The sequence below is a fragment of the Pongo pygmaeus genome, chromosome 19 (genome assembly GCF_028885625.2).
Source record: "Pongo pygmaeus isolate AG05252 chromosome 19, NHGRI_mPonPyg2-v2.0_pri, whole genome shotgun sequence".
NCBI classification, from domain to species: domain Eukaryota; kingdom Metazoa; phylum Chordata; class Mammalia; order Primates; family Hominidae; genus Pongo; species Pongo pygmaeus.
In genome coordinates, this window is record NC_072392.2 from 17,740,809 (window position 1) to 17,811,213 (window position 70,405).

General features: G+C 46.4%; 2 protein-coding genes across 6 annotated transcripts; one reads left to right on the top strand and one right to left on the bottom strand.

Moving 5' to 3' along the window:
- Positions 1-1,417: 1,417 nt before the first annotated feature.
- LOC129018030 (ubiquitin carboxyl-terminal hydrolase 6) lies at positions 1,418-60,603 on the top strand. Of its 5 annotated transcripts, XR_008495187.1 has the most exons (33): positions 1,418-1,662; positions 2,677-2,830; positions 3,108-3,180; positions 3,343-3,425; positions 5,144-5,183; positions 5,657-5,737; positions 6,190-6,297; positions 6,627-6,736; positions 7,983-8,031; positions 8,557-8,677; positions 9,368-9,462; positions 9,849-9,914; positions 10,378-10,477; positions 10,848-11,000; positions 11,979-12,400; positions 13,597-13,678; positions 15,742-15,880; positions 16,137-16,242; positions 17,680-17,853; positions 18,395-18,569; positions 19,016-19,167; positions 20,086-20,197; positions 21,558-21,769; positions 28,719-28,903; positions 34,722-34,799; positions 36,957-37,077; positions 41,990-42,181; positions 44,172-44,460; positions 45,890-46,326; positions 46,994-47,086; positions 48,225-48,483; positions 50,529-50,641; positions 60,208-60,603. XR_008495187.1 is itself a non-coding variant. In XM_054459153.2 (32 exons), exons 3-32 carry the CDS (start codon positions 3,109-3,111, stop codon positions 48,396-48,398), a joined length of 4,296 nt encoding a protein of 1,431 aa, XP_054315128.1. In that variant the 5' UTR covers positions 1,418-1,662; positions 2,677-2,830; position 3,108; the 3' UTR covers positions 48,399-50,468. The 5 variants fall into 5 exon arrangements, 4 of the variants coding, with proteins under 4 accessions (XP_054315128.1, XP_054315130.1, XP_054315132.1 ...); XM_054459153.2 differs by lacking the exons at positions 50,529-50,641; positions 60,208-60,603 and adding an exon at positions 15,165-15,239 and having other exon boundaries at positions 48,225-50,468; XM_054459155.1 differs by lacking the exons at positions 50,529-50,641; positions 60,208-60,603 and having other exon boundaries at positions 48,225-50,459.
- On the bottom strand, positions 53,532-59,267 carry LOC129017501 (protein FAM106C-like). Its single transcript, XM_054458128.2, has 4 exons — positions 59,201-59,267; positions 57,711-57,818; positions 56,267-56,320; positions 53,532-54,334 (listed from the first exon to the last, which is right to left on the bottom strand). The coding sequence occupies exons 1-4, from the start codon at positions 59,265-59,267 to the stop codon at positions 53,796-53,798; spliced, it is 768 nt and encodes a 255-aa protein (XP_054314103.1). The 3' UTR covers positions 53,532-53,795.
- Positions 60,604-70,405: the final 9,802 nt, after the last annotated feature.

Here is a 70,405-nt window from a genome sequence, read left to right on the forward strand (position 1 = left end):
TGCCCCCTGGTATTTCCTTTCACCTCATGAGGCCCAAGTGATCCACATGGCCAGCCCCAGCCCCATCCTACTGCTGGCCCATGTGGCTGCTGGAGAGGCTGGGCTCCTTTCCTTACCCCAAGGCTGCCTGATATGCTTTCTGGATCCTGGAGAAAACTGATCCACTCTTCTCATACTGGTGCAACTTCTTTCAAGACCTCAAAACTGGACAGCGTGAACTTGTCTTGTTTCTTGTCTCTTCTTGCTAGGGCTGTCATTGGGACAGTCCAAGATGTGGAGTCGGGGGAGACAATGGATGAATGGACAGTAGTCCAGGGAGATGTACCTGTGAGTCCTGAACTGGGCCCTTCCTCCAGTGAGAAGCCTTCCTGAGTGAGTTTATACAGTCATCCCTTGGTATCCATGGAGGATTAGTTCTAGGGTCCCCAGGGATGCCAAAATCCATGGATACTCAAGTCTCTGACATAACATGGCCTAGTATTTACATATAAGCTATGCACATCCTCCCATATACATTAGACCATCTCTAGATTATTCATGATGTGTAATACAATGCAGATGCTATATAAATGGTTGTGATACTGTATTGTTTAGGGAATGATGACAAGAACAAAGTCTGCACATGTTCAGTAGAGACACAACCATCCAATTTATTTTCTGAATATTTTCCATCTGCTGTTGGCTGAATCCACAGATACAGAGCTCCTAGATATGAGGGCCAAGTATGCTTTGAGAGTAGGGTGGGTGAGGTTGCTAATGAGTACAGGGGAGCAGGTGTTGATCAGGAGGGCCCTGCACTGGGGCATCTGGACGCCCTGTCTCAGGACTTGAGACTCCATTTGGATGGCACAGGCAGACTAAGCCCAAGTCAAAGCCCTCCCCTTGGATGTTCATTTTATCCCAAGCTCTTTCTGGACCCGGGAATTTGGCATCCCTTAGGCCGTGGGTGGAAGGACAGCTGAGCCACGTGTTAGATAACATGACTAGAGGAGTGAGCCCCTACTGTGTGCCCGGCACTTTCCCCACAGGATCCTCTAGCTAAAATATCCAAGGGTCATGGAGAGAAATACCCAGTTAAAATACCAGAAATGAAGAAGTGATACCATTAGAGACACTAAAAAAGACCATTAGAGATACTAAATCACCATTAGTTAATAGTATTAGCTTTTGTATTCTGAGATTCAACAGAAACAGTCACTTCCCTCCACCCCTATGTGTATCCCAGGACCACCCTGGCTAGGGAGGGCTGAGTTCAGGGAGGTCTGATGCTGGTCCTGGGCTCCGGGGATGACAGTGATGAGGAACTGGGTGCACACGAGTGGGGGAGCCAGGCCTGGCCAGAGAAGTAACACACATGTGCACAGACATGTTTACCCACATACACGTGTACACGCATGTGCACAAACACAATGCAGGCAGGCATGTTGATGCCTCAGGCGGCGGAGGACCTGACTCTGGGCCCTGCTGACCCGGGCAAGGCCCCATTGTGATGCGTGCCATGACATCAGAATGTCACTGGTGCTTAGCACCTATCCGCTCTCCAGCCTGTGTCTGTGTTCTACAGCAGTTACTCACACACAGTGGTGTTGGTGAGCAGCTTGTGGACTCAAAGGTTTTCTCCCTGAGAGGCATAACCCAGGCCAACTGATTCATCAGAATCAGGTGAGTGTCACCTGCTCTCTTCCCTCCAGGCTGACTTGGGGACAGTGGCTATGGTATGGGCAGTGTTGGCCTCTGGGCAGCTACAGAGGAGGGTCATCCCTGAGCAGTCACCGGGCGCCCGTTCTACACTGCCTGTGTAGACGATTTTCTCTTTTGTCCTCATGGTGGCTTCGTAGAGTGGGTGCTGTTCCCGAATGTACCCATTCGACAGGTGAGACATCTGGGGTCAGAGAGGCGGTAACCGGCCCGAGAATCCAGACACGACCCTGAGTTTTGCTCTCAGCCCTGCTGTGTGCCGTGCTAGACTTCAGGCCTCAACCCTGAGACCTCCCTGCTCTAGATCCCAAATCTGCCCAGATTTCCGATCCCGATGGGGCAGAGCCTGGCCGTGGAAGAGACACTGGGATGGATCCACTGTGGGTGGGGAGGAGGGAAGGGTCCTCAGAACACAGCTGGGGCCTAAGCTGGGTCCTGATGGTCACTGTGGGACCCACTGGACACACACAGTCCCTTGTCTGGGAGTGGCATGGGGAGCCTTCTGCCCTTGGGGAGTTGTGGAAAGTGAAGGAGCCCTGGAGGGCTGGCTGAGGGGAGACTATCTTCTCTTGTGTTCAAAGGGGTCCAGGCACTGGGGTTCTCCCCAAGTATTTCTTATTCTGTCTGGCCTCGCTTTCCTTTTGCCCCGAGTATTCTCAGGAAGGATGGTCCATCTAGATGTTCTCCAGGAGCGAGGACCCACTGTTCTTCATCAGTGACCCAGGAAAATGAAGCCCCCTCCTGTAGGGACAGCTCAGAATGGTGGAGTCCACAGTCCCTCCCTGAGAGACGTGGTTTCCATGAGCACAGTGGCTGCTTTGGAGACAGTAGATCATTTTCATCCCCAAAACCAAACACACTCCTGCTCAAATGGCGTTATTCCTAAAGCAGCTTCACTGGTTAGACTGAAGGGCCATGGTAGCCCAAGTGATGAGCATGGTAGAACGGAGCAGTCAGGAGAGATCTTGTTCCCCATAGGAAACTGGGCATCTCTGTGGCCCTGAGCATCCAAGGAGGCTGATCGTACAGAGACCTCTGGTGCCTGACCGCAGTTTGCATCCACATCCCTGGAATAGCCCATCACAGGCTTTTCACCCTTGGCAAGTGGACACCATTCACCCTGCCGGGGCAGGTGTGTGTGCATTTCCTGGCATAAGGGGACAATGGGATTCTCTGTCCAGGTCCCACTCTTCTTGAGTCCTTGGGAAGATGCCCACCCCTGCTTGGGGCTTCAGACTGCAGAGACCCATGGAGGTGTGGGCCATGGGGTTTGGCCCCTTTTTACCGGAGTGCAGTGGTGGAATGAAGGTTATACAACCAGCCGGCATCTGGGAGCCCGACGGGAGCGGTTCAGGGGTTCTCTGAAGCTGTCGGGTACAATGTAACCTTTAGACAATTTTGTCTCACAGGATGGACATGATAGAGGACGCAGATAGTTTGCAGGCACAGGAGCGGGAGGACATAATTATGAAGTATCAGAAGGTACAGTTGGGTCTGCTCCTTGGAGGGAGGTCTTTTCCAGTGCACCCTAGTCAAAGGGTCCTGGGTTCCCTAGGAGCACAGGGCAGGGACAGGTGGCCAATACCCCCAGGCCCTTGCACCGTTTACCTTGGACCCCTCACTAAGGCTCCCTCTGGGTTACAGGGACACCAAGCTGGGCTGCCAGAGGACAAGGGGCCTGAGCCTGTTGAAATCTACAGCAGCATTGATCGCTTTGGGATTCTGCAGTGAGTCCTCTGTGCTCCCCTCACCCCTAAAGCAGCTGTCTCAGCTCAGGGATGGGTTTGCTTTTAGAAAAGCCTTTCTGACACAGGACATGTCTCGCCAGGTCTGGCCAACCTCTTTTCCAGGGTCAGAACTCCTCCCTGGCTCCCCTGGAGGTCCAGCCTGAGGTTGTGGTTGGGCCAGAGGTGCAAGGCCCATGTAGGGAGCAGGTGGGAATGGAGACTGGGCTAGGCCAGGCCCCTGGGCTCTCAGCAGTTCTGTCGGCAAGTTAGCACAAGAGGAGCGGGGCAGCCTGAGGTTCTGGCCCTGTGTACCAGGAGACAACCCCGGTGAGATCCAAGGGTTGTGGCCACAGGGTGAGGAGACACCTGGCCCAGCCTCAGGGCTGTTGTCCGGCAGGTCTCTCAGAGCCCACCTGCCCCTGTCCTCCCCCATTTCCCTAGAACTACAGCCCTCTCTGTCCCCATGGGGAAGGGGGAAAGGTGTGGGGACAGTGGGGGCTTTGGCCCGAAGAGAATGGGGGAGAAGACGGGAAGGGCCCCGCTCTGGGCATCTCACGGTGAGACTAGGGAGGCAGCAGGGCTTGTGGTTAAGGACCCTGGGTCTGGTGCTGGGAAGGGATCTGGGGCCAGGTAAGAGGAGCCCAGCCTGGAGCCCATCCCTCAGGGATCATAGGATGGAGAGAGAGCGGATGCCGGGCAAGATAAGGTGGGAGGGAGCTTATGAGGCGTGCCACTTCTGAAACGCAGGGTGTGTGGCTCAGGTATAGGGAGAGGCAGGTGGATGCTTGGCCAGCCTTGGGGCTGTTGTCCAGCAGGTCTCTGAGGGCCCACCTGCCCCTGTTCTCCCCCATGTCCTTAGGTCTACTGCCCTCACTGTCCCCATGGGGAAGGGGGAAAGGCATGGGGACAGTGGGGGTTGTGGCCCTAGGGGAATGGGGGAGAAGATGGGCAGGGCCCCATTCTGGGCATGTCACGGGGAGGCCAGGGAGGCAGCAGGGCTTGTGACTAAAGACCCTGGGTCTGGTGCCGGGAAGGGATCTGGGGCCAGGTAAGAGGAGCCCAGCCAGGAGCCCATCCTTTGGGCATCATAGGATGGAGAGAGAGAGCATCCCGGGGGAGGTAGGGTGGGAGGGAGCTGATGAGCCGTGCCACTTCTGAAATGCAGGGTGTGTGGCTCAGATGCAGGGAGAGGCAGGTGGATGCTGGGGGGTCAGAACCTGCAAGAGCCTTGGGGCTGTCAAGTGGGATGGGTCCCTGGTGCACCCAGAGTACACCGGGCAGGTCTCAGGGCAGGCTCCCTTGACCCAGGTGGAGTGATGTGGTCACTCCCTGAGGGACTCCTGTCAGGGCCCGGTCGCCCACCCTAGGTGGCCCCCATCCCATCTCAGGGCTAACCTTTCTCAGCTCCAGCAGAAAGCACCACCTCGAGTCCAGGACGGGCAGCCCCATTGTGCAGCCTGACCACCCCCCATGCCAGGGTCCCAGTAACCCCAGCCAGGCTGTACTGGGAGTCCCTGTACTCCTTCTTCTCCCAGGTCCTGCCCCTCCTGGGAGTCAGCCCCACAGGAAGGCCCTTGTCCTCCCTTCCCTGTGCCTTCTCCCGGGCTGAGTCCTGAGCTGGATAGGGACAGAGCCAGTCCTTTCTGGGGGTCGGCTCCCAGGCTTGGGCGGCTCCAGGCCTTGTGCAGGTCCTCAGCTCTGCCTGGGTTGCCTTACAGTGAGACGGAGCTCCCTCCTGTGACTGCCCGGGAGGTGAAGGTAAGAGCCTGATGCATGGAGGGGCTGGTCCAGGGACGTACGGACTAGGCGGGTTGTCAGTGAGGCAGAGGAAGCAGCTGGCCTGGGTGGTGGCGGGTGAGGGCAACACGCTGTCATTGGGAGGGGCAGCAGAGACCTGACCCCAAGTTGCCGTAACTTTGGCAGTTTGTTAAAATTCCAAAGTGAGAACCACAGTCCTGGCTTGGAGGTGGCTGCCTGCTTGTATCAGGAACCCACCTAGAAGCTGGGACCTAAGACTGGTGTATCTGTGGCCTGAGGATGGCACATCCTGGGGTCCCAAAGCCAGCCCACTGGTGCTCATTTGCTCAAAGGCTCTCAGCCCTTAGGGTCTGCCCTTCCCTGGCTCCTTCCAGCTGGGTCCCACCAGGGATCCAGAGCCCAAGACCCAGCATCCACGGGTGGCTCTGGGAAGCCTGGCAGCTCTGCTAACTCCAACATGTCTCATTTGGCAGCAAATTCGGCAGGAGAGAAAAAGAAAGAACAAGTGGCTGGAGATGCTGGGTGAATGGGAGACATATAAAAACAGCAAAAAGGTAATGTGTGGAGGGAGAGGCCCCTGGAAGTACTCTCTGCAGAGACAGGGGTCAGGCACCCATGGCTTTGGCCTGGCACCGTCAGCCTCTCAGAGCGGGGGTGGCACACTGTCCTCGCCCAGAGGACTGCAGGCCTGGTCACCAGATTGCCTGCCTATTCGTGCAAGCGTCACCTTGCTGGGAGGGAATCTGAATCTAGGGCTGGGACCACCTGGAGTTCAAGGCTAGGGATGCCCTAGTGACCTGAAGGAAGAAAAAGGTGCAGATCAGAGTTTCGACTCTGAGTGTCCATCCACTCTTTCAGTCCTGGGAAGGCAGACCCTGCCCCAGCTTGATCTCACCTCTACTGAGGAATCATGGGGCCAAAACTGACAATTTCCAGAATCCCCAGGCTCTGGTCCTTGCTGGGGTCACCCCGTGGCCTGTGACACCAGATTGTTTTCTGCCCACAGCTCATAGATCACATCTATAAGGGCGTTCCCATGAACATCAGGGGCCCAGTGTGGTCAGTCCTCCTGAACATTCAGGAAATCAAGTCGAAAAACCCCAGAAAATATAAGGTACTGTCAGCCAGAGCACAACAAACAGGACAGGCCGTGTCAGGGGCCCAGGTCTCCAGCTGGAGGGAACGTCAAGCCCACCCTGTTGGGGGTGGGGGGGGGGATGGTCAGATACACATCCTGGGCATGGACAGTGGCATAGTCACCAGAGACAAACTCAGCTCTGGTGACCCTCCCTGGCTTCAGTAACAAGCCAAAAAGCAGCTTTCTGCAGAAGGAAAGCTTCCTTCTTTCCTTCCTTCCCGAAGTGCTGACTGTGGGCTGACTGCCATTTGGGGCAGGGAGGCTTCCATCTGTTCTGAGGCTGCTTCCTCCTCTTGGCCCTGCAGATCATGAAGGAGAAGGGCAAGAGGTCATCTGAACACATCCACCAGATCAACCTGGACGTGAGCAGGACTCTCCGGAACCATGTCTTCTTCAAGGATCGATATGGAGCCAAGTAAGCCTACGGGAGCTGCAGGGTCCCAGTGGAGATGGGGTGAACAAGAGGGATGGAGACTTCCCCGCAGCAGAAGCCAGGGTCACCCAGCAGGGATGACAGAGCTGCCAAGAGCTCTCCTGGCCCAGGGAGCAGCTGGCACCATGAACCCAGCACCTCCCTGGTTCCAAGCCCTGGGCCAGGCTGGAACATGTGGGGCCAGAACCCAGGAGGATCCTGAGGAGACAGAAAACAGCAAAGAAAATCACGCACAATGGTGAAAGGTGCTCTCCCTGACCCATGGGGACGCATGGTAGGACCCAGGGGAGGGTGGCAGGATGGAGGGCCCATGAGCCTCCCCAGGCAACACTGACAGCACCAAATGCTGGGAGAATTAGGGGTCCTGGAAACTCTCATCCAGGTCTGCTGGGAACATGACATGGCACAGCCATGTTGGCAGCCAGTTGGGCAGTGGCTCACAAAGCTCAATGGACTTGAACCACGCATCCCCAAGGTGTCACAGATATTGAACCCACTGATTTGAAAACTGACATCCACATGAAACCTGCATGCCACGTTCACTGCTTGATTCATTGTCACTCACACACGGAGCCTTCGGGGATGGCCTTCAACACGGGAATGGGGAGAGACAGGCTGTTCCTCCGTTCAAACGGGAAGACCTGGTGAGAAAAGGGAACAAACCAGTGATGGCTGCACGAACGTGGGTGGATCCTAGATGCATTTTGCTAAGGGAAAGAAGCCAGACCCAATAAGCTACCACAGTAGGATTCCCATTCCTAGGCCATTCTTGAAAAGGCCAAACCATAGGGACTGAGAAGCAGTCTGGGTGGCCAGGGGCTAACGGATCGGGGAGAGGCTGGGTGCATAGGGGAAACCCTGGAGATTTGGAAGATGAAGGAGTCTCTCCAGGAGGGGCTGGAGCAGTGGCCAGGAGACTGCACATTGGTTTGGAACCATGGAGGAACTGTACACCCAAAGACTGAACTGGTGTGTGTGCAAACTGGAAAAAAAAATCATTCAGCGTGAAAAGGATCGGTCAACTCACTGTAGAACTGGGCTATTTGCATGTCACAGATGTGGATTTTACTGAAACATTTCTTCAACAGTCTCAGGCCCTGAAGAGCTCACTGCTTATCTTGTGAATCATCTGAACCTGAAATGGGATTTGTTGTTAGGATTTGTAGACAAAGTGAAACTAACAGCATCTGCACAAACCAAACCGTAGCCCCCTTTCTCTGTTTCCTAGGCAGCGGGAACTATTCTACATCCTCCTGGCATATTCGGAGTATAACCTGGTGAGTATTCCTGGCAGTGAGGTTCCCGGGCCATATTTCCATCTTCACAGGAGTGGGTGTCTGGTGGGGGTGTCGTTGCTTCTTTTAAAGTTAGTATTTGTGACCCACCAGGATATAGGAGGTAGGAGTCCAGCTCACTGCTGGCATAAACCTCCAAGCAAGGCAGTGGTCTCAAGGGGTCAAGCTGAGACACAAAGGAGTTGGGGCCTGGACTCCTGGTGTCACCTGGGCCTGACCACCACTTCTCAGAACAAGAAATGACACCTTCCTCCTGGGGCTGCCCCAAAGCCCGGGAGTTTGGCAGTGTCACACGCAGGACAGTGCTCTCAGGAGACATTTTGGACAAGGTGCTGAAGTGCCTGAAGGACTTGGCTCTTGTCATGAAATGAATTTGCATCCTGAGGAAGCCTCTTCTTCATAGGAAGCCTCCCCAGTCACCTCTGCCCTCTCCAATGACATGAGTCCTCCCAGGTGACCTCAGCCCTCCCAGGTGATGTCCTTCCATGGTGACTCTGGCTCTTGCAGGAAGTGGGCTACTGCAGGGACCTGAGCCACATCGCCGCCTTGTTCCTCCTTTACCTGCCTGAGGAGGATGCATTCTGGGCACTGGTGCAGCTGCTGGCCAGTGAGAGGCACTCCCTGCCAGGTAGGTGAACAGCTGCCCCTGGGGCCTCATGCAGCCAGACCCGGGGACGGCCACCGTGGCCAGATGATCTCGGCTTTCAGCCAAGGCACCATCCTTGTGTCGCCAGCTTGTTGGGAGCCTTTAGGACATCTCTGCTGAGGGTCCCACAGGAGTCCACAGATGCCTTTCATCCCCATCAGCAGAGGGCATCTCATCCTCCCCGTGGCCACCCTCTGTGTCCTGGAGCCACGCCCTCCGGCTCTGATTCTGTGCAGCTGACTCTCCCCTCCCTGAGAGTCCTCCTGCCCTCCAGCTGCCTGGGCTCCTGCTGCCCTTGGTGCCCACGAATGGGCTGACCAAGCCCAGGTGGCAGCATCTCCCCATCCCGTGTCCCCTGGCACGACCCCACTTCCAGGAGATGACCAGGAAGCCCAGCCCCCACCCTATTCTGGCCGCTCTGTTGTGGCCTCAAAGTCAGGCTTGCCCTTTTTGCGCCCTAGCCCGGGAGGCCTCCAGGGGAACCTCCAGCCAGGCTCCAGGGGATGTTCCTGTCCCACCTCCCCAGGGCAAAGGCCACATGGTGGGGTCACCAGATGGGAGGGTGGGAGGCCTTCGGGTTTGGGGGCCTCTGCAGCTGCCCAGCTCTTGCAGCTGATGGCTCCACATCTTGGGGGAAGGCTCTGATTTCATGATGGGCTGGGGGCTTCTCAGGATTCCACAGCCCAAATGGTGGGACAGTCCAGGGGCTCCAAGACCAACAGGAGCATGTGGTACCCAAGTCACAACCCAAGACCATGTGGCATCAGGTGAGTTTGTGGTCCCCTCGGCTCTTCTCAGAGGCCCTGCCTCCCGTGGGGCTGTAGGAGCAGGGGGACTGGAGCCCCTCGTGGGACTGGTGACTGGCGGAGTCTCAGCCAGGGCCTGACCTGGGACGTTGGGTTCTCCATGGGCTGGGAGTTGGTTTCCTTTCCTGCCCTGGAGGAGACAGAGACACAGGGATGGGGACCCAGCTCCTGCAGAGCAGGGCAAAGGGCAGTGTGTCCACTGGGAGTGTGGGAAGGGGACAGTGTTGTGGGGAGCTCTGGACACCGCCCAGTGTTCTGCACTAGGGGAAGGGTCTTCAGAGGCCCTGGAAGATGGAGGTTTTTAGGGCAGCCCAGGGGGCCCTGAGCACCTCTGTTCCTCCCATCAGGACAAGGAAGGTCTATGCGGGCAGTGTTCCTCGTTAGGCTGCCTTCTCCGGATGTTGATTCAAGGGGTAAGGAGGCATAGGGAGATCCTGGCTCAGGGACCCTCCTTGCCCTGCAGCGCCCTGCTTCCCCATCCCGGGGGTCTGGCTCACTCCCAGCCCACAGGAGGTTCAGGCGGGTCCCTGAAAGTCACACAAGCAAAACCCTCTGCCCAAGAGGGGTCATCCCAGGGCAATGGCTGGGGCTCAGGCCCAGCTTCATGGGCTGACTGGGCCAGGACCCAACTTGAGAGGGCTCAGGGAAGCCTCAAGCCCTGGGCAAGCCCCTCTCTCCAGGAGCCACATCCCCACTCAAATGAGTGCCCCCTATGAGGAGCTGCAAGACCTTGTCTGACCCAGCATTCTGGATGGCTCAGGCAGCCCTCATGGGGAAGGTCACTGACTCTGGAGACTGAAGCCCCAATGTGCGCAGCTCGAGCCACCAGCCCCAGCCTGGAAGGGCCAGGTTCTCTCACACCTGCTGTCCCCACAGATCTCTCTCGGGCTCACCCTGCGCCTGTGGGACGTGTATTTGCTGGAAGGAGGACAGGTGTTGATGCCGATAACAAGCATTGCCTTTAAGGTTCAGAAGAGTAAGTCTACGTGTGCCCAGTGGGGCCTGGGGAGCCCTGCGGTCAGACCCCGACTGGCCCGAGGGCAGCTTCCTCACACTGTCCTCATGATCCTCTGTTCTGGCCCAGAGGGAGGTCTGGCCAGGTGGGCTGGGCAGGGCACTGTGACGCCGAGCCCATCCCCCACATGACCCAGATGAAAGTCGGAAGTGTGGTGAACACTTCCCTGCCCAGATCACCCCCCAGCCACAGTCTCCTGTGTACATGTGGACGCCTGGGGTGGCCACAAAAGGATCTGGCACCGCCCAGTGGGAGACTGAAGTGGCCACAGGGTATGAGCTGTGACCATTCCCAGGTAACTCTCTTGGCCTGATATCCACCCTGTCCCTAGAGCGCCTCATGAAGACATCCAGGTCTGGCCGGTGGGCACGTTTTCGGAACCAGTTCTTTGATACGTGGGCCATGGACGATGACACTGTGCTCAAGCGTCTTAGGGCCTCTACAAAGAAACTAACAAGGATGCAAGGGGACCTGCCACCCCCAGGTGGGCTCCAGTGCCAGGTCCCCTCCCATGTCACCCTCTTGGGCAGTCAGTAGTGGGCGAGTGCCCCGGACCAGCAACACTACTACCTGGGCCTTCCTCTTCACCTTTTCTTCCTCCTCTTCCTCCTGGACTCTAAGAAAGTACAAGAGGCCCACCGGCCCTCAGGGCAGGCGCTCAGTGCGTGTGTACTGGACGTGTTGTGCATGCAGGAGGGGGATGTGGGCAAGACCCTCCAACAAGCCCCCTCCCACTTTCCATGGTGTCTTGCTCTCCCCCTCACAGGGCCCTCAAAGTTACTAGAGGAGCCAGACCCATTTGTGGGAGACCCTGCCCCTCCCTGCAATCACCCACAGCCTCAGAGAGCAGCAGAGGCCCCTCACTCCTGCACGCTCCTCCAGGGTTGCCAGGACAACAAGACTTGAGCAAGGGAGACAAGGGAATTGGGTGTCCCTGACCCACAGCGCATTCAGGGAGAGGGCACAGGTGGGACCCCGGGCCCAGAGCCAGAGCCAGAGCCAAGAGTTCAGCCAGATGTGGGAAGGGTCAGTCCTGGCATGGACTGGGCAGCCCAGGGAGGCAGAGGGTGACCCACGTCCGGGCCCAATCACCCACTGCGGAGACAGGTCCCCATGTGAGGTGGTAAAGGGCTGGGTGACATCCAAGGCCCCTCCCACCTGAGTTCTGACTGGGGGCCATATCCCAAGCCCAACAGCCGTGGGACGAAGGTGTGTGGCAGGACGCCCCCAGCCAGTCTGAACGCTGGGGGCAGTCCCAGGAGCCACCCGCCATGCCCCAACGGCTTCCCCATGCCAGGCAGCACACACCCCTCCCTCTGGGATCAGCAGACTACAGGCGTGTCCTCAGTGTCAGACCACGGGGGCCACACAGAGACCCCAAAGACTCCAGAGACGCAGGCAGGTGGGGCCCAGCCCGGAAAGGGCTCACTGGAGACACTGACCACGTCTGTTTTCCTTTCAGCCAAGCCCGAGCAAGGGTCCTCAGCACCCAGTCCTGTGCCAGCTTCACGTGGCAGGAAGACCATCTGCAAGGGGAACAGGCAGGCCCCTCCAGGCCCACCAGCCCGGTTCCAGCGGCCCATTTGGCCAGCTTCTCCGCCATGGGCACCTCGTTCTTCCACAGCCTGTCCTGGTGATGCTGTCTGGGAAGACACCTACCCTGTGGGCACTCAGGGTGTGCCCAGCCTGGCCCTGGCTCAGGGAGGACCTCAGGGTTCCTGGAGATTCCTGGAGTGGAACTCGATGCCCCGCCTCCCGACAGACCTGGATGTAGGGGGCCCTTGGTTCCCTCATTATGATTTCGAACAGAGCTGCTGGGTCCCTGCCATATCCCAGGAGGACCAGCTGGCCACCTGCTGGCAGGCTGAGCACTCTGCGGAGGGGGTGAGATTGGCTTTCACTGCGCTGAGCCCCAATGTGGACATGGACTTCCGGGCCCTGCAGTGCACCCAGCACTGATTCCAACCAGGACACCCCCTTCAGAGCTAGGGACAAACAGCCATGCGCTCCCACCTCAGGGCCTTGCCTCTGCCACCTCTACTTGGAAAGTGTTCAGTTCCCTCTAGGCTTCTAGAAGCATCTGGGCCAGGGCTCATGGCAGAGGTAATTTCCCGAGGCTTAACAACCCAAGCAGGTTTTGCATCCTCATTTTATTTTTTGTTAAACTTATGAAAATGTATTAAGAAAGTGGGCAGCTCGAAACTCATGCACAGATGGAACACACCAGCACCCAGATCACAAAGCCAACCATGCCCAGCCCCTCCCAGCACCCCCAGCCCTGCGACCAGCATTCTGAATTCTAATGACACCATGAGCCTGCCTTTGTACTTGAAACTCATGGAAGGGTAACCACCTTCATGTTTTAAAATAAATGTTTCTTCCTGTTGAAATGATTTTAGATATACAGAAATATTGAAAAGGCACTATAGTGTCCTCTTACACCTTCCATCTAGCTGCCCCTAATAATGATGTTTTGTAGTAGCATGGCACATAAGAAATTTAGGCCAGGTGTGGTGGCTCACAACTGTAATCCCAGCAATTTGAGAGGTCGAGGTGGGAGGTTCAGGTTCACTTGAGTCTAGAAGTCTGAGACCAGCCTGGGAAACATAGGTGGACCCTGTCTCTAGAGAAAAGTCAAAGAAATTAGCCAGGCATGGTGGCATGTGCCACCTAGTCAAGAGGCTGAGGCAGGAGGATTGCTGGAGCCCATGAGTTCCAGGAAGCAGTGAGCCATGATTGCACCACTACACTCCAGCCTGGGCAACAGAGCCAGACTCCATCTTCAAACAAACAAACAAACAAACAAACAAAACTTATTCATGTAACCAAACACCACCTGTTCCCCAAAAACCTATTGAAATTTTTAAAAAGAGAAAGATAATGCTTGTGAAGTACACATTGTCTTTCTCTCATACTGCCACCTAAGTTATGTTTACGAACAACTATAGTAGGCCAGATATTTGTGATATAAGTTACGTAACTACAAAGAAGTTTTTTTTTAATTGTTACTCATTTTTATCTCTGTATTTGTTTGAAGTTTACTAACCAAATAATAAAAACATTCCCTCCTCCTTACACAGAACTGCCTTACTCTTCTGGATGATGAGGATCATAGATTGGAATATTTGAAAATCCAGGATGAACAACACCTGGTAATTGAAGGTACAAGATGGAAGCATGCATCTATATTAAATTTTCAAGGGGAAGAATTTAAAGAGTTACTAATAACCCATTTTATAATTTTCTCCAAGACAACTATTATTTGATCATTATGTTTTTATGACAAAGAAACCCTTTGGAAAAAAAAGAAAAAGAAAACCCTTTGAACTCTTATGTAATCCTACCATATGATTTAGATTGCTTTAAAGGGAAAATATTCTGTTTTTAGTCATTGACAAAGGATGGGAATGGTAGATAAAAACAAGTGAATTCAGTTTACAAATTTATACTTCCTTAAAATTTTCAAGTTGCTGCTTTGAGTTTGAGTAGAGAGCAACTTTCTTGCATAGTTAGTAGCACAGGCTTTCATTAGTCATCAACACTGGCCACTCACTGACAGAGCTACTTGTATATTCAGAGATTTACACACTGGCATACACATGCCATTAAAAACTTTTTAAGTGTGTCTTTTCCCATCAAGTTTTGTGGCAACGTTGTTAGCTGCCTTTGTATTCAAATGAATAGGCCAGGCGCAGTGACTCACACCTGTAATCCCAGCACTTTGGGAGGCCAAGACGGGTGGATCACTTGAGGTCGGGAGTTCAAGACCAGCCCGGCCAACATGGTGAAATCTGTCTCTGCTAAAAATACAAAAATTAGCTGGGTGTGGTGGCACGTGCCTGTAGTCCCAGCTACTCAGGAAGCTGAGGCACGAGAATCAGTCAAGCCCAGGAGGTGGAGGTTGCAGTGACTCAAGATCACGTCACTGCACTCCAACCTGGAGGACAAAGCCAGACTGTCTGAAAAAAAAAAAAAAAAAGGAATAAATTACTCTGACAGTTGTTACAATTTAAGAAAGAATTGTAATATTTCTAATGTTTTAAGTATAAGAAATTCCATTGTTTCTGAACTTTAATTACTTCTGTAGATGGTTAAGTATAATTTTACTTCAAGTAGGTAATTGAGGGAAAAGATTATTCAAACCAAGTGACTTTAAAGTCCTCAATATGAAGAATAGGAATGGTTTTAGAGCCAATTACAGGCATGTGCTGCATAAAGATGTTTGACAACAAAAGACCTGTATATAGCAGTGGTCCCATAAGATTATAATACTGTATTTTTAGTTGTACCTTTTCTGTGTTCTAACATGTTTAGATACACAAATACTTACCATTGTGTTACAGTTGCCTACAGTGTTCAATACAGTAACATACTGTACAGGTTTGTAGCCAAGGAGCAACAGCCTATACCATACATAGCCTAGGTTTGTGTAGGTACACACCGTGATATTCACACAAAGACAAAATCACCTAATGATGCATTTCTCAGAATGTAACCTCATCGGTAAGCAATGCATGTACTAAAATTAACTAGATTTTAAAACTTCTGATTTAGGAATAAGATGTCTTTTAAAAAAAAAAACAGAAGCAATCGAGTGGGTGTAAATTAGATAGATAAGAAATTAACACATTCCTATCTGTCCTTCCAGTTCACAACAAAGATATGAGTTGGCCTGAGGAGATGTCTTTTATAGCCAATAGTAGTAAAGTAGATAGACACAAGGGTAGGTCTCCAGTATTATTTTTTAAAGAGATTATTTTAAATGTTTTTTTTTCTTCTCTCAACTATTAAAGTGCTAACAACTTTTGGTTTTCTAGTTCAAAAGTAATTAGGGCCCTTCTTTTTCTTTTTTCCTGAAGCAGCATTTGATGTTGGCAAACCCACCATCAAATTGTTTTCTAAATTTCTTTCTAACTCTGCAATTAAATAATTTATATGTTTTAAAAGACATACTAGAAGAAGAATTGTTTGAATTATTTTGAAAAATCATAGCAATTAAAAAGAATAATTGCTGCTTCTGGGTTACAAGTGAGCATGGATCATCACTGTTGCCAGACACTCTATGAAAAACCTTCTCTAGCATTTCAAAGACCTGCTAGAGAATTATTAGCACCATTTAGCTGATTATGAGAGTTATAAAAAATCTTTTGATTGAATATAAGTAACTGTTCGTGCCATGGCATATTACTACAGCTAAGCTTTGGTTCTCTTATTGTTTGTTCCAGTTCCCATAGAAAAGGGAGCCACAGGTCTAAGCAACCTGGGAAACACATGCTTCATGAACTCAAGCATCCAGTGCGTTAGTAACACACAGCCACTGACACAGTACTTTATCTCAGGGAGACATCTTTATGAACTCAACAGGTAATCTTTCTTGAGTCACTGGCCTCTTAAGCTGTGACTTTGATATAAACCCAATATCACCTAAATTTCCTCTTTTTTCACCCTGCGGGAAAAGATTTTATCTTATTTGCCCTATTTAATATGAAATAGGCCAAGGAATACATCTCTTATTTCAAAAAGAAAAGATATTTTGATGTGAGATGCTAGGCATTTTTGTGCCCACATGATTGTAATTTATGAGAATCTTTGGCAACAAATTTTCCTCTCAAACTTCTAGGACAAATCCCATTGGTATGAAGGGGCATATGGCTAAATGCTATGGTGATTTAGTACAGGAACTTTGGAGTGGAACTCAGAAGAGTGTTGCCCCATTAAAGCTTCAGGTAAGCAGGTTAAAATAATATAAAAGTATTTAATTCCTAAATAGTTGTTTAATCATTTTTCTGCACTTGTTTTTTGTGTTTAGCCTTTTGGATCCTTCACTTGGTATAAACAAGAGGCCAAATTCTTTTGCTTGTTTAAATATTTGCAAAATACTACTGTATATGTAGTGGGTAGGATAAAGACCAAATGTACACTCTAAATTGGGGATGTCATTCATTTTCCTAATTTGTCAAACATCTTATATGAAGAGTAAACCTTTTTCGGTAACACTTCACTATTAGCAGTGTTCTAACTGCAAGGTGGACCTCAGAGTCTTCTTAACTACATCCAATCCAATCCATTTTCAACACAACTAAGATAGTTCTATCTGTAGAATACAAAGAAGGAGGCTGGGAGCAGAGGCTCATGCCTGTAATCTCAGCACTTTGGGAGGCCGAGGTGGGTGGATCACTTGAGGCCAGGAGCTCAAGACCAACTTGGGCAACATGGCAAAACCCGGTCTCTACTAAAAAAAATTAGCCAGGCATAGTGGTGCATGCTTGTAATCCCAGCTACTTGGGAAGCTGAGGCACGAGAAATGCTTGAACCTGGGAGGTGGTGTTTGCAATGAGCCAAGATCGCACCACTGCACTCCAGCCTGGGCAACAGAGTAAGACTCTGTCTCCAAAAAGAAAAAAAAAGTAGAAGAATGAATGAATGAAACTAATGAATATAAGTTTTATATTAATATCAGATGTAGTAGATTTTAGTGAAGTTAGGATTATTCATTATTTTTATTTAAATACAAAGCAAAAGCTTTTTATATTACAAATTATTAACTATAACAGCTACACATTTGACTACTTACCTCTTGCCAGGCACTATTCTAATTAATTTGTACCCTCTAAATAATTCTAATGCAGTTAATAAAAGTTAGGATGCAACCAGACCAGAAAATGTAATTGTTGAAGACAACATTACATTATATAAAATAATATATACACATATTATTTTATACATGCTATGTATTATTATATACACATTATTTTATGCATATGTTATGTATATATTATGTACCTATAAAATATACATATTTTATATGCATATAAAAATGTGTAAAACATTATAGAACAGGATGTCTTTCAATGTGAGCAAATGCTGTTTTAGTATTTCTGTCTTAAATAACACCTGTGTGCCTGAAGAACAGTTTGCTTACGTGATGCTGACTGAGGACACAGTATTGGCCAAAATAGTTCTCTCTTTTTTTTTTTTTTTGGTCATTTGATGTTAAGATTCAAAAGATTTCATGATTATCCAAAATACATTTGTTGAAATGGAGGCAGACTAAGTACTATACTATTTATTTTCTTACAATGGCTCTGATTGGATTATACGACATGTTCATTCCAAATTTTATGGGTAGGAAATAATGACTGATACTTCTCTTATATTTATAGTGGACCATAGCAAAATATGCTCCCAGGTTTAATGGGTTTCAGCAACAAGACTCCCAAGAACTTCTGGCTTTTCTCTTGGATGGTCTTCATGAAGATCTCAACCGAGTCCATGAAAAGCCGTATGTGGAACTGAAGGACAGTGATGGCCGACCAGACTGGGAAGTAGCTGCAGAGGTTTGTCAGTTTTGAGTTTCTAATGTAAGCAATAGACAAAATGTTCTGGCCACAAATACATGTAGCACAACTTAAATGCAAACTAAACTATCCTGAGATCAGAATTTTACTGCGAAAATGAAGGAATTTCTGTTCCTGTGGTTAATTGTTATGCGATAATGCCAAAACAAAAATACCTTTAATGAATATAGAAAACTGTTGCCATTTCACATTGTAAACTTGATGGGACTGGATGTAGGAATAATTATCCAGTGGAATTTAAAGAGTCCCCCTAATTGTTAAAGTAATGTATACAGTGACCTATAGGCATGCTTTATAATTGTTAATGGACAAATAACTTTAATATTTACCATTGTTACCTTGATAAGAACAAATGAAAAACAGGATTTTCCATCTCAATTTAATATTTTATGTTAAATGAAGAGTAAGGATTATATTCTTTACATTTAAATGCAATATATTTAACCAGTTTCTGTGAATTTATATAGAAATGCCTCTCTTATGGATTTTGAGAGAAAATTCTCATCTTTTTTATTGCTAGGCCTGGGACAACCATCTAGGAAGAAATAGATCAATTGTTGTGGATTTGTTCCATGGGCAGCTAAGATCTCAAGTCAAATGCAAGACATGTGGGCATATAAGTGTCCGATTTGACCCTTTCAATTTTTTGTCTTTGCCACTACCAATGGATAGTGATATGCACTTAGAAATAACAGGTAGGTCACAAAGTTCTGAAAAATTACTTGACTCCATTAAATTTACTTTATTTAAATAGCCTGAATTTGTAAGCATAGTTATTTGTTTACAAATAAAGACTGGTAGTCAGCATATTATAACTGAGCAAGCTAATTTTAGGCATGACTTGAGGTTTGAAAGATGTAGATTGGGGCATTTTTTTTTTTGGTTTCAAATATGCCAGCAACTCTCTTTAAAACCCCGCAAAGCCACTCATACTTTTATGTCAGATGAACACCAAAAAAAATACGGATTTCACTTAATATTATCCCTAAGTACCATCTGTTTTAGTGTTTACACATAAAATAAAAATTCTAGGCTGAAATATTTGCTATTATATTTACAGGTCAGATATATCTGTACACAGCATTTAAGGCTTTCAATGAAACCTGCATTTTACTGATAAAAGATCTTTTCTCTTTACTAGTGATTAAGTTAGATGGTACTACCCCTGTACGGTATGGACTAAGACTGAATACGGATGAAAAGTACACAGGTTTAAAAAAACAGCTGAGTGATCTCTGTGCACTTAATTCAGAACAAATCCTTCTAGCAGAAGTACATGATTCCAACATAAAGGTAATGTTAACTACTCTAAGAAACTTTTGATTCTATCCTTCAAAGATGACATTTTTCTCAATTATTATGATCAGTTGTTAGGTTATGTGACCAAGAGAGATACTAAAACATAGTGAAAACTGAACAACAACAACAACAAAAAATGCCAAGTTTTCCAACCCAGAAACTTAAAAGAGTTTTCTACTAGAATAAAAGGATAATACTGATGGTGGTATTTTTGAAGAAGGGAAATATGTAAGGCTGCCTGTATGGAGTGTTCTAGCTGTGTCACTATAGTATAGGTTTCCTCCAAAGACTGCTGCTATTACACTTCACAGCTCTTCTATATTACCACTGTTACTAGAATTCTTCCTAGGTTAAAGTATTTTATGTATTTATGAATGTGTGTTTTTAGTATTTATGAATATATATACTTGGTCTTTTAACACACTAAGAAATTAAGAGTAAAGACAAATTGACACCAATCATGTCTTTCTACATACCAGCTGGGGAAACAAATAATCTAATAAATATATTGCCTACTCTAAATTAAGCTCCTGCAACTGGTATTATTTATATTCATCTTTGGGATTTCTGAACACACTCTCACCTCGTTGACATTTTCTTAATATGAAATGCAAAAATGGGGTGTCTGAGGGTTGGAATTTAGATCCCTGAAACAAAGGACAAAACTGAAGAAGTCAGTCATATACAACACACTTCTTCCTGTGAAAAGAGATAATAGTTCAACAATTGAGGTTAGTTTTCAGTTATTTTTATCAAGCATTCATCCTTTATGTAGTTGAAAAATTATTCAGTCATCTCGTTGGTTTTACGGATGAAAGCACCTAAGACATTCTTTTGAAACACATTAGAGAGAGAACTTTTCCTTTTTATCTGAAACATCCCCCCCTTCTCATCTTGCTGCTGTTTCTGTAGAACTTTCCTCAGGACAACCAAAAAGTAGGACTCTCAGTGAGTGGATTTTTGTGTGCATTTGAAATTCCTGTCCCTGCATCTCCAATTTCAGCTTCTAGTCCAACACAGACAGGTAAGATAGAACTAGAACTCCTTCTCATGATTGCACCTTTAAATATTTGTCTAAGAGTTGTCATCTTTGTTATATTTGTTCATGCAGAGGATATTATAGCAGAAGAGTTTTGGAACCCAAGGGAAACCTTACTGATTATTCCACATTTTTTAGATGAGAAACCTAAAATTTAGAGAACCCAAGTGACTTCAGTTAGATAGGTAGTTGTTAGCTAACATACTCTTGGAATTCAGATCTCTTTGAACTTTTATCTAATACTAACATGGCAACAGCTAGTATGAGAGGAACATACTAACAGAAAATATAAACAATAGATGTAGCTAGAAAGAAATCCAATATTATATGTAATTTAATGTGGTCACTCACTGAGTCCTTTTAACCGCTAGTATGCTTTGTCTATTCTTTATGTTACTTACAATTAGGTCAATTAGGCTAATTCCCCAACTACAAAGGGCTTTATGAGGCTCCCCTCATTGATGTGTAGTAGGTAGATAGTCCTGATGGTGAGTTGGTGGATGATCTAATTTTAGTTTTAATTTAGAGCATCACTGTCCAATAGAATTCTGCAGTGGTGGGAACTTCTGTGATCTTTGCCATCCAATACAGTATCCACCAGTCACGTGGACTGTTAAGCACTCGAGATGTGGCTAGTGTGACTGAGAACAATGCATTTTTAATTTTTATTTTATTTTATTTATTTATTTTGAGAAAGGGTCTCACTGTCACCCAGCCTGGAGTGCAGTGGCATCATCTTGGCTCACTGCAGCCTCTGCCTTATGGGCTGGAGCAATCCTCCCACCTCAGCCTCCCAAGAAGCTGGAACTACAAATGTGTACCACCATGCCCAGCTGTGGTGTATCTTTTGTAGAGATGGGTTTTCACCATGTTGCCTGGGCTGGTCACTAGCTCCTGGGCTCAAGGGATCTGCTACCTCAGCCTCCCAAAGTGCTAGGATTACAAATGTGAGCTGCCTCATCCAGCCTAATTTAAATTTTACATGTAACATCTGGGTAGAGTTTACCGTATTGGACAGTGTCTTCAAAGGTGAAGAGAAGGAAAAGAAAACAAGTGGTAGAACTGTTTGTGTGCTACAACATGGTGCTGATACAGGTTTCTGCAAAAATTCTGCTTAAGAGTTTCCAGCAGTTACTCTTTCCTTTTCATTTGGTCAAAAGTGTGAGTTAAGGAAGTAAAACTGGAAATTAAAATCTTCCAATAAATCTAGAGTTATTTATACTATGATTTCTCCCTGCCCTGTGTTAAGAGACTACACTGTCTCTGGTCCTCAGGATACTTGAGAAAAGAGCAAAGATGAAAATACCACAAGCTTACGATGCTGTACTTATCTTTGAATTTGTAGATTTCTTCTCTTCGCCATCTACAAATGGAACATCCACCCTAACTACCAATGGGGACCTACCCCGACCAATATTCGTCCCCAGTGGAATGCCAAACGCTGTTGTGCCATGTGGAACTGAGAAGAACTTCACAAATGGAATGGTTAATGGTCACATGCCATCTCTTCCTGACGGCCCCTTTACAGGTTACCTCATTGCAGTCCACCGAAAAATGGTTAGTTAAATGTTAGGCAACTCACTGCCAGTCTTGCTAGTGTCATTTGTGAAATAGCCATTTTCTGTCTTTGCAACATCGTTGAATGCATTTTCTTCTCTTTTTTTCTTTAATTTTTTAAAATTTAATACTTTTACAAATTTTATTTTTTTACTTTTTTATCCTGTCCTCAAAATCTGTTGCTATGAATGCATTTTCAATGTATTATATATGCTAATATAAGTGATCAGAGCCAGGATTTAGTATTACTCATGATGGCTAATGTATGAAATGACATTCCTCATCCATATATTAAGAGGCAACAGGATAGTCAGTGCATCTGAGTACTACTTTCTTGAAAAATTTGTGTCTCCTGGCCAGGTGCAGTGGCTCACACCTGTAATCCCAACACTTTGGGAGGCTGAATCAGGGGGATCACCTTAGCTCAGGAGTTCAAGGCTAGCCTGGGCAACATAGTGAGACCTCGTCTCTACCAAAAAAAAAAAAAATTTTTTTAAACTAAGCAGCCATGATGGTGTGGGCCTATAGTCTCAACTACTCTGGAGGCTGAGGCAGGAGGATCACTTGAGACTAGGAGGTCAAAGCTGCAGTGAGCCATGCTTGCTTGCACCACTGCATTCCAGCCTGGGCAAGACCCTGTCTCAAAAAAAGAAAAAGAAAAGAAAGAAAGAAAATGGCCGGGTGCAGTGGCTCACACCTGTAATCCCAGCACTTTCGGAGGCTGAAGCAGGTGGATCACCTGAGGTCAGGATTTCAAGAACAGCCTGGCCAACATGGTGAAACCCGATCTCTGCTAAAAATACAAAAATTAGCTGGGCATGATGGCATGTGCCTGTAGTTTCAGCTACTCGAGAGGCTGAGGCAGGAGAATTGCTTGAACCCCGGAGGCGGAGGTTGCAGTGAGTGAAGATCGTGCCACAGCACTCCAGCCTGGGTGGTAAAGTGAGACTTTGTCTCAAAAAAAAAAAACAAAAAGTATCTCCTAAGCCAGACATGTTTAGGAGGAACTCTTGAGGACAGGATTTTGAAGCTATAATATGCTACAATGCTCACACCTGTAAATAACCACTCCACTCCAACTTGGGCAATAAGTGAGACCTTGTCTCTAAAAAATTAGAAAAAAACAAAAACCAACACACACAAAATTTATGTTTCCTGTGTGTTTATGTAGGTATGTACATCTTCACTGCCACATAAATGCGGATGGCTTTGGAAAAGTTTTTTGTTTTGGGTTTTTTTTTTGTTTCTTAGAGGACACAAGAATGTTCTTGGGCAAAATCAAGTTGTGCATAATTCCTCTCTTGATAGTCTAATATATAACTATTGCATTAAAGGTTCACTCTTTGGTAAAAAAGAAAAAGGAAGGTTTGAAAACTGCGGTCAGTGGATAATTGTTAAAGAGGTAGTCTCCGGGTATAGTGGCAACTTGGTAGAGTAGAAAGGGTGCTGAACTAGGAATTTAGCCACCTAGGTTTTAGTTCTAATTCTGCCACTAGATAGCTGATTGAGCTCTTTGGACTTTAGTGTCCTAATTTTGTAAAGGAAAGGAAAGGCCAGGCACAGTGGCTCATGCCTGTAATCCCAGCACTTTGCGAGGCCGAGGTGGGTGGATCATGAGGTCAGGAGTTTGAGACCAGCCTGGCCAATATGGTGAAACTCCATCTCTATTAAAAATAAAACAATCAGCCAGGCATGGTGTCACACACCTGTAGTCCCAGCTACTCAGGAGGCTGAGGCAGGAGAATTGCTTGAACCTGGGAGGTGGAGGTTGCTGTGAGCCGAGATCGTGCCATTGCACTCCAGCGTGGGTGATAAGAGTGACACTCCCTCTAAAAAAATAAATAAATAAATAAAATAAGTAAATAAAATAAAGTAAAGGAAAGCAGGGTTTCTAGATCAAGTAAATCGATTGTATAGCAGCAACAAGAGAAAATGAAATTGTAAAAAAGGTACTGTATTGGTTTCTTAGGACTGTTATAGCAAATTATCATAAATTTGGTGGCTTTAAACAACAGAAATACATTCTTTTTTTTTTTTATGGAATCTCGCTGTGTCACCCAGGCTGGAGTGCAGTGGCACAATCTCGGCTCACTGTAGCCTCTGTCTCCTGGGTTCAAGCAATTCTCCTGCCTCAGCTTCCCAAGTAGCTGGGACTACAGGCGCATGCTACCATGCCTGGCTAATTTTTGTATTTTTAGTAGAGATGGGGTTTCACCATTTTGGCCAGGATGGTCTTGACCTGACCTCATGATCTGCCTGCCTCGCCCTCCCAAAGTGCTGGGTTTACAGGTGTGAGGCACTGCACCCGGCCCAGAAATTTATTCTTTCACCTTCTGGAGGCCAGAAGTCTGAAACCAAGGTTTCAGTAGGGTGGGGGCTTCTTCCAAATGTTCTAGGAGAGAATGCTTTCTTGTCTCTTCTAACCTCTGGTGGCTTCAGGCATTCTTTGGCTTGTGACTGCATAACTGCAATCCCTGCCTCTTCATATGGCCTTCTCTCTGTCTTTCTCTGATAAGGATACTTGTCATTGAATTTAGGGCCCACCCAGATAATCCAGGATGATCTCATCTTGACATCCTCAACTTAATTATATCTACAAACATCCTTTTACCAAACTAGGTCACATTTACTGGTTCCAGGGGTTACAACATGGATATACTGTTTTAGAGGCTACCATTCAACTCAACTACAGATACTATTTATCTTAGTATCAAAAAAATTAAATGCTGAGAAAAATTAAGTACCTAGGAATAAACTTTAAAAATGATACATAAGACATGTATATAGAAAATAAAATATTGATAGGAGTTAAAGAAGACTTAAATATTGGAAGGAGTAAACCATGTTCATGGATTAGAAGACTCGATATTTTAAGATATCAGTTCTCTACAAACTAATCTACAGATGACATATTGCACAATCCCAATAAAAATGCAAAGTCTGCATGTGTTCGTGTGTGTGTGTGTGTGTGTGTGTGTGGTGTGTGAGTTTATAAGCTGATTCTCACATGTGGAAATACAAAGCATCAGGAATAACCAAGATACTCTCAAAAAAGAATAAGTTATGAGGATATCATCAAGATTAGATATCATCCAGATATCAAGGTTTATTTCACAAAGATATGATACTTAATGTCATATTGGTACAAGAAAAGACAAATAGACCATTGGGATAGAATAGAGAGTCCAGAAACCAGTTCACAAATGTATGAACACCTGATTTATAACAAAGATAACATTGCAGGGTGGTGAGAGAAAGACAGTTTTCTCAGCAGGTGGTGCTGGGACAATTAGATATCCATATGAAACTTGGCACCTTGCTTTCACCACAATTCCAGGTGGTCTACAGAGCTAAATTTGAAAGCAAAACAATGAAACAGCCCTTGGAAGATAATAATGGTGAATACATTCCTGACACTACTCGTATAAAAGAAAAGATTAAATTGGACTTCATTAAAATTGATAACCTGGCTGGGTGTGGTGGCTCAGGCCTATAATCCCAGCACTTTGAGAGGCCAAGATGGATGGGTCACAAGGTCAGGAGTTCAAGACCAGCCTGGCCAATATGGTGAAACTCCGTCTCTACTAAAAATACAAAAATTAACTGGGTGTGGTGGTGGGCGAATATAGTCCCAGCTACTCGCTAGGCTGAGGCAGGAGAATCGCTTGAACCCCAGGGGTAGAGGTTGCAGTGGGCCGAGATTATGCCATTGCATTCCAGGCTGGGCAACAGAGCGAGACTCTATCTCAAAAAAAAAAAAAAAGTGATCAACGACACTAGTAATCAGTGTAATGTAAATTAAAACAATATTATGATATCAGTGCACTCACCTGAACAGGTAAAATTAAACAGACTGGCAGGGTTGCTAAGTAGAGCAACAGGAACTCTCATGCTGATGAGAATATAAATTAATACAACTACTTTGGAATACAATTTTCTAGTTAAAGATAAGCAGTTCTACCTGTAGGTATCCACCCAAAAGATATGTGTACCAGGAGATATGTACAAGAATATTCATAGCAGCGTTATCTATAGTAGCCCCAAAATGAACACATTACATGTCCATTAGTTGTAGAAGGGATTGGGAAGTTAAGATATATTAAGATAATAGAACATTATACAGGAATGAAAATGAATGGACTTGTAGTTATATCCAGTATAAATGAATCTCATAAACCTAATGTTGATGGAAAGAAGCCAGAGAAAAAAGAATTAGGCTAGGCACAGTGGCTCACACCTGTAATCTCAGCATTTTGGGAGGCTGAGGTGGGCCGATTGCTTGATCCCAGGAGTTTAAGACCAGCCTGGGCAACATGGTGAAACCCCATCTCTACAGAAAATACAGAAATTAGCTGGCATGGTGCCACACACCTGTAGTCCCAGCTACTTGGGAGGCTGAGGCAAGAGAATCTCTCAAGCCCAGAAAGTGGAGGTTGCAGCAAGCTGAGATCACACCACTGTGCTCCAGCCTGGATGACAGAGCTAGACCCTGTTTCAAAAAACAAACAAAAAAACCAAATTAAGTAATTCTATTTATAAATATAAAAACTTTTAAAACACGGAAAATGAAATCTAGTGTTTATTGACTTCTACATAGGATATAAAACTGTAAAGAAAAGCAAGAAAGTGATTACCGTAACATTTAGAATAATGGTTACCTTTGTGAGGAAGGGAGAATTTGTGATTTGGAGGAAGCAAATGGGAGGCTTTTGAGTGCTCACTATATTCTGTTTCTTAAACTCAGTGATAATGGAAAGCTAGTTGCTTTGTGATAATTATTTGAAATGTCCTTTTTTTTTTTTTTTTTTTTTGCAATGGAGTTTCACTCTTGTTGCCCAGGCTGGAGTGCAGTGACACGATCTCAACTCACCGCAACCTCCGCCTCCTGTGTTCAAGTGATTCTCCTGCCTCAGCTTCCCGAGTAGCTGGGATTAGAGGCATGCGCCACCACGCCCGGCTAATTTTGTATTTTCAGTAGAGACAGGGTCTCTCTATGTTGGTTAGGCTGGTCTCGAACTCCCGACCTCAGGTGATCCACCCACCTTGGCCTCCCAAAGTGCTGAAATTACAGGCATGAGGCACCACGTCCAGCCAGAAATGTACGCTTTTACCTCTGATTTTTATTTTTCTCTGAATTAGTAGCCCTTGGTTTAAGGTTTCTTTTTTTCTTTTCTTTTTTTTTGGTGGGGGGGAGAGTCTTGCTATTGTCACCCAGCCCAGGCTGGAGTGCAATGTCACGATTTTGGCTCACTGTACTCTCTGCCTCCTGGGTTCAAGTGATTCTCCTGCCTCAGCCTCCCAAGTAGCTGGGACTACAGGCACCTGCCACCATGCCCAGATAATTTTTGTATTTTTAGTAGAGACAGGGTTTCACCATATTGACCAGGCTGGTCTCAAACTCCTGACCTCATGATCCGCCTGCCTCAGCCTCCCGAAGTGCTGGAATTACAGGCGTGAGCCACTGCACCTGGCCCTGGCTGGAAGTTTCTAACCATGTTAATAACTGGGAGTAGAATTTATCTCGGTAGTAACTGAGAAATTATGGGCCCTAGGGCACTAGGAGAAGTTCCTTAATGAGAGGATGAAAATTGTGTGGGTTTAGCTATGTTTTAAAATTTTATAAAATATTTGTACTGAATTCTGTCTGGATTTCTCTGGGTCTTATAATAATAGTAGCATATGAAATACGGTCTTAAAATTATGTATTTAAGCTTAAAGGAAAATGACAAAATAAAATGCTTAATAATCTGAATAAAGAAGGGTCTTTTTACTTAGAAACTAGCTAACTTAACCCCTAGTGAGTTGACAAGTTGTTGATTTAGCTTTTCTAACTACTCAATAAATACCAAACTTCTTAGGGAATTAAATGTTCAAAGGTTCAGCAGCTTTGGATAACCTGCCACTCCCACCAACCATTCCATTATACTAAATGTTTATTAAACAGCCATTTCCAGGATAATTCTGTGCAGTATCTCTATATTAAGGAATATCATAAATATGTCTTTAACATACTCAAAGCAAATTTTTAAAAACTTTACCTTACTTTTATCCTATCCTGTATTTAAAAAACAGAAACAAAAAAAGATTAAAATCACTTAACTGCTTTTAGGAAGGTGGATAAGCTTGCTACAAAATAGTATTACTAGGTTTCACAAATCTCCAAAACTTTGGGAATTGCAACTCCAACAACCACTATCAACAGCTTATCCCTAGAAAACTATAGTTGAGAGAGTCTTTTTTTTTTTTTCCCACTGGCATCTTTTCATTTCTTTTTCTTTTTTGAGACAGGTCTCACTCTACCTTCCAGGCTGGAGTGTAGTGGCACAATCACAGCTCACTGTACCCTCAACTTGCCAGTCTCAAGCAATCCTCTCACCTCAGCCTCCTGTATAGCTGAGACTACAGACACATGCCGCCATGCCCAGCTAATTGTATTTATTTCTTTATAGAGATGGGGTCTCCCTACATTGCCCATTCTGATCTCAAACTCCTGGGCTCAAGGGATCCTCTTGCCTCAGCCTCCCAAAGTGCTGGGATTACAGGCATGAGCCACCACACCAAGCTTACTGGCATATTGTCTGGAGAAAGAAAGAGTCTTAATTGTTTAAAAGCCTTTAGCTATGAAGCTATTACTAGTTTTTACATGTGATTCAGTGTATGTGAGAAATGTTTATCAGAGAAAACTGTGGTTTGAATATATTAATTGCTGAAACCCAAGTTTGTTAGAATAGACAACGATTCTAAAACTGACAATACCTCAGCGCTTTTAATGACTCCACCATAACTGTTCTCTTTGTGTCAATAAAGATGGTTTTATAAACATAGAGAAGAATGTGATAGTGACTAATCTGAAACGGTGATAATGCCTGTCATTGGCAGGGTTAGAAGAACTAAAGGGAGGAATCAGAGGCCTGTCTTCTCAACTCTCTATTCTCGTTTATACATACAGATGAGGAAAGAACTGTATTTCCTGTCACCTCAGGAGAATAGCCCCAGCCTCTTTGGAATGCCATTGATTGTTCCATGTACTGTACATACCCGGAAGAAAGACCTATATGATGCGGTTTGGATGCAAGTATCCTGGTTAGCGAGCCCACTCCCACCTCAGGAAGCTAGTAATCATGCCCAGGATCGGTGAGTTGAGGGGATCCATCTTAACCTGTGGTTTCCAAACTCTAGAAAAATAATTTATATGAATTCTACATGACTGATACCACCCAGCCTATGTCAACTTAATCACTCTTGGAAGAACCACTCGGAGAGCATACAATTCAACCATTTGGTTTGATATTTGGAGTAGGAGAGATGATACAGCTTCCTTTTGCCAAACATTCTAGTGTCTAATAATCCTTCCATTCTCTAATCTTTTGCCTGGATTCGTCCTGCTAATGCTTCAAGTAATATCCTTGTCTTCTGTGTTGCAAAAGTAGAGAGTATGAATTCACCAGAAAATTTGCATAATCTCAGTCCTCTGAAATTCAGGATGAGAGTAACTGCATAAATGAACTCTGAAAAAGTCTCATGATACAAAAAATAATTCTGTTGGATTATTTCCATACCATGTCATTCTTTTTTCTTTTTCCCTTAGCATGTCATTTTAACGTGAAGTAATTTCATAAATCTAGATTAAAATAATTAACATTTTCTGTTTTCTTTCCCTTTTTCCTACCACTGTTCTATTTGATGAGTAAATGCATTTACTCTGAATAATTTTTGGGACTGTGATGATGTCTTATTTTTATCTCAATCAAATTGTAGATCATTTTCTTTTCTTTTCTTTTCTTTTCTTTTCTTTTCTTTTCTTTACGACAGAGTTCTCCTCTTGTTGCCCAGGTTGGAGTGCAATGGCATGATCCTGGCTCACTGCAACCTCCACCTCCCGGGTTCAAATGATTCTCCTGCCTCAGCCTCCTGAGTAGCTGGGATTACAGGCATGCACCACCATGCCTGGCTAATTTTGTTTTTTTTGGTAGAGATGGAGTTTCTCCATGTTGGTCAGTCTGGTCTCAAATTCCCAACCTCAGGTGATCCGCCTGCCTCAGCCTCCCAAAGTGCTGGGATTACAGGCGTGAGCCACCGCACCCAGCCTGTAGATCATTTTCTTACCATCATGGTACAAATGAGAGTTCTGTTTTATGGTAACTAAAAAAAGTTCTTTACTTATTTGTTATGATATGGGGTCTTTTGATGATTAGGGTAGGGCTTAGGATAAATACATCTTTTTTTTTTTTTTTTTTGAGACAGAGTCTTAATTTGTCACCCGGGCTGGAATGCAGTGGTGTGATTTTGGTTCACTGCAAACTCTGCCTCCAGGTTCAAGTGATTCTTACACCTCAGACACCTGAGTAGCTGGAATTACAGAGGCTTCCAACCACACCCAGCTAATTTTTGTATTTTTAGTAGAGGCAGGGTTTCACCATGTTGGCCAGGCTGATCTCGAACTCCTGGCCTCAAGTGATCAATACCAGTACCTCGGCCTCCCAAAGTACTGGTATTATAGGTGTGAGCCACCACACCTGGGCAGATTTAAATTTAAAGATTTAAATAAATCTTTATTTAAATAAATTATTTATTTATTTTTATTTTGTATTTTTTTGAGATGGAGTCTCATTGTGTCACCCAGGCTGGAGTGCAGTGGCATGATCTTGGCTAAATGCAACCTCCACCTCCCGGGTTCAAGCGATTCTCCTGCCTCAGCCTCCTGAGTCACTGAGATTACAGGTGCCCACCACCATGCCTGCCTAGTTTTTGTATTTTTAGTACAGGCAGGGTTTCACCAGGTTGGCCAGGCTGGTCTCAAACTCCTGACCTCCAGTGATCTGCCCGCCTCAGCCTCCCAAAGTGCTGGGATTACAGGAATGAGCCATCACGCCCGGCCAAAATAAGTTATTTAAATAAATAATTATTTAGAATATTTATTTTAAGATTTAAATAAATCCTAAAGGAAAACTGCAAATAATAGATAAGCAGTTTAGTTAACGAATGTTGTGTTTAGTAAAGATGAAAGTTGGACAAGATTAAATTTGAAGTCAAGTAATTGAATGAAAGAGCTTCTAGATGAGGGCTTTTCCCAGGACTTGCTAATGAATTGGATGTGGAGTATAGGGAAAGAGGAATCCAGGCTGACTTCTTTTTTTTGTGGGGGGGTGGGGAATGGAGTCTTGCCCTGTCACCAGGCTGGAGTGCAGTGGCATGATCTCGGCTCACTGCACCTCTGCCTCCCAGGTTCAAGCAATTCTTCTGCCTCAGCCTCCCGAGTAGCTGGGAGTACAGGTGCACGCCACCACACTCGGCTAATTTTTGTATTTTTAGTAGAGACAGGGTTTCACCATGTTGTTCAGGATGGTTTCAATCTCCTGACCTCATGATCCCACCTCAGCCTCCCAAAGTGGTGGGATTACAGGCCTGAGCCACTGCACCTGGCCCAGGCTGCCTTTTTACCCTGAACAATTGTTTGTGAATGGTGGTACCATTTAATGGAAAAAGGAAAACTGGGGAAGGAGCAGATTTTAGCAAGAAAAGTCAGGAATGAAGTTAAATTCAAGAAGTCTATTATATATTCAAGTGGGAAATTCACATGAATGTCCTCTGCTGGAGATATAAATATAAATGTCATCAACAAATAGGTGGTATTTAAGGCCCTGAGACCAGATGATTGACATTTAGAGAGTGAGATTTAAATAGAGAAGATTCCCATGATCTATACATGAACTCTGAACTGAGTTCATATGCATTCCGACATTTAGAGATTGAAAAGGGAAAAAAAAGCATCAAAAGAGATCGAGGCTGGGTGCAGTGGCTCATGCCTATAATCCCAGCACTTCGGGAGGCCGAGGTGGGAGGATCAGTTGAGGCCAGGAGTTGAAGACCAACCTGCCCAACATGGCAAAACCCTGTCTCTACTAAAAATGCAAAAAATTAGCCAGGCATGGTGGTACATGCCTGTTATCCCAGCTACTTGGGTGGCTGAGGCATGAGAATCGCTTCAACCCTGGAGGTGGAAGTTGCAGTGAGCTGAGATCACACCACTGTACTCCAGCCTGGGTGACAGAGCAAGACGCTGTTGAGAGAGAGAGAGAGAGAGAGATTGAGAAGGAGCAGCCCATAATGTAAGAAGAAAACCAGGAGTTAAGTGAAGGAAGTATTCCAAGAAAGGAGTGATAGTTGTTTCAAATGCTACAGAGGACTGGGAATTGCCCACTGGATTTGATAACATGGTCTTTGGTGATCTTTGTGAAAGCTATTTTAGTATAGGTAAAGGAGTAGAGATTGGAGTGGGTTAAACAGAGAATGGTCCTTTGGACATTAAAAAAGATAGCCAGGCATGGTAGCTCTCACCTGATTCTAGTGGTACTTGGTAAAGTTATGGATGAAATAAGAGTGGCCTGGAGTTGATGATTTTTAGAGTTGGGTAATGAATACATGGGGTGTTCACTGTATAGTTCTCGACTTCTTGAGTGTTTATGTCAATAAATTGGAAATTTTAGATGAAATGGACAAAATCCTGGAATTAAGGGTCTATGTAGAAGAGTGATTATTTTCAGGGACAGTGGGTAAAGAGGCAAGTGAGGATTTCAGGGCAGTGACTGGAGGTTTCTCTTGGGTGAAAGAATCATTAGAATAGGGATGTTTGAATAAGTAAGTAACCTAAAAAGATAGGAGGTTGTGGTTGCAAAGTAAGATACTGGGAATTGAGATTTTGGAGGCAGAAAAGTTTGTATTCACAAGGTCTAGAATATGACATTTGGAGAGGGTTTACATATGGGGTGGGGGAAGTTATTGTTGGAAGAGAGAAGACCAAGTTACTGTTGTATTAATTGCATTGATGTTGATGTCACCAAGGATAATAACAGGAGAAGTGGTGGAGAAAAAACACAGTGAACTGGGTGCTACAATCTTTAGTGAGTAAAGAAGATATGTACCTTCCAAGGAGGAATAGCCGGTGGCATAATTCAGTAGCACATGCTACAAAAAAGCTGGAATGTTTTAGAAAAGGAAGGAAGAAGAGATCATGTACAAGTGGCATAGGAATAAGGAAGAGATCTATTTTACCTCCAGGTTCTGGAATGTATTAGAAAAAAAAGTGCAGAGAGTAGTGTGTGGTGACTCAAGCCTGTAATCCCAGCACTTTAGGAGGCTGAGGCAGGAGGATCACTTGAGCCCAGGAGTTCAAGTCCAGGCTGGACAACATGGCAAAATGCCATCTTTACAAAAAATGTAAACATTAGCCAGGTATGGTGGTGCATGCCTGTAATCCTAGCTACTTGGGAGGCTGATGTGGGAGGATCACCTGAGCCCAGGAAGGTGGAGGCTGCTGTGAGCCATAATCATGCCATTGCACTCCAGCCTGGGCAACAAGAGTGATACCCCGTCTCAAAAAGAAAAATGGAAAAAGTCTGCAGGGGGAGCAGGATTCTCAAGAAAGCCAGGCTTCATTCAGTCAGAGCAAAAGGTAAAAGAAATTTTCGGAAGAGAAGTGCTGCACAGCTTTCTGTGAGAGTGCTACTCGGTTGTTTTATCCTGTTATCTTTCTTTTGATTCCTCATTTATTGCTGGCCTGAGTTGGACATGGTACTAGACAGTACAGTCTATCAGTGATCATTCACTGGATGAGTTATGCAGAAAGATGGGAACTCCTATGCCAGATGTGATTCTCACTTTTGCCCTTACAGTGACTCTTTATCATGGTTTCATTACCTTTAATAGCCCATGTAATAACTCCTATCAGTTGCCAGATGAGCTGTAAAGTATGCCACTCTTATGTTATATTCCTTGCATTGCTTCCTTCTCCCCCACCCCCAGCTTTATTGAACTATAATTGACAAGTAGGAATTTTACATGCATCTAAGGTGTACAGCTTATGTTTCAATAATACGTATAAATTGTTGCACTGCTCCTTGTTAGGGCAAGGATGAGTAAATTTTTTTAAAAGTTGGAAAATCCACAGGGCCATCTTGACATAATCATTGGCAGTTAAAAGAAGTTACTCCATGGTGTATATGCGCCACATTTTCTCAATCCAGTCTATCGTTGTTGGACATTTGGCTTGGTTCCAAGTCTTTGCTATTGTGAATAGTGCCTCGATAAAACATACGTGTGCATGTGTCTTTAGAGCAGCATGATTTATAATCCTTTGGGTATATACCCAGTAATGGGATTGCTAGGTCAAATGGTATTTCTAGTTCTAGATCCCTGAGGAATCGCCACACTGACTTCCACAATGGTTGAACTAGTTTACAGTCCCACCAACAGTGTAAAAGTGTTCCTATTTCTCCACATCCTCTCCAGCACCTGTTGTTTCCTGACTTTTTAATGATCGCCATTCTAACTGGTGTGAGATGGGTGCAGCACACCAACATGGCACATGTATACATATGTAACTAACCTGCACGTTGTGCACATGTACCCTAAAACTTAAAGTATACTAAAAAAAAAAGAAGTTACTCCAAAAATGGTATGTAGCTTATAACTCTGAGTAGTTAAGGCAGTACTTAGCATGTACCACATCAGCGATTCTGATTCAAGAAGACTTCTAAATATACAGCTTTCTGCAATATGTCAGTGTTCTTGTCATGGAAAGATCTAATTATTTTAGTTTAATGTGAATTAAATCCTCTGATAGAATTAAGGCTGAAGGATAATTGGTATTTGATTTCATGATTAGCTTATCTTGTAAAATTTTCATGGGCCACATGGCTCCCTTAGAGACATCTGGCAGTCGTATGTCTACCCTTCTGTAAGCCCAGATAGAGGATGGGAAGCCAGAGTGTATTTGGTACTGGGCTGCAGCTAATGGATTAGGGTAAGTAATGTTGAGCTGTCAACATGAGCATACTGCTGTGGCAAATGCCCCTTCCTAGGATTACTTCAAGAGAAGATGAAAAGGAGTTGGACCTCGAACCAGAAATGCTTCTTACACTCTTTTTGTTCTCTTCTCTTTCCATGATGACAGTATCGGCTGTCAATATCCATTCACTCTACGAGTTGTGCAGAAAGATGGGAACTCCTGTGCTTGGTGCCCAGAGTATAGGTAAAGTGACCTGCAAAAGAATTACATTAGTAGAATTTCAGCTTTAGATATGATACAGTTTTCCTAAGATTTCCAATTTTGAGAAGTAAATAGTGAATAATGAGAAACTTAAGAATTGTGGCTGGGCACGGTGGCTCACGCCTGTAATCCCATCACTTTGGGAAGCCGAGGCAGGTGGATCACCTGAGATCAGGAGTTTGAGACCAGCCTAATCTGGTAACACCCCATCTCTACTAAAAATACAAAAATTAGTGGGGCGTGGTGATACGTGCCTGTAATCCCAGCTACTTGGGAGACTGAGGCAGGAGAATCACTTGAACCCAGGAGGCGGAAGTTGCAGTGAGCCAAGGTTGTGCCATTGCACTCCAGCCTGGGCAACAAGAGTGAAACTCTGTCTCAAAAAATGTTTTTCACTTCCTTTTGAGGTCAATAGATAAGTTTTGCTTTTGAGACTTAGCTGGTTTTATAAACTACAGTCCATACCAAATTCATAGCTTGTGATAAACATTTATTACTCTATAACTTCACCTCTCCTTTTTTGTTTTGTTTTGTTCTGAGATGGAGTCTCACTCTGTTGCCCAGGCTGGGGTGCAGTGGCTCAATCTTGGCTCACTGCAACCTCTGCCTCCCAGGTTCAAGCAATTCTCCTGCCTTAGCCTCCCGAGTAGCTGGGACTACAGGTGCACACCACTGTACTCAGCTAATTTTTGCATTTTTAGTAGAAATGGGGTTTCGCCATGTTAGACTGGTCTCGAACTCCTGACCTCAGGTGATCCACCCACTTCAGCCTCCCAAATTGCTGAGATTATATGTGTGAGCCACCATGCCAAGCCTCTCCTTAAATATAAATAAGTTTGCCAGTTCTGAGCACAGTAAATCTTAGTCTTTACTAGACTTTGCTGGAAATCTGTTCTTGGTTTTTAAAGAGTTACAGAGATTGATTGGTCATTGCTGTTACAGCAGGGAAAGTGCCTAATGATACTAAAGTCCACCTTTAGAGAACTGCAATAGACTTAGTAAACTGAGTCTAAAGTAGGCATTGGTCGGGCGTGGTGGCTCACGCATGTAATAACAGCACTTTGGGAGGCGGAGGTGGGCAGATCATAAGGTCAGGAGATCGAGACCATCCAGGCTAACACGGTGAAACTCCGTCTCTACTAAAAATACAAAAAATTAGCCAGGAATGGTGGCGGGCACCTGTAGTCCCAGCTACTTGGAAGGCTGAGGCTGGAGAATTGCTTGAACCCGGGAGGCGGAGCTGGCAGTGAGCCCAGATTGTGCCACTGCACTCCAGCCCGGGTGACAGAGCGAGGCTCCATCTCAAGAAAAATAATAATAATATTAATAAAGTAGGCATTGGAACCATGACTTTATTATATCCTCCTCCCCTACCCCATCTCCCACTCTACCGCTGCAACTCTATAAACTTTTTTTTTTTTGAAACATAGTCTCACTCTGTCACCCAGGCTGGAGTGCAGTGGTATGACCTCGGCTCACTGCAACCTCCGCCTCCCAGGTTCAAGCAATTCTCCTGCCTCAGCCTCCCAAGGAGCTGGGATTATAGGTTCCCACCACTGTGCCTGGCTAATTTTTGTAGTTTTAGTAGAGACAGGGTTTCACTATGTTGGTCAGACTGGTCTCGAACTCCTGACCTCAGGTGATCCACCCACCTCGGCCTCCCAAAGTGCTGAGATTACAGGCATGAACGACCATGCCCAGCCTCTGTAAACTTTTATATGCATTTATTTAAACTGCCATTTTACAAACAAGGAGCTAGGTGTTATACTAGATAAATTGTCCTACCTCAGAGCATTAAATAACTGAATTTGGAATTTCTTGCATGCTGTAGTATCTCAAACAGTCAATTCCCATGTCATTTATTTGCCATAAAGTTCACATCTTCCTGTGATTAACAGATGGTTACCAAGTACTTTGTAAAAATAAAGACTTGAAAAGTGAAAAGCATGATTCCCTGAAATGATAATAATTATTAATAAGTATCCCTACATTTATCAGAGTCTGAAGTTAGAAGCCCATGACAAATTGTGAGGCCCAAGAGGAAAGCAGAAAAGTAGGAAGGGAGAATATTTTTTATTAAGAAAATTTAAATTCCTTCATAATTATTTCTTCCTCTGTGGATCTTTCCCCCCTTTTTAGATTTTGCAGAGGGTGTAAAATTGATTGTGGGGAAGAGAGAGCTTTCATTGGAAATGCCTATATTGCTGTGGATTGGGACCCCACAGCCCTTCACCTCCACTATGAAATGTCCCAGGAAAGGGTAAGTGTTTAGGGCCGCCATAAAATGGTGGTTTTTATCTGAAATTTCCCCCAGTGTAACTCTTATGCCATTTCTGTTTGAGACAATTTAAAACAACCAGAAAAGCCTTCATTGGCATCCTCTATGGCACCTAATATATTGACATGTTTGCTTGAGCTTTTTCATTTTCCAGCTTCTGAAGTTCATTGTATTGGGGCATTGTCTTTGTCCATTTTGTGTTGCTATAACAGAGTACGTGAGGCTGGTAACTTATAAAGAAAGGAGGTTTACTTAGCTTACTGTTCCGCAGCCTGGGAGGTTCAAGGACATGGTCCTGGCTTCTGGCAAAGGCTTCTGTGCTGCATCATAACATGGCAGAGAAGATCAAAGGAGAACAGACACAGGCAAGAGGGAGGACCAAAGAGGAGATCCTCGCTTTCTAACAGCCCGCTGTCTTGGAAACTAAGTTCTCAGAAGAGAACTCACTACTGCAAGAATGGCACCAACCGTTTATGAAAGTTTCACCCCTATGACCCAAACACCTCCTACTAGGCCCCACCTCCTAAAAACACCACATTGGGAATCAGATTTCAACATGCATTTTGGTGGAGACAAATAAACCATATCCAAACTATAGCAGGCATGAAATTTCAAAAATATTAATCAGTGAACCTTGAAACCAAACTGTGTCTGGCCATGGCATATCAATAAGCATCTCTCTGTTAAATATTATTGAAGTTGCAGCATTTGGTAATCACAGTTACTTAGTTCAAATGTGTCCCAGGGCTATAGCTGCTACCTTTAATAGGCATAGTGATCAGAAAAGTTAGAGAAAGGATTGAAATGTTTCAATTTTGGGTACCTAAGAGCACATCTCAATGGCCACTCTTCACACTTCACATTCTTCTATTGTCACTGTCTGGCCAGAGCAATTTTTAAATTTTGAAAATGTTGCTTCAGAAATAATTTTAACTCCATACCTAAAAATGTTCACCTCAGGCAGTTTTTAATCAACCAAATATTATTTGAAAGGTAAAGACATTAAGAATCTGATAGAGAGGTAAAAGCCACAGAGTCAAAGGGGTTCCTTAAGTCACATGAGGAATTGTAGTGGTTTTTGCATTTTTATGGCTCTTGATAGGCAGAAATTTCCTTTACTATTTTTTAAAGCATTCCCTTTGGATAAGTTAGTAATGGTAACTGACTTTTCTGTCTTGTTATTCTATGGAGGACTGGGGAAATTACCAATTCTAGACCTAGTTTCCTATTTAGATCCCAAAATATGCCCCACACACCAAGGCTCCTGGGAGCCCTTTCTAGCCAGGAATAAGTATAATTTGTGGATACTTGTCAAATGAAAGATCACTAGGCTAAAGCTAAAGAAAGCTGAAGAGAAACTAATGTTCTAGATCATGCTCACTAGCAAGGAGGGAAAATTTTACCAGTTGATAGATTCATAAATATTTGTCAGCACAAAATCTGACAGGGCATTATTCTGACAAGACATTACTGTCAATGATGATAAATTATTTGGCTCTATAAATCTCTTCCCCTTTTTAACAAATCCAGTGTGCAATCTGAAAAGCTCTTTAGGACATCCTGCTTATAGGAATTGGCCTACATGACCTGTTAAATCTCACCCTACTTCCACTTTCAGTGATGCACTTAGGATACCATGGAAACGAAGGGCTATTGATGCCTTGCTAGGGAGTGGGGCCATATGCCTAATCTGGGCTCCACTACACGTAGAGTTTCTGCATGTGCTTAGAAAGTCATGTAGACAAAAGAGATACCGTGGTTTAAATTGGGATTTTCGCCCATATGCTTTATATTTTTTATTCCAGTGATTTCCCTTTTAGGAATTTATCTGAGGGGAGAATACTCTGTAATTACTCCATAATTTGCAGGCAGATATCATCATAGCATTTTTTAGGAGAGTAAAAAGTTATTAACAACTTAAATTTGTCTCACATTAGAGGAATGGTTAAATAAAGCATGGTGTATTCATTGGATAAAATATAATGCAGTTGTTGAAAATGATTACCAGGGGTTTTTGCTAACATTTATGGGAACATGCTTATGATATGTGAACATTTTTTTAAAAACAAGACATAAAGTTGCATATACTGGAAATAATACCTTCAGTATTGAAAATAATACTATTTGGGAAAAAGGACAGAAGAAAATCTGCCAATATTTTGACAGTGGTTGCCTTTGTATTAAGAATATAAAAGGATCCCCTGCCTTTTTACATTTTTCTCTGCTTTCCAAAATTTCCACATGAATATTATACTAGTAATCAGAAAAAAATAGAGGGACAATCACTCTTATCCTTTTTATTTCTCTCCTGTTTGGACCTCAGATTCCTCAGAAGAAAATTAAACTAGATGCCAGCCTGGGCAATATGATGTCACCCTGTCTTTACAAAAAATGCACAAATTAGCCAGGTGTGGTGGTGTGCACCTATAGTCCCAGCTGCTTGGGAGGCTGAGGTTGGAGGATTGTTTGAGCCCAAGAGATCAAGCCTGCAGTGAGCTGTGATCTCATCAGTGCACTCCAGCCTGGGTAACAAAGCAAGACCCTGTCTCAAAAAAAAAAAAAATGAAAGAAAGAAAATTAAACTAGACAAATTCTTAGGCCTCTCTCTTTTTTTTAATAGTCTTATATGAAAACTATTACTTCATTTCCTGTGTTTTGTGTTAAGACGAGCTTTAAAGCAACTCTGAAAAGAAGAGGGTGCCATAAGTAATTTATAGAGTGTTTAAACAATAGTAGAGGATCTAAGCATGGATCCCAAGAGGTAAAGGGAATCTTTATCACTTTGGGAAATTTTACTGATAAATAGAAATTATTGTCAGTACAGTCCACAAATATGTTTTTTATCAGCCTTCTTTCCTCCCTGTCTTCATCTAGCACTGTAGCCTGTGTTCCACAGAAAATATAGTCAATAAAAATCAACATTCTTTACTAGCTTACTCTAATTTGTGGTTGGCCATAAAGTATTCCTGGTAGAGATAATAGAGATAATATTTAACTGGCTATGAGAAAGGAAACACTATCGTATGTGATACACCCCTTTTTCTACTCATTGCAACAACTATGATACAGCATGTTTGCTTTTGAAGCATGTCAGTTTTTTCCTTGAGTGACCAGTTCAAAAGATGATGACAGTTAATATCTTGTTACTACAGAATTTGTACTCAAAAAAGGAGTCTATAACACAAGTCCAAGCCAGATTTCCCTTTCTAAAAAAAGAATTTTCCTCTAAGTTCCCCTTTTTAAATGAGCTTTTTAGCCTGGATGGTTATGCAGTGCTAGAACCTTAACTGCATGATCAAACCCAACCTTGCTAGTTTATAACAGCATTTGACAGCCTCATGACTCTCATATAGGGAAAAAGTCTCGCCTGAAAAACCCATGCTAAGCTGAATGTCCTGAGCTGTGCCAATTTGTATTCCAGGCAGCCTGAGGTTCCCATCATGAGTTTCAGGAAGGGAAATTCATGGAGGAAGTTCACCTCTGGAAGGGAGGAGCAATAAATAGGGTGGGTGATGGACATATGTGACGTTTGCCACAGAGAGGCAGTCAGTGTGGGCCTTGTGGTCCGGGCTCTGCTTTGGGACACAAATATATACTGTGTGAAGTCTTATGGTAGCATTCATAACCCTGATGATTCACCCACCTTCCCATACATTAGAGGGACAAACAGAAGGATCCCAGCTCTATGGTTCTTGATTGTTTGTCAGGTAGCAGCCAGGCATGGAGAGGGAAAAATTCTTTCTTTTCTGCTGCACTCTAGATCCTTCCTTCTCTCCTTCTTCTTCATTCTACACCACCCCCAACATACATCCATGCACCCCGCCCATTCTTTGCTCTCTCTCCTTTCTTACACTTAACTCCTTCTTGCTCCACAGCCTAACATGCTGATTAACAGGACCCCAAAGGTTTGGGTGGGTATTAGGGGCCTTCTCAACAAAAGCAGCACACTCTTGAGCTTGTTCTTCCTTTTGTTGCCATCTCAGATAAAAAGGCCCCATGAGGGAGGAGACAGATAATTATAGACTTGATATTCTGATAACTGTGTGATACATGGGATCAGATGCAAATGAGTTGTACCCTGTGGTGTTTCATGCTCTGCTGTGTTGTCTTCTCATGGTGAGCTTTTCTGTGCCCTTATTTCATCCGGCTCTGGTTTCTATGTTTCACATTATTTCTCCTAGCCTCTGTAAACTCTGCAGCATACTAATAATGCTCTGGCTTTCTGGTTAAAAATAAATGGCTTACTATCAGCACCCCTGGCTTGAGGGCCAACTCACATGTAATCCCTTATAAGATTCCAAAGTTGTTAAATAAATGCAATTCGTTTTGTTTTTGTCATTTTGAAGCATTCAAAAATTTTTCAAGAAAAGCTATGGTCATATAAATAGAAATTTTATCCAGAATGTTATGATGTAACATTTGTGAATAAATATGTAGGTGCTGTATTTGCTCAGACTCTAGTTTGGGTTGTGTTTTCTTTTCCCTTTTTTTTTGAGACAGGGTCTCTCTCTGTCATCTGGGCTGGAGTGCAGTGGCATAATCACAGCTCACTGCAACCTCTGCTCCCAGGCTCAAGCAATCCTCCTGAGTAGCTGGGACTACAGACGTGTGCCACAATGCCCAGCTAATTTTCAGATTTTTCTTTTACAGAGACAGGGTCTCACTCTGTTGGCCAGGCTGGTTTCCAACTCCTGGACTCAAGCAATTCCCCCCACCTCGGCCTCCTAAAGTGCTGGGATTACAGGCCTGAGCCACCATACCCAGCCAGTTGTATTTTCTTTTTCCTTATATAGAGTAAAAGAAGGGTGAGTGACCGAGAGGTTGATGCATAGCTATATCACCAGTTTAAATGCCTTCCCACATACCCCTTTCCTCCTGTTCCCTCTACCTACAGGTTGTAGATAAGCATGAAAGTGTGCAGCAGAGTCGGCGAGCGCAAGCCAAGCCCATCAACCTGGACAGCTGTCTCCGTGCTTTCACCAGTGAGGAAGAGCTAGGGGAAAATGACATGTACTACTGTTCCAAGTGTAAGACCCACTGCTTAGCAACACAGAAGCTGGATCTCTGGAGGCTTCCACCCTTCCTGGTATGTTACAGTCCTGCCTCTGAGAGAGCAGGAATCTAGCAGAAAAGAAAGAAGACATGAACAAACAGGAGGTTTTGTTATTTTTGAGAATAAGACTTTTCCTGCAGCAGCGTTTAAAACACTTTCTGTACAAGGTTTTTATGTTGAATACAGAGATGAATCTTTCTACAAATATTTGGTAGTTCCTTTTCCTAAAAAGCTTATAACCTAGAAGAAGAGATCAATCATGTAGACCAGTAACTGCAATTCAGTGCGATGTGAGAACTGCCACAAGGGGTACAACGTGGTGAATTTGAACTTCAGGAGAGGTTGAACTTCTGGCTCTGTGGAGAGAGGAAGCTTAAGCTAGCCCTTTGTGGACTCTAGAAGAGCAACTGAGCCCGGAGCCCCCAACACCCACTGCACATAGTCATGTGGCTGTGGCACGCTGCTGAGTTGAGTGTGTGTGCACAAGCACACCAGTGCACTAGGGCCTGCGTGTTCTTTTAGATTTAATTTACTTCTGCCTTCTCCCTTCATGGATTAGGAGACTGTCCTTTTGTTTGTCAGGAGAGTTTGAAGTGACAAATCTTCCTATTCATTAAGATCAGTGTAACTGTAAGGTACTGGCATATTTTAATCAGATATTTATATGTATTTTCTTTTTTTGTTTTTTTGAGACAGGGTCTCACTGTGTCACCCAGGCTGTAGTGCAGTGTTGTAATCTCAGCTCACCGCAACCTCCACCTCTCGGGCTCAAGTGATTCTCTTGCCTCAGTCTCCTGAGTAGCTGAGATTACAGGCACGCACCACTACCACCCGGCTAATTTTTGTACTTTTGGTAGAGATGGGGTTTCACCATGTTGGCCAGGCTGGTCTCGAATTCCTGACCTCAGGTGATCCACCCTCCTTGGCCTCCCAAAGTGCTGGAATTACAGGCATGAGCCACCGTGCCCAGCCGTATTTTCTTATTCCATTCATCTCTCTGTCACACTACTCTGTGAAGCTGAATGTAGGTTTTTCTTAGACCAGAACAGCATCCTAGGGAATGATGCACAAGAAATTAATAACACTGGTTGTCAGCTAGCTCCACAGATAGGAACTAGAGGGAAGGGGCAGGCTTGGGGACAAGGTGGGTGACGGGGAGGGGGAGACCTTTTTTTTTGAGATGGAGTCTCGCTCTGTCACCCAGGCTGGAGTGCAGTGGCAAGATCTCAGTTCACTGCAAGCCCCACCTCCCGGGTTCACACCATTCTCCTGCCTTAGCCTCTGGAGTAGCTGGGACTACAGGTGCCTACCACCACGCCTGGCTAATTTTTTAGGTGTTTTTTATTTTTATTTTTTGGTAGAGATGAGGATTCACTGTGTTAGCCAGGATGGTCTCGATCTCCTGACCTCGTGATCCACCCGCCTCGGCCTCCCAAAGTGTGGGGATTACAGGGGTGAGCCACCACACCTGGCCGAGGGGGAGACCTTTTAAAAAAACTGAGGTATAATTAACATACAATTAAAAGCATAGATTTTTAATATCCAGTTTGATGAATTTTAACAAGTATATATTTTCATATAATCATCAAATAAAACAAGCAGAGCAGTCATGTAGCCCAGTAACTGCAATTCAGTGTGATGTGAGAACTGCCATAAGGGGTACAACGTGGTGAATTTGAACTTCAGGAGAGGTTGAACTTCTGGCTCTGTGGAGAGTGGAAGCTTAGGCTAGCCCTTTGTGGACTCTAGAAGAGCAACTGAGCCTGGAGGCAATACCCACTGTGCAGTCATGTGGCTGTGCCACACTGCTGAGTTGAGTGTGTGTGCACAAGCACACCAGTGCACTGGGGCCTCTGTAGAGGCCTTTATGAAACCATATTTTTGAAGTCTTTAAAAAATAATGAAGAGTAAATGTTCTGTTATATACTCCCAAACATTCACATGTATTTGACTTGTTTTTTCCATGTAAATTTTGTATCTTCAGAATGCTTTAATGCGATGTTTTCTACCTTTGCTTCTCCAGATTATTCACCTTAAGCGATTTCAATTTGTAAATGATCAGTGGATAAAATCACAGAAAATTGTCAAATTTCCTCGGGAAAGTTTTGATCCGAGTGCTTTTTTGGTATCACGAGACCCAGCTCTCTGCCAGCATAAACCATTCACACACCAGGGGGATGAGCTCTCCAAGCCCAGGATTCTGGCAAGAGAGGTGAAGAAAGTGGATGCACAGAGTTCGGCTGGGGAAGAGGACATGCTCCTGAGCAAAAGCCCATCCTCACTCAGCGCTAACATCAGCAGCAGCCCAAAAGGTGAGGCCTGGGGGCCTTATGCAGTTGCTTTCTTGGGACTCCTGTAGGCTACATATGTTTCTCTGTCTTCTGTTCTGGAACATCAGGTTGGTTCAGTGGAAGGAACCTATCTGGAATCAGACCTATCTGTATTTAAGCTATGTAAGTTTTAGCAAGAGATTCAGCCTCCCTGAATCTATTTTCTCATCTGTAAAATGGAGATAATGCCAGGTTTACAGAGTTGAGAGTTTGACACATGGAGAGTAAAGCACTTCACACAGTGCCTGATGTATGGTAAACAGAAATGGTAGCTGCTGTCTTGTCCCCTTATAGTGAAAGTTCTGAGGTTCCCCATCTTTCAGGGGGTCTAGAGGATCAAAACTCTTCTTTTATTTATTTATTTTATTTTTTATTTTTTTGAGACAGGGTCTCACTCTGTCACCCAGGCTGGAGTGAAGTGGTGCAACACAGATGACCGCTCACTGCAGCCTCGACCTCCTGAGGTCAATCAATCCTCCCACCTCAGCCTCCTGAGTAGCTGGGACTACAGGCACGCACCACTGCACCTGGCTAATTTTTGCATTTTTTGTAGAGACGGTGCTTCACCATGTTTCCCAGGCTGGGCTCGAACTCCTGCGCCCAAGTGAACCTCCTGCTTCAGCCTCCTAAAGTGCTGGGATTACAGGTGTGACCCACTGTGCCTGGCCCAAAACTATTTTCATAAAAATACTAAGACAATATGTGCCTTTTCACTTTTATTCTCTCACAGATGTACAATGGTGTAAGAGACAACATGACATGGAAGAATATCGTCACTTTGACAGTGAAGTCTGTGCTAATGTATTGTACTTTTTCATGCCTCAGTTTAGTTTCTAATACAGAAAATATTGATAGATAAAATTCACATAAAAGTTCTAAAGATTCTCAATAATTTTTAAATGTATAAAAGGGGGTAGGGGTAAGAGGCTATAACCAAAAAGTTTAAAGCCTTACAGGATTTTTGTGAGTCATAGAGGTAACAATGGACAGCAAGAAATTCCCAGTACCATGCCTAACAATAGGAAGTTCTCAGTAAATGGTGGTCACATTTTTTGTCTAATTTTACAAAGGGGAGGAATATGTATTTGGAGAACTCCTTACTCTAATAGTTAGATTTTTTTCAACTGAATCTGACATAAATCATCTTTCTGCTATTTTCTGAGTCCCTATAATGTACTTTACATTTTCAGGACATTGTTGCTTATAGGGACTCGGCATTGAAGAAGACAAAAATGTAACTTACTGGCTAACTTACTGGCTACATAATAGGAACTAAAGGGTAGCCAGTCACGACTCCCCTGTCTTTACCTTTGTGTGTACAGTTGTGAAGCTAACCTCAGAGTTAGCATTTGGGGCTGGCTTACTTTGTGACATTTGGATTTGTGAATCTTTTCTTCTGTCCTGTTCACAGGTTCTCCTTCTTCATCAAGAAAAAGTGGAACCAGCTGTCCCTCCAGCAAAAACAGCAGCCCTAATAGCAGCCCACAGACTTTGGGGAGGAGCAAAGGGAGGCTCCGGCTGCCCCAGATTGGCAGCAAAAATAAACTGTCAAGTAGTAAGAAGAACTTGGATGCCAGCCAAGGGAATGGGGCTGGGCAGATCTGTGAGCTGGCTGACGCCTTGAGCCGAGGGCATATGCAGGGGGACAGCCAACCAGAGCTGGTCACTCCTCAGGACCACGAGGTAGCTTTGGCCAATGGATTCCTTTATGAGCATGAAGCATGTGGCAATGGCTGTGGCAATGGCTACAGCAATGGTCAGCTTGGTAACCACAGTGAAGAAGACAGCACTGATGACCAAAGAGAAGACACTCATATTAAGCCTATTTATAATCTATATGCAATTTCAGTAAGTGGTTTATTGTATGGTTTTCAGAGAGTGGTCCGTGTTTTGTTCACTTGTCTTCATGTATTCATGAGCAAGTATTTTTCAGGTCCTGCTTATTTCCTAGCATTGAGCTTAGTGATAGAAAAGTTAACATAGAAATCTGGGTTTGCCCAGGTGTAGTGGCTCACACCTGTAATCCCAGCACTTTAGAAGGCTGAGGCAGGAGGATCGCTTGAGCCCAGGAGTTTGAGACCAGCCTGGGCCCCATCTCTACAAATAATTTTAAAATGGAGCGATGTATGGTGGCATGTGCCTGTGGTCCCAGCTACTTGGAAGGCTGAGGCAGGAGGATCACCTGAGCCCAGGAGGTCAAGTCTTTAGAGAGTTGTGATCACTCGACTGCACCCCAGCCTGGGTGATAGAGCAAGCCCCTGTCTCAAAATAATAATAATAATAATAATAATTACATTATAAAATGATTGTTTATCCACACAAGACTTGGAGCTTATGACTTTTGTATTTTGCTTTTTGCTTATTTTGGTTTTAGAGAAAGTTAGAGGGTTCTAAAATATTTTCTCACCTACTGATCATTTACATGATCAGTGTTCTTCTGCTCAGATCCTAGTGCTATATCCTGGCCATAGTACAGTTAACTACTAACATACCTCCACTCTCTTATCTCTTACAGTGCCATTCAGGAATTCTGAGTGGGGGCCATTACGTCACTTATGCCAAAAATCCAAACTGCAAGTGGTACTGCTACAATGACAGCATCTGTGAGGTAAACATTCTCAATCTTTGAATGAAAGTTAGAAACAGAATATCAACAGAACCGGGGAACATTTGTTGAAATAATGGACTATCTCTTGAATAGGAAATAGATATTTCTTTTAGAATCAATATATAGATGCTGTCAGTATTAAAGGAACAAAAGTGATATGCAGAGTAGGGAATGAAAACATGAGTAGTGAGGAAAAATAAAGAGTTAGTTGACCAGGCACAGTGGCTCATGCCTGTAATCCCAGCACTTTGGGAGGCTGAGGTAGGCTTAGGAGGTGGATCACTTGATGTCAGGAGTTCGAGACCAGACTGGCCAAAATGGTGAAACCCCATCTCTACTAAAAATACAAAAATTAGTTGGGCATGTTGGCGCATGCCTGTAATCCCAGCTACTCGGGAGGCTGAGGCAGGAGAATGGCTTGAACCTGGGAGGTGGAGGTTGCAGTGAGCCAAGACTATAGCACTGCACTCCAGCCTGGGCAACAGAGCAAGACTCTGTCTCAAAAAAAAAAAAAAAAAAAGGAGTTAGTTAATGCAAAAAGCTCCTATCTTCTAGACTGTTAGAATTCGATGGGGTTGGGCTGAGTGCGGTGGCTCATGCCTGTAATCCCAGCACTTTGGGAGGCCAAGGAGGGTGGATCATGAGGTCAGGAGATTGAGACCATCCTGGCTAATATGGTGAAACCCTGTCTCTACTAAAAATACAAAAAATTAGCCAGGCGTGGTGGCACATGCCTGTAGTCCCAGCTACTCAGGAGGCTGAGGCAGGAGAATCCCTTGAACCCAGGAGGCAGAGATTGCAGTGAGCTGAGATCACACCAGTGCACACCAGCCTGGTGACAGAGTGAGACTCCATCTCAAAAAAATAAATACATACATACAAAATAAATAAATAGAATTTGATGGGGTTTTAGGTCATTCTGTTTTGACTTGTCTGTGGTCAAAATATTTTCCCCAAAGCAAACATTGGAAATAATGGGGCTCATTTTAAAGGGGCAGGTGTGAGACAGCCAAACTAGTGAGCTTATTGGAAGCAATCAGGTTTTGTAATTACAGAGGGTTGGTCTTCCCTTTCCTGGCAAGGATTTAGAGCCATAATAGCGATGGCTTTTTGTTAAAGGTTTTTCTTGCCCTTTCAGGAATGTCACCCTGATGAAATTGACACCGACTCTGCCTACATTCTTTTCTATGAGCAGCAGGGGATAGACTATGCACAATTTCTGCCAAAGATTGATGGCAAAAAGATGGCAGACACAAGCAGTATGGATGAAGACTTTGAGTCTGATTACAAAAAGTACTGTATGTTACAGTAAAGCTACCACTCTGGCTGCTAGACAGCTTGGTGGTGAGGGAGATGACTCCTTGCCAAGCTGTACTTGGCAAAAATGTCACTGAAAGGCAAGCTAAATGTAGTTATTTTATCCTGTTAGAATACAAATTCTAATTAAAATAGTTAACTTTAAGAGTAGCAATAATTTTATTTTAAAGTCTCATACAAGTTGTCCGATAGAGAACTTTCAGGCAGATCCCACCATTAGCCTGCAAACAAAAGGTTTGGCACCAGCCACCTGGGACCAAATAAGAATTCAATTGTGCTTGTCCAGATATGAACAAATATGTAGTGAGTATAGAGTTTACCAATAATCATAACAAATATTAAAGATTTCCTTGGAGTCAAAGTAAAAAACAAAAAATTGTAATGTTGTCTAGGGATGACATGATATGCTACCTCCTTCTTCCCGAAGTTTATTCGATTATATTGACAAGATGGAGAAAGCCAGATCATGAAGGTGTGCAAATGATTCTTACGGCACGGGCGAGGATTTTTCAATTTATTTTTTAAAGTTTCCATACCCTTTCTTTGTCTTTCTTGCTTTTTGTTTTTGCTGTTGTGTTTATGTTTGAGGCACAACCAGTCATTGGTGGCAGGGGCATAGAGTGGTCAGTCTGAAAGGGAGGCTCTCTTAAGAGCTATGTGCCTTCCACCCAGAGGGAGACCCAGTAGAAAGAAAAACATCCTGGGAAATCCAGCTACCATGGCCCTCCCAGTGGAGGCATCTTACATTTAGGATACTTCAAGTATCCTCAGAAATGTATTCTGCACCCCTGGCCCTGCCCATGCTGAGGGAAGGGGAGCAGTTGCCAATATTTGCAGCATCTTCACGTGCACATGTTGCAACAAGAGCTTCTGGGAAAGTAAGCGGCATCAGAGCTAGATCACGTTTCGCAATTAGTGGTTGTTCTTTTCTGTGTTTATTTTGCACTTTAAAAAAGAGAGAACACATGCAAATGAACTTGCTTGTGTGTATTTGGTGGCTCTAAGGGCTATAAATTACAAACAAAACACGTCCCAGACATTAGGAGTTCATAAGTATATTTAATGAAATTGGTGGTTTTAGGAAGTCAACTTTAGTTTTGCTTTGTTTGCATGTTCACTAATTTTTTTATTTTGATATTTGCCTTTTTTTTAAATTTTACAGTAGTCATTGAAGGTTATGTTTCTTTGTTTACTTTGTTTTTGCTCTAATTATTCAAGACTGGAACAAAAGTATAAATATTATTTATTTCAGGTAGAGTTTTTTTCATGTAGTTTTTTAATACATACTTGAAGGAAATGTTTCACCTTATTTTTGGGCTTTGTTTATTCATTTAGACCTTGCAAGTTGATTCTCATTAACTGTCAGATTCCACTAGCCTTTCTTCCTCATAGGTAGTAATTACCAGTGTAACTAAGCATTTGCGTTCTGATATCTGAGGCCAGTAACCATGAATATCTAGTTCTCAGAGCATTTGGAAAGGTTATCTGAAATGGCTACCTAAATTGAAATCCTTTTCAGAAAAAATATAATTGCAAGTAGGTAGGAGTGGCCTAAATTGTCTAATGTAATAAAGTCAGACAAAATGCATACTTTATAGTTTCAAGATTTTCAGTATATAAAATCTGTCCATTCCTACCTGGACATGTCCCATTAAAAAGTGGAAGATTTTAAATAATTTCTTTACAGATGTTTTATTTAAGCAGGTAGCACAATCTACTAATGTTGTTTGCTCTGTGTTTGTTATACTGGTTGTAATTAATTTTTTTAATTCATGAACTAGCTGAAAATTTATTAAATTAACTATTAACTACATTCATCTTGTAAATTACTGTATAAAACTTGTTGACAATGCACTGGCTTTAGAAAGATGTTAATGTACATAAATAGAGTGTAAATAAAATAGTGTTGATGTACTGAAATATGAACTGTATAAAAAGTATTGGTAATTGTATATGGATGTACCTGTTTATCTGTAACTGTTATCCAAACGAATTAAATACTGTGGATGCCCCTATGTGCTGTTTTTCCTCATACAAGTAAACACAGAATGTCAAATTCTTCAGCCTCCCTCTCTGTGATCCTGTTTTAGTTCTCCTACTTGAATAATTTTTTTCTGACTTACAGAGGGGATGCATCATCTCTGAGGTTGGAAACTCTGTAGAGCAGGATTCCCCAACTCCTGGGCTACAGACCAGTACCGTCCATGGCCTGTTAGGAACCGGGCTGCACAGCAGGAGGTGAGCGGTGAGCTGTATTTATAGCCACTCCCCCTTGCTCCCATTACCACCTGAGCTCTGCCTCCTGTTAGATCAGCAGCAGCATGTCATTCTCACAGGAGAATGAACCCTATTGTGAACTGCACATGCTAGCAATCTAGGTTGTGTGCTCCTTATGAGAATCTAATGCCTGATGATTTGAGGTGGAACAGTTTTATCCTGAAACCATTCCCCCATCCCCCCAGTCCATGGAAAAATTGTCTTCCACAATACCAGTCCCTGGTGCCAAAAACGTTGGCAACCACTGATGTAGAACAAGATCCCTACAGTGGGTACTACCCTACAGAGGTACTACTACAGAGGGTAGAACAAGATCCCTCCAGTGACCAGGTGACTTTAAACATGGCTCACATCCCTTTTAGAAAGTTATGGCAGGGAAGCAAGTAGAGAGCAGGTGGTAAACTGAGGATTGGTGACTACATCGGTACCTACAGTGGGTCCTACAGTCATTTTTGTGCAGATCAGGAGATGAGGTGAAGAGAAGGAAAGCTTCTCATTTGCATAATGCCTTGAAATGACCCTAGGTTTCTAGGGGGCACTGAGAAACCAGAGATGTCCCTTGTCTGTCTGGGAGATCCAAGGGGACAGTTGGCAGTGTTGAGAAGAGATGAACGTGACAGCTGTAGGTCCTTCACCCTCAGCTTCTATTTGTTCACCTATAAAATTAAAATACCGAACACTCAGGCTTGTAAGAATTAAATGAAGGACACAAATGCCTGGCACAGTTGCTTGATAAGTGCTCAATCCAACGATACTCAATCCTATTTTACAAAAAGGGTTTTTTTTGTTTGTTTTGTTGTTTGTTGTTTTACCTCCTTGCTATACTGATGCTAAAAGAGTTTAATAGTCCTCTGTTCACATTTTCCAAAAACAAGAATACACATTAAAAATGTATAAAATGGGCCAGGCCCAGTGGCTTACGCCTGTAATCCCAGCACTTTGGAAGGCCAAGGCAGGCAGATCACCTAAGGCTGAGAGTTCCAGACCAGCCTGACCAACATGGAGAAACCCCGTCTCTACTAAAAATACAAAATTAGCCGGGCATGGTGGTGCATGCCTGTAAACCCAGCTACTTGGGAGGCTGAGGCAGGAGAATTGCTTGAACCCGGGAGACAGAGGTTGCAGTGAGCCGAGATCACGCCATTGCACTCCAGCCTGGGCAACAAGAGCGAAACTCTGTCTAAAAAAAAAAAAAAAAAAAAAAAAAAATATATATATATATATATAAAATGAAACATGTTGAATCAGCAGCAGTGGCAGCTTGTTTAAGGAAAGGAACAAACAGAAAATTAGTACAGAAAGTCAAAAAATGAAGCACAACTCTTTTAAGTGCCAGTCTGTTTTTAGGTTTCTTTCTTTCTTTTTTTTTTTAGATAGAGACAGGGTCTCTGTTGCCCAGGCTGGAATGCAGTGAGGTAATCATGGCTCACTGCCGCCTTGACCTCCCAGGCTCAAGCAATCCTCCCACCTCAGCCTCCCCAGTAGCTGGGACCACAGATGTGCACCATCACACCCAGCTAATTTGTGTATTTTTTGTAGAGATGGGGTTTCACCATGTTGCCCAGGCTGGTCTTGAACTCCTCGGCTCAAGCTATCTGCCCACCTCAGCTTCCCAAAGTGCAGTGATTACAAGTGTGAGCTGCCATGGCTGGCCATGGCTGTCTTTTAAAAAGCTAAAAATGGGCTGGTTCAAGACCAGTCTGAGCAATATGGCGAGACCTCATTTCTACTAAAAAAAAAAAAAAAAAAATCAGCTGGGTGTGATGGCCCGTGCCTGTAGTCACCCCAGCTACTCAGGAGGCTGAGGTGGGAGGATCGCTTGAACCCAGAAGGTTGAGGTTGCAGTGAGCCTCGATTGTGCCACTGCACTCCAGCCTGGGTGACAGTGAGACCTTGTCTCAAAAAGCCTCAGAAGGAGCGGCCTAGGGAGATGGGCAAGCATTTCGTTTCTAGTTTCTGAACGGCCCTGTGCATTGAGAGAGGTCTTCGGCCTCCCAGCCTCTCTGGCTGAAGGTGGCGATTCTGCATGGAGTCTCTCCACCACTTGGTGGCACTGCTCACAGTGACTTTTTACTTCTAAACACCATTGAATTGGAGCAAGTAGATGATTTGCCACATTTTTCCCAGCTAGTTTGGAGGCTGAATATAGAATTTTACTGGGACACACCAGAATGTGTAAGTTGGGGAGCAGCGATCCCAGTTTCCCTTGATAATGTGCCAACAGCTTCCTTAGTATTGAAATCACAAAGTCAGAAATGCACACACCTCTATGATCAGAGATCCATACAGGAGAGAGCAACAAAAAGAGGCCTTTTAAGTTTGCCAGACTTCCTGAGCAGTGGGAAGCAAGAGAGTAGATAAGTGTGCAACAGTCACAAACCCGGGCCTATAAGAACCTAGTTGGGAATAGAATGTAAGAGAACGGGGAGCGATGGGGACTCTAGTGTGTTCTAGGCACATGCCCATCTAAAGGCTCCATGTGACTGTTGCCCTGCAGGAATGTGGGCCCCAGTGTTCACCAAACCTTTTTTTTTCCCCCCCCCATGAAGAGAAGCCAGAAACCCAGATATTAACACAAAGTATCCAGTTTAGAAGTGTTGGTAAATTTTTTTAATATTGAACATTGTGCTGCTCAAAGAAGGTATCTGCAAGCCAGGTACAAACCAGCAGTTCACGCCCTCTGGTGAGCAGAAAGGTCATAGATTTTGAGCCCATTATGTCGGAAGTCAAATTCTAGTTCTGCTGTTGCAACAGCTGTAAACAAAAGTTTTCAGATTTCTAATGCCCAATGAAAATACCACTTTATTTCCAAAGGTTATTAAAAGGAATAGATCATGTAAGTAGGCACACAGCTTGCCACCTGTTAGGTACTCAAAAGCATTCTTCCCTCACTTAAGGAAACAATACAGGCACAATACAACAATAATGTTATGATCAAGTTCATTATCAGGAAGCATACACCCAAACAATAGGGGAGTGAGCACCTACCATGTACAGAGCTCTCTGCTAGGTTCTCCGGGGGCAGCAGTTCCCAACCTGGCAATTCATCGGCATGATTGGAATCAGCCAGCAGCTTGTTGGATATGCTGAGTCCAGAGTCCCGCCCATATTACACCTAATGTTCTGTGCCTATTACACCCAGATTTATGAGATCCTCCTCTCCCACGCAGTCCGAGAATCTGCATTCTAATAAGTTTCTCAGAGTAAGCTCTTCCGCAGCCAGTTTGCACTGGTCTGTGAGTTGGTCATTTATGGAAACCACTGCTCCAGGGAATGAATCATTATTTCCAGTCTCATTAGGGAAAGATGATATGCATATGCACACATGTAAGGAGGAGTGACAGTAATGAGCCAAAAGCTCTGTAGACATAATTGCCTCTGATGAAGTGCTGACTGATGACATCAGACAGTAGGCTATTGACAGTGTACCCCGGGGAAAGCTAAATGCAAAAGGGAAGCGAACGGCCTCATGAAGTGAGATCAGGATTACAGGGTCAGAAATGTGGAGAGGGTGATTCAGATGGACAAAGGAGCAGAGGCAGGATTCAAGTGATGCGTTTTGGAGGCAGTGCAGCCTGTTGGTGCCGAGTGGAAGGTGAATGAGGAACATAGTAGACGGTAACAGGAAGGCAGGAGCTGCGAAGGCCTTTGAAGGTCAGGCCAGTTGTAATAAAAGTATTTCACATCATCAGGTATCTTGGGATGGTTGCCAAACATTTTCCTATGGTTTGCATAAATACATATCTATTTTATTTACGTATTTATTTATTTTATTTTAGGTTTTTTTTTTTGTTTTTTTTTTGAGACGGATTTTCGCTCTTGTTGCCCAGGCTGGAGTGCAATGGAGTGATCCCAGCTCACTACAACCTCCGCCTCTCAGGTTCAAGCAATTCTCCTGCCTCAGCCACCTGAGTAGCTGGGATTACAGGCATGAGCCACCACGCCCGGCTAATTTTGTATTTTTAGTAGAGATGGGGTTTCTCCATGTTGGTCAGGCTCTGTTCCCTGTCTGCTCCCCCAGCAAGAGACCCTGAGGAAAAGAATGGGGGATCATGTCTTAGTCATCAGAGCATTGAAGTGCCCAGGCCAAGGTTGGCCACATAGAGGGAGGGCAGGTGGCAAATGTTTGCAGCATAAGTGAATAAAAGGAAAAATGATAGCAAAGAATGAAACTACTAGGCACCATTCCAGGACTGGGACTAAATATTTACCTTGCCCATTGTGCAAAGATAAGCCTGGTTTTCCAGGCTCTATTTATGCCAGCTTTCCTTCAGGGGCTGACACAACCTGGTATTGTTACAGCTTGAAGAGTGGTTTCCACATGCGGCGTCTGGGTGTACGAGGTGCTTGATCCTCAGCTTCTGCTGTTCCCTAACTCCATGTGTCTTCCCCAGGGAATCTGCTTCCCAGTCCTTGAGCCCTAGGTGGCTTTGCATCTCCATTCTGCTGCCTGGTCTGTCCCCAGTCTCCATGAGGCTATTGAATTGGGGTTCATTCTACTCTAGATGAAGCTGTGTATCCTTGTTTAGCCCCTGGGGTCAAGCCACATAAGGAGCTGCTTGCAACATGATAGGACAGACTTGCCTGGGTCTACTGCCTGAGTGGCCTCCTGGGAAACACCTCTCTTAATGCAATAGGGTTGGGTATGACAAGCTGGGTCCAAGTGAAGCTTCAGAGATGTAGAGATGTAGGGGAGGAGGGACTCTGAGTTCAATGTGGCAGCCACTCAGCCTCTGGGACTCACACCAGGGGCATAAGGAGAGTGGAAGCTGCACGTGAAAAAGGGAAGGGTGCTTTCTTTCTTTCTTTCTTTCTTTCTTTCTTTCTTTCTTTCTTTCTTTCTTACTTTTGGGAAGGGTGATTTCATGGAAATATGAACAGCTCTGCTTTGGGAACACCTTCGTGGAGCGTAAAGGGAGCAGCGAGCAACTCTGGCCCCTGGTGTCCAGCCTGGGAGGCAATGTCTAGAGGCAGTGGTCATGTTGGGTGAGGGGTGCCCAGAAGATCGGGTGGTCCTGCTCAGAGGACACCACGTGGCAGCTGAAAGGACTAGTTTAAGAGCATAAAGGACCATCACTCAGGCCCCCTGCAAGGGGTGTCATGGGGATAGAAACAACTCCCTGTTTTGTTACGGGAAACAGCAAAACGCCTTTCTTCCTTTAATGCTGCTGCCGATTCATTCCACAGGGAACATGCCCTCTTGGTGACAGCAGGTGCCAGTGAAGACTCAGGTCACTCTACACTCCTTGGCCCCTGAGCACCAGGACGGGAGAGTGTGAGTGTGTGTTTGTGTGAGTGTGAGAGTGTGGGTTTGTGTGGTAAGTGTGAGCGTGTGTTTGTCTGCATGTGTGTGAGAGAGTGAGTGTGTGCTTGTGTGTGTGTTGTGTGTGTGTGTTTATATATCTTTGTGTGTGTGAGAGAGAGAGAGAGTGTGTGTGTGTATGTTTGTTTGTGTATGCTGGGAACTGATATCTGCCTGGGAGGCCACCATCACCCCTCGCCTTCCCATCCTTCCGGGGTCTCCATTTCGGCCTGTGTGGTGCCCACCATGCAGAAAGAGCAGTCCCCTGGACTGGCTGTACTCACCCAAGCAGGTGTAGTTGGAGGACTCGGCTTGAACCTTGTAGCACCAGTATGACTCTGGAGCAGAGAGGAAGGGTGTGAAGTGTGCGTGCATGTGTCTTGTTGCTCTCACACACAGGAGGATCAGAGGCTGGGCTTACCCCTGGGGTTGGAGCTCCTCTTGGGCTGGGATGGAGTGTTCCTGGCAGTAGGATTGAGGGCCCAGGGAAAGAGACTCAATCGAAAACTAAGCAGGGGCTGATCAATAGGTCAGCTGGTGTAGGGCTCTGTTCCCCAGGCAGGGCCAAGCCACCGGCCCTCCAGGGAACCCCTCTGAGGCCACTCATCTCTAACGTGGGGATGGCCTGGATACTCCATTCCTTGGTCACCAGCTGCCTCCTTCCCCGCTTACCTCCCCCACCCCAAACCTGGAAGGGAGACTCTGGTGAGAGAGGAAGAGGAGGACTCAGCCCAGCCTCCGCTCCTGGGACAATAGAGTCAGGTTCAGCTGGGCAGCCTTCCCAGATCCGAGAAGAGGGAGGAGATTAGGCAGCCCCTCCCCAGAATGCCTCGCCCTGTGTTATTAAGATCCCTTCTTGGCTAGCATCTCACAGCTTCCACTGCGGGGAAAGCAGCCAGGCTTTCTCCTCTGCCCCTCAACTGCACAGTCCTGGTCTTTGGGGCTGGGCTGAGGGCTCTGCCTCAGGGCAGTAGAACCCAGCATCTCTGAAAAAAAGGCTGCACCTCAAATGTCCCACATGGATGCAAGATGTTAATAAGATGGGAACCCTCCGTACTTCCTGCTGAATTTTTATGTGAGCCTAAAATTGCTCTAAAAATAAAGTCTATTAATTTTTTTTAAAGGCTGCACCAGCAGGGCGTACACAACATCTCATCCAGAGCTTGGAATTTTGGCTGAGCACTCAGGGGACTTAGATGGGTTTGGGGGCAAGTCCCTTAAGCTCTCTGAGCCTCAGTTGTATCATCTGTAACATAAGACAAACATACCCACCTCATAGGGCCGTGGGGAGGATTAAATGAGGTTTCAGGCGGCTTGGCACTTAGTAAAATCCCATCGACAACTCCTTCCCTCCCCCCACCCCTCCCTCCCACCCCGTGGCCTCCTTTTGGGAACAGATGGCCAAAGCCAAGGAGGGGCCAAGATGGGAGAGAAATGAAGTGACTTGGAAAGAAATCAGGATAAGGAAATTCCTAAGAAAAGCACAGTTCCCACTCAGCCAAAGCTGAGGCCTCTGAGCTCATCCGCCCTCTCCCTTCTTGCCTGGGCTGCCTCCACAATCCCATCTCCTTGTAGTCTAAGCCAGGGTGGAGTCCCCGGAGTGAGGACAGGATGGGGAGGGAGCCATGAGGGAGCATCCCTGGGAAAACTAACTGGCCACAAAGAGCCACTTTGGGCTTTGGAGTTTCCCAGCCCTGATCACAGCCTCTCCTGCTCTGCTGGCATCACCTTTTTCAGCGTTGCAATGTCTTCCCTGACAGCCCATCCCCAGCTCCGGGCAAGGCTCTGCTATCCCTGGGAGTTGCTGCACCTGGGCTACCCCCATGTGGGTGGATTCTGCAGAGGGCAGTGGCAACTCACCACCCAAGCCCCACCAGCAGTGGGGCAGAGCTCTGAAGCCTCCAGCTCCAGCTCTGCCTTTGCTCAGTCTCCACAGGAGAGTTATCTGATGTTCTGAGCCCCATAATCTTCCTCTGACAGAAGGCATGTTACAGGAAAGGGGTCCTGATCCAGACCCCAAGAGAGGGTTCTTGGATCTTGCACAAGAAAGAATTCAGGGCGAGTCTGCAGTGCAAAGGAAAAGCAAGTTTATTAAGAAAGTAAGTGGTGAAAGGACAGCTACTCCATAGAGTAGGACGTTCCCCAAAGTCAGAGAAGGAATGCATGCAATACGTTGTATGTATGGGGACATGTGCTCTGCTACAAGAGTTTGTGATAAAGGATTAATTTTCTTAATTACTATATTATGCAACAATTGATATTATTATTATTATTATTATTATTGAGATAGAGTCTCGCTCTGTTGCCCAGGCTGGAGGGCAGTGGCGGGCTCTTGGCTCACTGCAAACTCCACCTCCCAGTTTCAAGCAATTCTCCTGCCTCAGCCTCCTGAGTAGCTGGGATTACAGGCATGCACCACCACGCCCAGCTAATTTTTGTATTTTTAGTAGACACAGGGTTTCACCATGTTGACCAGGCTGGTCTCGAACTCCTGACCTCAAATGATCCACCCGCCTCGGCCTCCCAAATTGCTGGGATTATAGGTGTGAGCCACCGTGCCCGGCCGACATTATTATTTTTAAAGCAAAATTAGGAATGCCTTTGCTCTCCAGATATCAGAGTATCTGGACCTTCCCAAATCTGGGTCTGTGTCGTAAACATTATTAATTTGTTCCCTTAACTGTAAACATCTAGAGGCTAGAAATGCCTGACTTTCTGAGAATGCAGCCCAGCAAATCCCGGCCTCATTTTCCTAGCCCTCACCCAAAATGGAGTCACTCTGGTTCAAACGCCTCTGACGGGTACAGCCACCAATTTCCCAGTGCTGGTGACTGAGAAGATAATAAATCAGAGGGCATTTGCACCACGACACTTCCTTGCCATAATCCTCTCGTGTCCCCACCCGCAGAGGTCTTGAAGGCGGAAGGGGTTTTGAAGATTGGGCTGGCCTCTTCTCTGATTGGAGGCCCCAGGGGCAGCCATTCCAGGAGAAGCCTCCCTTCAGCCAGCATCCCCAAGAGCCAGCTGTAAAGGGTGGAGCCCCCTGTAACTCACCTCACAGCCTCCCTGGTGCCCATCTGGTCCAGGCTTAGCTTTTCTTAGGAATTTGGTCTTCCCTGGCTCTGGCCACAGCTCCTAGGTTTGTAGTGGTGACCTCTGATCCACTGTCTTAATCATGGAGACTTTTGACCTGCTTGGCTGAACGCGCTTGTAACTACCTTCTTCAGGAAGCAGCAGCCAGGAAAACATAATGGTGGTGAGGTCAATGCCAGGGGTCAGGTCCATGTCCGTGGATGAGGGTGGGGTGCTGGTGGCAGGAGCACCCACCACTCAGGTTCCTGTCCTCGTTGAACGAGAGGGCCACCCTTGCAGATAAGTACCAGCCCACTGACTCAGGCCACTCCCAAGAGGGCCTGGGAAGGAGAGGGGCTACCTACCCAGAGGTCTGGGTGTCCAGCACCACATCCTACCTAGTCCATCCACCCTGACCAGAGGTTAGAGACCGAAAGTCGGTTGCCTGTCACCCAGCTACTGCCCCCCACCCTGACTGACCTGCGACCCCTCCCTCTTGTTTCAAGATGGCTGAAGAAGCCTCTCTAATGCACCTTGCTCACCCCACCTCCCCATCTGAGGGACAGGGGATAATCCTGAAAAACAGCTCAGCGCAACCCAAATGTGTCCTGGTCAAAGTCTCAGCCACTCCTGGCCAGGGGTCTGGGGCTCTGAAGAGGACCAAATATCCTCTACCATCCTCCTGTCTCAATGGACAGAGATGCTCTGGGGGTCTCCATTTGCAACCTCGTCCTTTCTCAGCTTGAGTCCCCAATAAGATGAATGGAAGGCAGGTCCCAGTCAGAAAGCCTTGGCACTAAAGGGGATTGCAGCTTGTGTGAGGGGTGAGCTGAGACATATTCCCGACACTGGCCCCAGACTTGGGGGAGAGCCCCATAAACTTGGTATATGGAGCACCGGCCAGGTGCCACACAGGCACTGCACTAATCACTTAAACCCATTATCTTATTCAAACTTAAAACCCCTGAAGTCAGAATGACTACACCTGTTTTGCAAATGGGACAGGAAGTGACTTACCCAAGACCACACGGCTACAAAGCACCCCAACTGCAAAGCATTTCTCTTTCTACTGTCTAGCTGCTTAGTAGGTTTCCAACGTCCAACCCTACCAATAAAAGTTTCCACATTCTGCTTTTTCTCTTTCTTCTCCCAGGGGCCCGGAGGAGAGGCTGCAAGATGCCCCTCCACCCTCTACCACAGCTCAGCGAGTCCCTGCTGCAAAGGGCACACGCTGCCTCCTCTCTGTGCAGAGGACACCTTCACCCCTCACTCCGCGGCTTTGAGGGTGGAGCACCTAACTTGGGAGAGGAGGTTTCAGCCTGCGTGGACCCCAAGAACCATCGGAGGGGTGGTTGGGGTGAGAACTGGCAGATGGGGTCTTCCGGTGATGGGGTCTGGGGTTTGCAAAGAAGGTGCCTCCAGGATCGGATCCCTGTGCCCAGCCGCTTGAAGCGCCTTTAGCTCCTTATCAAATATTAACATGCCTTTCCTGCCACCTCCCACCTAGAGGAATAATTAAGAACTCGGCTTCACCATTAATCTTTAAATGAAAATCACCCTGTCCGGGAAGACCGGCTCCTCAGAGGCCTCGGGGCTCCAGGTCCCCCACCCCCGGCCCCCGCCAGGCTCCCAATTCAGCGCTGGGGGTTAGGGAGGCCAGGGGAGCTTGCGACCCTCGGGGGCAAGGAACCCGGGTGGGAAGCGCGGCTCCCAGGACCCTGCCACACCGCCCTTTCTCTGGCCGCGGGGCAGTCACCCAGCGCTGAGTCCCAGCGGGACGGACGGAAATCCACGGACAGACGGAGGAGGCTGGGTGAGAAAAGAAGGCGTGCGTTGAGGCGGGTCCGAGAAGCACCCTATTTTTTTTTTTTTTAAACGGAGCACCAGGCTGGAGGGCAGTGGCGTGATCTCACTGCAGCCTCCACTTCCTGGGTTCAAGCGATTCTCCGGCCTCAGCCTCCGGAGTAGCTGGGATTACAGGCGTGTGCCACCACGCCCGGCTAATGTTTATATTTTTGGTAGAGATGGGATTTCACTATGTTGGCCATGCTGGTCTCGAACTCCTGGGCTCAGGTGATCCACCCGCCTCTGCCTCCCAAAGTGCTGGCATTACAGGCTGGAGCACCAGCGCCCGGCCTGAGAAGCATCCTTATCAGGGACTCCCAACTCGTCTCGCCGGGCCACGCGCACACACCCTTACGTTACCTTACGTGTGCCGCTGCGGACACGCGTGTGCACACACAAGCTCGCGCGCTGCCCAGTCCTCCCGCACCCTCGCGGCCCCCGGCGCACACGCAACCCGGGACCCACGCGCCGCCGACGCTCACCGGTCGCCCGCGGGGAGTCTCTGCAGGGGCGGGAGCTGGGGGCACGGAGGGGACCGCCGAGGGGCACCTGGGGCCGGAGCCCGGGAGCTCACCTGCACCGGCCGATGGCCGCGCCGAGGAGAGGGCCAGGAGCGCCAGCAGCATCCGCATCTTGCGCGGCAGCAAAGAGGCCTCTGGGCCGGGGGTCGCGCACCGAGGAGGCCGCCGCGGGTGCAGCAATCCTGCCGGCCTGGGTTTTACAGCCGAGGCGCGATGGGAGGGAACCCGGACAGCTGGACGCGGGAGGCGGCTCCTCCCCCTGGCGGGGCCTGCCCTCCCCTCTCCACCTTCCCCTGTCCCTCATCTGAAATCCTCCGCTCTCCCCGGTACCCCGTCCCGCCTGGCCACCTCTTGCCCTGTGCGCGAGGCCCTCTTACCCACTCCGCGTCCTCTCCACTCAGAAGCGGCGCCCTGCCCCTCCCCCATCCTACTCCTGGTCCCTGGTTTGGGAACAGGGACGCGACACCACAAAGTGCTTGACCCACACAAAGATGAGTGCCCCGATGATGACTTCGATCATTTTGGTGCCACCCCTGCGCAGTGGTCTTGAATGGGACCTTGGAATGGCCTTGGGGTGGGGGGTGGGGGTGGAGATGGCCTCGAAGAGATGAGAGGCTGAGGGGCGTGGCATGCAGTTTGTTGAATCAGTGGCGGCAGAAAGGCTCTCTTGTCTCTCCCAGGCAGTGGTCATTGATTCTCTGGGTCTCATCTCTTCCATTTCCTCCCAGTCTGCTCCAAACTTCATTTCTAAGCAGACCAAAGACCTTTCTTCAACACAGAGTGAAGCTGTCCCTAAACTGCCCTTGCTGGTGTTTATGTGATGACCAGGGAGGGTTGATGGGGCAGAATTAAGAAATGGATTGTAAGAGGACTCGGTGAAGGAGAAACTGATGGGGTCAAAGGGGAGGAGCTAGGTTCTTTGAGCCCCCCAGGTGGAGAGATGAGATAGGAAGAGAACAGACGGGTCTGAATGGACCCCTAGTTCTCCCATCTGGCAAGATCTCCAGAAGAGTCCAGGGAAAGTTCCCTTAAGGGCGGCTCCAACATTTGGGGAAATAGGGTCCCCCCACGCCCCCAAGCTGCCTCTTGTCTCCTCTCTTAGCTGTGCCCCCCTGCTACTGCAGGTCCTCTGTGTCCCACATGGGGTGGGGGCTTCTGTGGGAGTTTGGGAAGCTCAGGCTGGGGTGCGGGAGAGGGACAGGGAACCAGGCAGTGGACCTGGACCTCCTCCATCAACCCATCAACAGGAAACCCCCTTTTTCTGGTTTAGCCACTCCCCACCCGCTGCCAACCTCTCAGTCCCAGCGACCTTCGAACCTGGGCTAGGGACCTCTGAAGGGGGATTGCCTCCCCCAGAAGGATTCAGGCAAAGACGCTTCCTTCTTGCTTAGAGTTGAGGCTGACTCCCCCGCTCCTGGCCCAGGATCACACAGCCTCACAGAGCAGCTTTGATCCTACAGAGAGGCAGGAGGGAGGTGAGGGGGTGTCCGTGCCAGGCTTAGGGCTCTATTGTCAACACCACTGTAGAATTACCAGCCGGTGACCATGACAGCCACAGGAGGGATTCCATACCCAGAGCCTATTCTGGGGAGTGCATTTGTGTTCACAGGGCTATAAAAATGTCCCTTTCAGGACTGAGGAAGCCTGTTCCTGGGAATAAAAAACACCCCAGGGAGTCCCTGTGACCTCAGGCCAGCCCCCTGATGAGCAGGGGAGAGGATTGGGAACCTTTGGTGGGGTTAAGGGACTATTGATCAATGACCCACTTTAAAGTTCATTGCATTCAGGCCCCAGGAGAGAGGGGGGCCCTGGGTGCATTTTGGGACCATAAAGATGGGTGAGGAGAACCAGTCCCTGGTGGGGCAACCCCGCTGAGGAATGGGGGAGGGGTAAAGCTATGCACTCTCTCATGGGTGCATCTTAATTATGGGCACCACAGAGCCTGCACATTGGCGATGGGGTGGTGGAGTGGCTCCTGCTCCATCTGCCATCTCTAACTTCAAGGTTACACAGGGTGAGTGGCCCTCCCTTCCTGTTCCTAGTCTTAACATTCTCAGCCTTATCTCCCAGCCCTGACCCTAGTCCTGGCCTGCCATAAACCAGTCACCTGTCACTATTTAGGCTACCTGGGGCCCAGCTTACTTGTAGGGGGCAAGGCCTGATTTAGGGTCATTAGAGCTAGAATGGGTGCTGACATGTCCCAGCAACTTACAGGGCCCATAAAGCTGCCAGCCCGGGCCACCTGAGTGGGAGACCCCAGCCCAGCAGCCCCAGCCTCCTTCCTCTTACTCTGCAGAGGCCCCCAGTGTTCTGAGTTCAAGTCTTTACTCTTCCTCTGACTCACGGATGACCTTGGGCAACTTTCCTGCACCCGGCTGATTGCAACTTCCTCATCTATCAGCTGGAGATGGTAATCCCTGCCCTGCTGACCTCCACCAATAAACAGTTATTTGGAGTCTGCTGTGAACCAGGGCCTGCCCAGCCCAGACTCTCACAACCGGCCTCTCAGTGCCTGGGTGTAGCTGCTGGCCCATGGCAGATGCAAAGCTTAATCACACTCTTGTCCTCTGGGGATGATTGCATGCATGGCCCTGTCAGGAACAGAAGGGAGGACATGGAAAAGCTAAGGGGCTTTGAGACACATAACCCTGGAGTCACTTCTGGCTCCACCCACTTGCTCTGTGATGGCAGCTGAGCCTCAGTTTTCCTCATCTGTGAGATGGAAATCACCCACCAATCTCTCTCAAAGGTTGCCGTGAGGCCTCAGTGAGCTAAAGTCTGAGGAGGCTGGGCCCACGGCTTGGCACATTGACACATGTGGCCATGACCTCTAAGCAGAGCCCCCTTAGCTGGATTAAACCTGACCCTAGGCAGGTGTGGAGGCAGCATTGGGTGGGATGGGACATTGAGTTAGCACTGGGGAGGGGCCCTGGCACATCCAGGCTCTTCCTGGGCTCCCAAGGGCAAGGAGGGGAGCCCTGACTGTAGACCTGGGAACATGAGGTTCAGATGCAGCCCCTGCTGGGACTGTGAGAGCCATGGGGTGGAGGCACAAAGGGAGCTGAGACCCTGCACCCCTGGGTTCACAGCTCAGGGGAAGGTCAAATACATTGCCCTAAACAGAAACCTATCATACCTTATGCTCAGCGTAGCAGGAGGGCAGAGAGAATATAAGGCAGAGGATCAGAATAGGAGTAGGAGCCACACTGCCCGGGGTCTACATCCCAACCCCAACACTCAGCTTTCACCCCCGTCAGGCTCAGTGTCCTGATCAGGAAAATCACCAGCCTTCGACCATGATTTAAAAAATAGTAATAATAACAAAAAAACACAGCAGAAATAAAAACAGCAGCTGCCGGGCACAGTGGCTCATGCCTGTAATCTCAACACTTTGGGAGGCCAAGGTGGGCAGATCACTTGAGGTCAGGAGTTTGAGACCAGCCTGGCCAAGATGGAGAAACCCCCGTCTCTACTAAAAATACAAAAATTAGCCAGGTATGGAGGCAGGTGCCTGTAATCCCAGCTACATGGGAAGCGGAGGCAGGAGAATCGTTTGAACCCAGGAGGCAGAGGGTTGTAGTGAGCTGAGATCGTGTCACTGCACTCCAGCCTGGGCAATAGAGCAAGACTCCGTCTCAAAAAAAAAAAAAAGAAAAAGAAAAAGAAGAAAAGAAAACCAGCAATACCTTCACAAGAGCGTGGTTAGAATTCCACAAGATAATGCTGGGTGAAGGGCCTGTCTGGACACTTACTGAGTGCTCAGTAAACCTCAGCTATAATTCTTAGTTATAAGACCACAGTGGCCTTATGCCCAGAACAGCACAGGAGCCCAGAGGAGCAGCCCTTAACCCAGCCTGTGGTAAAGAGACTGGGGAAGGCTCCCTCAAGAGATCAGACCCACAGTGAGTCTTCAAAGAAAAGCAGACTTTAACTTAAAAAGGGAAGGGAGCTGCAGGTGAAGGAAACAGAAAGAGAAAAGGCATGGAGGTGAGGCTGGAGAGGGGTTTGGGACCAGACAGGGCTTGTCTGTTAGGATTGGAAGGTTGGACTGATCTTTCCTTTGGTGGGGGATAGATATCAAGATCCTAATTTTATAGACCAGGAAACATTCTCAGAGAGGGTCACTCGACCCCAGAAGCGGGTAGGGATCCTCCGTTACTTCTTTGACTTACAGAAGAGGAAGCTGAGGCTCAGAGAGGGCAGTGGTTTGCCCAAATTCACAGCAAGGAGAGAGGAGTAGAGGTGAGATTAGAACTTTGGTCTCCTGCCCCACTTCCCAGTGCTCTTTCTGTGCCATTTCACCTCCTCCCAACACCACATACTTCCCTCCCACTGGGAGCCCCAGCCTCCATCTGCCCTCGCTTTCCTCACCTGCAGATTCTCTGCTGACTCACAAATTATTCAGGGAAAGGTTTGCAGAGATTCCAGCTCTTGTGTTCCCGGAGAGTGAGATTAAATCCACACAAAAGAAGGGTTAGTCAATAGCCTGGGCTCCACCTCTCCCCAGCCTGGATCTCCACTGTATTCCAGCAAAGATGAAAAAACTCCTTTCCTGCCAGCACCTGTGGAGGCTGTGTGCCCTCTTCCCACTCTCTGTGCCTGCCCTATTTCTGTGGACTGTGCAGAGAATCTGGGGGAGGGGAGAGGGGGGCCAGCACAGAGAGCTGGAGACTGTCACTAGGGAAGGACAGGAGCCTTTTTGGTAGAGGAGTTGGCAGAAACTTCTGGCCCCGAATGTTTTGAAATAACAATAGCAGTAATATGTGTGGAAAAACCCAGTGATAGAGGTTACATATGCTCTGTTCCTCTCCTGCAGAAAACTCAGGAATACTCCCCCATGGTCATCCCCTCCCTTCTCAGCATCTTGGCCACAAGAGGCCAGGCTCACACCAGCAGGAGGCTGGGATCAGAGCGAGGTCGGATTTTGCAAGTGTGTTCATTTACATTCTGGTTTTGTGGTGGAGGGACCCCCTAAAGAGAGTGATGAGGGGGAATTGGGTGGGGAGAAGAAGAGCCACACGAGCAACTTTGGTGGGGAAAGGAATGCTCCTTCCTTAATTAACAGGGTGATAACATTAAGAAAAAAGGCTCGTGGGTGGCTTGGTGGTGGCTCACACCTGTAATCCCAGCACTTTGGGAGGCCAAGCCTGGCAGGTTGCTTGAGCCCAGAGGTTCGAAACCAGCCTGGGCAAGATGGTGAAATCGTCTACAAAAAATATAAAAATGAGCTGGGCATGGTGGCACATGCCTGTAGTCCTAGCCACTTGGGGGGCTGAGGCTGGAGAATCACTTGAGCTCAGGAGGTGGAGGCTGCAGTGAGCCAAGATCACACCACTGCACTCCAGCCTGAGGCCTGGGTGATAGAGTGAGACCCTGCCTCAACAACAACAACAACAACAACAAAAAGAGAGAGACAGAGGGTGAGAGAAAGAAGAAAAAGAACAGAAAAGGAAAGGAAAGGAAAAAGAGACTTGGCCAGGCACAGTGGCTCACACCTGTAATCCCAGTCCTTCAAGAGGCTGAGGCAGTAAGGTCACTTGAGCCCAGGTGTTTGAAAACAGCCTGGGCAGCATAGCGAGACCCCGTCTCCACAAAAAATAAAAAATTAGGGGAGTATGCTGGTGTACATCTATAGTCCCAGCTACTTAGGAGGCTGAGGTAGGAGAATCCCTGGAGTCTGGGAGCTCGAGATGGAGGCTGCAGTGGGCTATGAGCATACCACTGTACTCCAGCCTGGGCAACAGTGCAACAGTGTGAGACCCTGTCTCAGAAAGAGAGAAAGAGAGAGAGAAAGAGAGAAAGAAAGAAAGAGATAAAGAAAGAGAGAGAAAGACAAAAGAAAGGAAGGAAGGAAGAAAGAAAGAAAGAAAGAAAGAAAGAAAGAAAGAAAGAAAGAAAGAAAGAAAGAAAGAAAGAAAGAAAAGAAAGAGGGAGGGAGGGAGGGAGGAAGGAAGAAAGAAAGACTAGCAGGGGTGGGGGCTCACGCCTGTAATCCCAGCAGTTTGGGAGGTGGAGGCAGGTGGATCATCTGAGATCAGGAGTTTGAGACTAGCCTGACCAACATGGTGAAATCCTATCTCTACTAAAAATACAAAACTTAGCCAGGTGTGGTGGCGGTGCATGCTTGTAATCCCAGTTACTCAGGAGTCAGGAGAATCGCTTGAACCCGGGAGGCAGAGGTTGCAGTGAGCCAAGATCATGCCACTGCACTCCAGCCTGGGTGACAGGGTAAGACTCTGTCTCAAAAAGAAAATAAAAAAGAAAAAAAGGAAGGAAGGAAGGCAAGCAGAAAGGAAGGAAGGAAGCAAGCAAGCTCTTTCAGGGGTGTGTATGTGTGTGTGTGTGTGTGTGTGTGTGTGTGTGAACTTCTTTTTCCTGATTACCCAAATAACACTTGCTCATTGTAGAACATTTGGAAAGGAGAAAAAGAAACATTATCCATAACCTTATTTTCCAGAGGCAATCATTTTACAAGTTTGACATATTTTTAAGAAAAAACACCCCACCTCAATCCGTGTTTAATTTTTGTGTCCCCTGCAGTCTTTATCTATATGCAAGCACGCTATTGACATAGTGAACAATGGAGGGTCCTGCTTTTTAACGTCCACATTTCAGTGTAAACATGAGTCCATGTTATTGGGCAGCCTTGGCAACTTTCATTTTGTGGCTCCACAGTACACCCAGGTTGTATCATCAGCTCACTCCCCATTATAAAGAACATTGCAGCAAACGCCTTCCTGCTAGATGGACAGGGCCATTGGATGGGCAGGGAAACTGCCCTCTCAGTTCCTCTCAGTCTTAGCTCCTCTCCCCAGCTCCCCACTGAGGGGAGCTGCCCTAAGTTCATGAAAATAGTTGAGGGGTGCGGTGGGGGCTAGTGAAGGTCCCCTGGCGTCCAGTCGGAGAATCAGAGCCTGGAGTCCTCACTCTGACCTCTGATGTGCCTGTGAGATGGGAAATATGTGTGAGGTTGGGGGAGAGGTGGTTCTGAACAGATTTGCAGGGTGTGAGAAAAAAATGTGCTTGTGGGTGCTTCCTCCCTGAGTGCCTTTGCATAACATTGGCGCCCTCTGCTGTCCCTGCTCGTCTAATACTTTGGAAGTTCTTTCTAACTGTAGATCAGTCTGTCCTTCCTGTCTCCTTTCCATTTAGGGGGAGAGTATCATTTAACAGCAATGAAATAGCATTCAGAGAACTGAAAAAAAACTCTTTAGGTCCATCCCAAACCCAGTACCGAGAACTTTAGCCTCCTTCATGAGACTTCCCTATCGGAACTACTCTCTCTCTTAGATATTGAGTTGGGGGTTGGGGGGATGGGGACTGAGACAAGCAGTTGAGAATAAGGTAACAGGTTCCCTGAAGACCCTGTCCTAGCCACTCCCTTCTCCAGGTGTGGCCCTGGGGAGGGATGGCTATATTATGCCGCAGAAAGAAGCTGAGCGTTTGGCAGCTTAGCTCATCTCCTGCATCTGATAAGGGTGACACATGGGTACACGTGGGGTGGTTAGATGGGTCTTCTCTGCCTCTCTGTTTATTATGCAAATGGAGAAGTGGGGAATGGCTTTTTCCTAGTAAGTAACTCCGAGATTTCTGAAGTTTAATGAGCCTGTGTGGTAGAGGATTAGGGGCAGGCCTGGCTTCATGGGGCAGGGGCTTGCATAGTTGCAGAGGGGCTGCACTTAGAAGAGCTCCACATTTTCTTTTTTCTTTTCTTTTCTTTTTTTTTTTTTTTCTTGAGACAGAGTCTCAATCTGTTGCCCAGGCTGGAATGCAGTGACATGATTTTGGCTCACTGCAGTCTCCACCTCCCAGGCTCAAGTGCTCGTCCTACCTCAGCCTCCCGAGTAGCTGGGATTACAGGCACGAACCACCACGCCCAGCTAATTTTTGTATTTTTTTTTTTTTTTTTTTTTTTTTGAGACGGAGTCTTGCTCTGTCGCCCAGGCTGGAGTGCAGTGGTACGATCTCAGCTCACCATAAGCTCTGCCTCCCTGGTTCACGCCATTCTCCTGCCTCAGCCTCCAGAGTAGCTGGGACTACAGGCGCTCACCACCTCGCCCTGCTAATTTTTTTTGTATTTTTAGTAGAGACAGAGTTTCACCATGTTAGCCAGGATGGTCTCGATCTCCTGATCTCGTGATCCGCCCGTCTCAGCCTCCCAAAGTGCTGGGATTACAGGCGTGAGCCACCGTGCCCGGCCTAATTTTTGTATTTTTAGTAGAGACGGGGTTTCACCATGTTGGCCAGGCTGGTCTCTAACTCCTGACCTCAGGTGATCCACCCGCCTCGGCCTCCCAAAGAGCTAGGATTACAGGCATGAGCCACCTCACCCTGCCCACATTTTTATTTTGTAGCTTATACTGGAGGCTGGGGTTTGGGGGAGCAGTGTCTGTCTTCTGGCTGTATCTCCACCCTGCCAGGGCGGGCGGCAAGGGGGTTGAGATTCTAAAAGCCGTGAGGCAAAGCTCCCCAGGGCCCAGCCCCCCCATACAATTCACAGGACAAGTCTGGAGTGAGCCAGGACTATGTCCATAAAAGGAAGGAAAAGACAAGACAATATTGCCCAATGAGTCAAGCGTGATCGTAGCACAAAGAAGCAGGGCGCTGTTCCCTAGAGCAGGGACCAGTTCAGAAAAGAGGTCGGGAGCACCTGGGCGATAGAGAACAGTCCTCCTACCAGCAGTCCTAGGGCCCTCGGCTGGCGCAGGTTCTGCTTTCTGGCGGGAAACGCTCCCCTACAGATGCTCGCTCACGGCCCATCGCGCCGCGACGCTGCGGCCTCTATGCCCGGAAAGCCTCTCCAGCAGCCTGGCAGTGCTCGAGGTGAGGACAGCGTTTCGGCCTCCCGAGCCTGCCTACTCCTCGCGGCTATGTCTGACAGCTAGGTCAGCGGCGCGACGTCCATGGGGGCCCTGCGCGCTGAGCGCGACGTCCAGCCCGAGCGCGGTCCCTACGCGGGCCAGCCTCGGCCTGGGGCGCAGTCTG

Bases quoted from the DNA above. Each gene is read 5' to 3' on its own strand.
- LOC129017501 (XM_054458128.2), bottom strand. From the start codon at position 59,267: ATGGACCTGACCCCTGGCATTGACCTCACCACCATTATGTTTTCCTGG. The intron at 57,819-59,200 runs GTAGTTACAAGC...TGCCCTCTGCAG, and splicing joins GCTGCTGCTTCCTGAAGAAG to AATCCACCCACATGGGGGTA. The intron at 56,321-57,710 runs GTGATGCCAGCA...TCTCTGCTCCAG, and splicing joins ACATTGCAACGCTGAAAAAG to AGTCATACTGGTGCTACAAG.
- LOC129018030 (XM_054459153.2), top strand. From the start codon at position 3,109: ATGGACATGATAGAGGACGCAGATAGTTTGCAGGCACAGGAGCGGGAG. The intron at 10,478-10,847 runs GTAAGTCTACGT...CCCTGTCCCTAG, and splicing joins TGCCTTTAAGGTTCAGAAGA to AGCGCCTCATGAAGACATCC. The intron at 44,461-45,889 runs GTGAGGCCTGGG...TCCTGTTCACAG, and splicing joins CATCAGCAGCAGCCCAAAAG to GTTCTCCTTCTTCATCAAGA.